The 72,089-nt window shown below is 27.0% G+C and overlaps 8 protein-coding genes across 10 annotated transcripts; 4 read left to right on the top strand and 4 right to left on the bottom strand.

Moving 5' to 3' along the window:
• Positions 1-25,445: 25,445 nt before the first annotated feature.
• Positions 25,446-62,024, top strand: LOC134834621 (exosome complex component RRP46). 2 transcript variants are annotated; one of them, XM_063849355.1, is made up of 3 exons: positions 25,446-25,458; positions 61,239-61,352; positions 61,412-62,024. In XM_063849355.1, the coding sequence occupies exons 2-3, from the start codon at positions 61,253-61,255 to the stop codon at positions 61,969-61,971; spliced, it is 660 nt and encodes a 219-aa protein (XP_063705425.1). In that variant the 5' UTR covers positions 25,446-25,458; positions 61,239-61,252; the 3' UTR covers positions 61,972-62,024. The 2 variants fall into 2 exon arrangements, with proteins under 2 accessions (XP_063705425.1, XP_063705424.1); XM_063849354.1 differs by lacking the exon at positions 25,446-25,458 and having other exon boundaries at positions 61,183-61,352; positions 61,412-62,023.
• Positions 34,864-35,479, top strand: LOC134834539 (uncharacterized). The gene is made up of 2 exons (XM_063849257.1): positions 34,864-35,019; positions 35,078-35,479. Exons 1-2 carry the CDS (start codon positions 34,969-34,971, stop codon positions 35,402-35,404), a joined length of 378 nt encoding a protein of 125 aa, XP_063705327.1. The 5' UTR covers positions 34,864-34,968; the 3' UTR covers positions 35,405-35,479.
• On the top strand, positions 38,566-39,255 carry LOC134834538 (peptidoglycan-recognition protein SC2-like). Its single transcript, XM_063849256.1, has 2 exons — positions 38,566-38,621; positions 38,678-39,255. The coding sequence occupies exons 1-2, from the start codon at positions 38,573-38,575 to the stop codon at positions 39,175-39,177; spliced, it is 549 nt and encodes a 182-aa protein (XP_063705326.1). The 5' UTR covers positions 38,566-38,572; the 3' UTR covers positions 39,178-39,255.
• On the top strand, positions 43,203-47,764 carry LOC134835161 (UDP-glucosyltransferase 2-like). The gene is made up of 4 exons (XM_063850031.1): positions 43,203-44,235; positions 44,943-45,363; positions 45,585-46,781; positions 47,488-47,764. Exons 1-4 carry the CDS (start codon positions 43,203-43,205, stop codon positions 47,762-47,764), a joined length of 2,928 nt encoding a protein of 975 aa, XP_063706101.1.
• Positions 52,367-56,238, bottom strand: LOC134835955 (UDP-glycosyltransferase UGT5-like). Of its 2 annotated transcripts, none has more exons than XM_063851009.1 (2): positions 54,944-56,238; positions 52,367-53,453 (listed from the first exon to the last, which is right to left on the bottom strand). In XM_063851009.1, the coding sequence occupies exons 1-2, from the start codon at positions 56,209-56,211 to the stop codon at positions 53,174-53,176; spliced, it is 1,548 nt and encodes a 515-aa protein (XP_063707079.1). In that variant the 5' UTR covers positions 56,212-56,238; the 3' UTR covers positions 52,367-53,173. The 2 variants fall into 2 exon arrangements, with proteins under 2 accessions (XP_063707079.1, XP_063707080.1); XM_063851010.1 differs by lacking the exon at positions 54,944-56,238 and adding an exon at positions 53,514-54,785.
• LOC134835160 (UDP-glycosyltransferase UGT5-like) lies at positions 56,458-57,720 on the bottom strand. Its single transcript, XM_063850030.1, has one exon. The coding sequence runs from the start codon at positions 57,718-57,720 to the stop codon at positions 56,458-56,460; it is 1,263 nt and encodes a 420-aa protein (XP_063706100.1).
• Positions 57,904-59,190, bottom strand: LOC134835159 (UDP-glycosyltransferase UGT5-like). Its single transcript, XM_063850029.1, has one exon. It carries the CDS (start codon positions 59,188-59,190, stop codon positions 57,931-57,933), a length of 1,260 nt encoding a protein of 419 aa, XP_063706099.1. The 3' UTR covers positions 57,904-57,930.
• On the bottom strand, positions 59,351-60,616 carry LOC134835158 (UDP-glycosyltransferase UGT5-like). Its single transcript, XM_063850028.1, has one exon. It carries the CDS (start codon positions 60,614-60,616, stop codon positions 59,351-59,353), a length of 1,266 nt encoding a protein of 421 aa, XP_063706098.1.
• Positions 62,025-72,089: the final 10,065 nt, after the last annotated feature.

Here is a 72,089-nt window from a genome sequence, read left to right as displayed (position 1 = left end):
AATACAAAAAAAAAAAAATAAAAAAGCAGTTTTACAAAAAAAAAATTGCATTCATCGTGGTAGGTTTGGTACTTTGACTTTATTAAAACGAACAAAAAAAAAATAGAATATAATTCAAAGAGTGGTAAATGAGTTAAGCTTTTAATGCAAAATGATTTTTTTTTCTTGTCTTCTCTTCATTTCTTGATGACATTGCAGGCAATTCATAGTGTCCCGGATAATTGTGGTAAAATGACAAAAAAAAATTCAATTAAATATTTCTGTGCTTTTTGAGTCTATTTACATACAAAAATAATCACAAAAAAGAAATGATGATGATGATGATGAAAAGAATGGAAAATATAGAACACAATGGATAGAAAGTAGTTTTTTTTCTATGATCTTGGCATTATTTGCTTTTTGAACGGAAACGTCTTTTCTTTCTTGCTCCTTCGTTCTCGATGACAAATATCATGGATTATGGATGAACTTTTTATTCTTCTTCTTCTTCATGTAAAAATTGTAAAAGAAGTTTTTCGTAGTTCATTTTTTATTGAGTGAATGAAAAAAAGTGGCATCCAATCGAGGATTGACTTTTATTAACGGTCTATGAGAGAACAAAAGTGAGTTTTATTGACTTAAAATGGTTTTTTATTTGTTAGTTTTCTTTTTACATTTTTTTTTAATTTGAGGAACCAAATTTTTGATGAATTAATAATTTTTTTTAATCAAATTTTTTAAGAAAATTATTTTGTAAAAAAATTAAAAAAAAATAATTAAAAATCAACTCTCAAAAATATTTTTTTTTTTTTAATTGATAAATACTCATATTTTTTGAATTAATTAAATTCAATTTTTTTTTTTAATTTTTTTTAATAATTAATTAATTATTTTTAATAAATTTAATTATTTTTAATAAATTTAATTATTTTTAATGTTAATTTAATTATTTTTATTTATTTAAAAATTACTTAAAGTAGTCAATTTTTATTTTTATTTAAAAAAAAATTTCTTAAAAAAAAATTAAAAATATATTTTTAAAAAAATATTAATCAAATTATAAAAATTATTTAAAATTAAATTTGATTTTAATTAAAAAAAAGAATTTAATTCACTAAAAATTATTAAAATAAAAAAAAAGTTAAAATATTTTTCAAATATTTTTATTTACGACTAAATTAAGTCGTAATTTAATTTAAAATTTAAAAAATAATTTAAATTTTAGGTCTTAATTTAGCAATTAATTTATTTTTTTAACAATTAAAATTTAATTTTAATTTAAATTGTAAATTTTTTAAATTTATTTTTTTAACTACAAATTTTAACTACAAATTTTTAATTTTATTCAATAAAATTTTTTTAATATTAATTTTATTTTTTTTTTTAATTTTAATTATTTTAATTTCTTGAATATTTAAAATTATTTAATTTAAATTTAATTTTTTAAATTTTTAAAACGACTTTGACAAAATTTTAAATTTTTATCCGTCTTTTAATTTTTTTTAGAAAAAAATTTTTAATATTCATCAATTTCTTTAAAAAATAAATTAAAATTTATTCTTCAATTAAAAAGCGCTTTTGTCATTTTTCCTTCAAATTCTCCGTAAAAAAAAATTTAAATCTTCCTTAAAAACTTTTTTTTTGCGTTACTCATTTCTTTATCGCCATTTTATTATCTTCTTACGTCTGCGAGTGAACATCCAGCAAAGATCTCATAATGATAATAATAATCGTAAAGCAAGTAAAGCGACAGAAGAAGGAAAAAAACGTATTATTCCTCTTCTCCCTTGACTTGGCTCGCAACTTTTTGAAAAGACCGGAATGACATTTTTTTCCATTCAATAAAATGCTAATGTAATTATTTTAATTTTTTGTGCACAATATTACTTTTTTGTTTTTTTTTTCACATTGCGATTTTTTTTGTGTGCAAGTGATTTTTATTATTATCGTTTTGCACGATATTTCTTTTAATTCTTGCCATTGTTCGAACCTTTTAAATGCATTTCCATGTCCCGCTGACGTCGTCGCCTCATTTATTAATTCATGTTCAATTGTTTTTTTCATTTGCAACGCGGAAACGGATTAAAAAATGCGGTTTCGCGTAATCCGTAATGGCGCAGTGCTAATTAAGTAATGGAGACGCCTTGTCATTTACAGGGAGATGAAGAAAAATTTTAAATTAAAAACAAACATGATTATTAATTATTTCTAATTATAATTAGTACTTCATTAAAATTCATGCTAAATTTTACGAGGCGGCAGTAAAAACTGTTGCGAGTCTTTCTTTGTTCCTAAAACCTCACATTTCTACTTTGCGATAGTTCTACGTTATAAAAACATAATTATGATAATTATGACGACGACGACGAAGACACTTGAAAACGTTTATTTGTTTTGATTCCATACGCTTTGCCATGGCAAAAAATTAATTTGAAAAGCATGAAAATTTTCAGAGCTGTACGTATTAGCGGAAAATTAGGCAAATAACAAGACTTTCTGATTTTCCGTGAATATTTAAATTAAATTAATTTTAATGAATGTGTGAGCGCGCGACGTTCGTAGGTTAAATAGACTTTTGTTGTACTTAATTTATGAAGCTTGATGGCAACAAACAACACAATGTGAATGTGAATGTTGCAATGGAGGAAGAATGGAACGAGGAAATTGAATTTAATTGTTTATTAGTTATGCTCTGACGCGCAGAGTAATGAGTGATAAGGCAAATTAACCATGTAGCTTAGGGATCCTCTGAAAGGAAGACACACACGGAGGAAATTGTTGTGTTTATTTATTAGTTGATGCGAATTATTTAGAGCTAAATAATTCGCATTGCTTCGTGAAGATGGGATAAGTAACGAAATTGCGCGAAGCAAAATTATTGGGAATCCTTTAGGAGAATTTTTCACAAAGAGAGAATTTAATCAATCATCGTTCATGGAATTGAAACGCTAACGATGAAGAACTATTACAAATTTTGGAAAGGAATTATTTCATTTCTTGGAAAGATGAAACACAGTTTGATATTAAATTGATTGAAAATGTTCAAAAGTGATACTTTAAACAAAATTTCACATTTTTGTACTCCTCAAATTAATTGTGACTTATTTGTTTTTTTTTTTTATTTTGAAAAAAAAAAGTTAAGAAATCATTCGAATCTTTGTTTTTTTTTTCAGAAATTTGTCAAAAATAAGATTTTTTATTTATTTCACATTTTTGTACTCCTCAAGTTACATAATAATTGTTACTCATTTTAATTATTTTTGTAAAAATAACTAATTATTAATTTCATTAAAAAAATCCTCAGAAATTTTTCAAAAATTCTTCCTTATTTTCAAAAATTTGTCAAAAATTAGATTTTTAATTTTTTCGAACAATATTTCTCATTTTTGTACTCCTTAAGTGACTTAATTTAATTTTTTTAATTTGATTTTAATTTTTAATTTAAAATAATTTTTAATTAATAAATAATTCATTTAATTTTTAACTTAATTTTTTTAATAATAAATTTTTCATCAACTTTTTTTTTTAATTAATTAATTAATTAAAATTAAGAAAAAAATATAATTAACTAAATAAATTAAAAAAAATATTTTAAATTAAATAATTATTTGAATTAAAATTGAAAAAAAAGGAAAAAATCGAAATAAATAAAAAAAAAATCTTCAGATTAAATTTTGTCAAAAATTAGACTTCTGAAATATTTTTTAAATGCTTTTTTGACTAAATTTCTCATATTTGCACCTGTAAAAAAAATTAAATTTTTTGCTTGGTTTGAATTAATTGGATAAGATTTTTAGCTTTACGAGGCAAATTTTAAAAATTAAAACCTTTTTTAGAAGAAATTAATTTTTAAATTTGAGGCTTCATGAATTTAATTTTTTCTTTTACTCTCAAATTTAAATTTTAAAAAATATATTTTTATTTTTTTGATCAAGTAATAAATAAATAATTCTTAAAATAAAAATAAATAAAATCATAAGAATTCAGTATAAATTTCCAAAAATCTCGATAAAAAGCATAAAAATCTACCTTTATTTCGTAAAATCCTTTCTCGTTACCTCAGTCGCTTTGTTTTTCTTTGAATTTTCATGTTATTCTATTTTGCACTACTATCCTTGTGTTATTCATAAAAACGAAGAGGGGTTTTAAATTCAATTATAATTTCATGTTATTTGCTTTTCCACTTGTTTTCATAATAATATTTTAGTATTTTATATCTTTTCCTTATAACTTTTTGGATTTTGTTTCTCTCTTTCGGTCTATCTTTCGTTTCTTCACGTTTTTCTGTGTATGTGTGCAAACATGCAGCAATATCAAAACAAGAAGCACTTGTATCACTTATGTATATTACTCTAATAAATAATGGTTTTCTCTCAAGAGGAAATCCAAGTTGAAGGAAGAAATCCAAGCAAAAGCTCCAACTTGCAATTTTAAAATAAACACACGATTCCGACTATTTTCCTATTTATGTAAAATGGCTTTTTGTGTCTCGCAGTGAGTAGCGAGAGTAGCGGGGACGAGACACAATCACAAAAGCAAAAGCACCAACACGACGACTTGTTTATCTAACTTTAACCAGACAATTTTCCCATGTTTATTCATATATTATAAATTGTGTTAGATGCTCATATATTTCACTTTTCTAAGAATAAAACAAATATCAGTTGGATATGTTGTACCGACAAACATAAACGATGAACCTTTCGATTTATATTTAGCTCGTTGTTCGACTCTTGTTATTTTTTTTCTCTTTCTGTTTTTGTGTGAGTGCGTTTGATATATGAAGCAAGGAGACGAGCTTACAAGTGTACCTATTTTGAATAAAATCATACGTGCCTCATATGGAAAGAGACTCGAAGTTTAGGAGAATTGAAAATAAAATGATGAATTTGAATTTTAAATGGATTAGCATTCGTATGTGTGTTTTTGGATGGAAATATTTGTTTGTGATGAAAATCGAATCTACTGAAAGCCAAATTGGGAAGTTATGAGTTTCGAAACTTTTTTTTCGCTTCGAGGTATTAGGAAGCTTTCTAATAAATATTTTAACTGCTTTTTAAGAAAAACAGGTTTTAGTTAGACATGAAACGAGACATAATAAAACGATAAACAGCCAAAGTGTGTCAGAATTGAAGCTGGATTTGAAGACCTTCTTCTTTAACTTCTCCTCATATTGCCTCTATTTGAAGGAAAAAATGATCTAAAAAAGAAAAAAAATCATTAAAAGAATTTTTAACTTAAATTAGCGTTACCCGTAAACTTCGTTCTACCTACCTGTCGATTTTTTTTATAAATTCTTTCTCAAAAATTTAAAATTAATTTGATTTTCCAAAGTAAAGAATTTTTCTTATTTATGAGAGTTAAAAAGCACTCAGAGGTATCTCGTTGGTCGATCAGTTCAAAAATTTTCTTAATTTTTCACAAATTGTTCCAAAAATTGTCTCAATATTTCTGCTTTAAAGTCTTCTTTAAGTTAATTCTGAAACAGTACAAAAAAAAAGTTTAAAGAAATTCATTAAGAAAAATTTGAGTCAATTTTTTTCAAAATTTATATGAATTTTGGGTTTTATAAAATTAATTTATAATTTACCTTTTGTGATAAAAATGTCACCTGTCACCAAAACTGCTACATTTTGCTTCTTTTGGCTAAATTTTCTCGTTTTTAATGTGAATACCGCTTAAAATAAAAAAAAAATATAATTAGCATTGGGAAAAATTTCAGAATGAAGATTGAAATTTGAATTGAGAAATTTTTATTGAATAAAATATAAAAAAAAAATATTTTAAAAATATAAATTTTTTATGAAAAAAACTGAAAATAAATTTTAATTTAATTAATTTAAATTAATTTAATTTAATAGGTATATTTTAAATTCTGAAATTGAATATTTGATATTTATTTATTTTTCGATATTTAATTTATTGTTTTAATATTTTTAATAAAGCTTTAATTTTTTTGGTTTTAAAAGTTTTTTTTTCTAAAAAAATATTTTTTTTTTAATTTAAATTTATTTTTTTAATTAATTTATTTCATAAAAAAAATAATTTATTTTAAATTTATTTTTTAATACTAAATTTTTAACTTTATTTTTTTTTTTAATTTTAAATAAATAATTAATAGAAAATCCGAACTTTTCGAAACACAAATTTCTCACAATTTTTTTTAGAATATGGCAAACTATTGCCATATATCATATCTGTGATAAAAACTATTTTTGTGGTGTTTGTTCATTAAGTTATTCATTGAGCATATTCAATAATAACCGAGCTTTTCCCACACACGTCAATTCAAAAAATTGTTGAAGATAAGAATCTTTCACTTGTATTTCAAACTTAATTAATTTCTATTCATAAATCTTTTATAGGATTTTAAGTGATATGTTTTAGCGCCGCCAACGCACATGCAAAATAATTTTCAAAATAGTTTTTCCCCCATTTGATTCCATGTATGACACGAAATATGATCTAAAATGTGGATTTAGTGACATAGTTATCGAAATTAGAGCATCCATAATTGATTGAATTGTTTGTCGATGGCATTAATTGGGAACAAATATGAAATTTGCGAGATTAGTTTCTTCCTCTTCTTCCGATTTTTGTATCAGAAATTGCTTTTGAAAAACTAGACCATGCTGTTATGATAAAAGAGAGTTCTTATCAAAAACCCGTTATATTTCTTTTTGCGTACTTGTAAACATCAAGAGCCAGACACTGTTCACTGGAAAGCACTTGCGCATTCGGATTTTCGAATTTTCAAGAGTTCGCTTGCTTCCGTAGATGCACGCAGGATGTTTAAACAGAAACACGGCTTTGCTTCATTAATTTCGCGTATTTATTTTGATTTTCTATGTGCACACGAGAGACAAAGGATGCTTGGAACATTATATTAAGAGTGATGTCACGGAAAGTAAATCTAAATCTTGTGACATGTCTGAAATGGAACATTTGGATTAAAAATTCCAACTGAAGTCGAGTGTTTGAGTGTGTGAGAATGAGAAAAAAAAAAAGAGTTTTACTTGACTGGTTGTTTGATGAAGGTCTTTTATAAAATTTTTCACTGACAGTTCGTCTTGATTTGTTTGGAAGACTGAGTGGCTCGAAATATTTTTTAATTTGGAATTTTTGGAAAGTAAATGGAAGGAATTCAAAGTTGTGACAAATTATAGTTCGCAAAAAAAATCATTTATCAGAATTTTAGAATGTGCATTGGGGAAAAATTTTAGGCTGTTCATTGGGGAAAAATTTTAGATTGTTCATTGGGGAAAAATTTTAGATTGTTCATTGGGGAAAAATTTTAGATTGTTCATTGGGGAAAAATTTTAGATTGTTCATTGGGGCAAAATTTTAGATTGTTCATTGGGACAAAATTTTAAAATGTACATTGGGAAAATTTTTAAATTGTTCATTGGGGAAAAATTTTAGATTACTTATTGGGGCAAAATTTTAGATTGTTCATTGGGAAAAATTTTAGAATGTTCATTGGGATAAAAATTTTATTGGGCAAAATTGTTCATTGGGACAAAATTTTAGATTTAATTGGGGAAAAATTTTAATTGGGGGAAAAAATTTTGGGAAAATGTAAATGTACATTGGGATAAATGTCAAATGCGCCTTGGGGCAACAATAAGGAATGTGCATTGGGACAACATTCTATAAATGTGCATTGGGTCAAAACTTAAGAATGTGCGTTGGGGCAAAATTATATTAATTTATGAATTTAATTTAATTTTTATTAAAAAAATATTAATTTACTTACCAGATTAGATTTCCAAAAGTTTTTTATCCTGAAAAAAAAATTAATGAAAGCAAAAAATATATGTTAAAAAATCAAACTTACCCATAATAGAATATAGCAAAACACAAAATTTTTACAAATGTTCAACTCTCGAAAATTTACATCCTCCTTGAAAAATTTACAAAACATGGAAAATGTAGAATTGTAATGATGATGATGAAATCTTTTGCAGATATAATGGGTGTGATGCAAAAAGCATGTTTCTCGTGATGTGGTCTCGTATTACAAAACACACACACACTTACTAATGCACTCAACCCCGTTGTTCGAGAGTTTTACTTAACAGTTACATAAATTTTGTGCAATTGTTGCGGTGACAAGACCAAGTTTTTGGCCAAAAATTGTTGCCGCTTTGGGGATGTCGAAACGAATATGCTCGACGAGTTTTACAAACAAAAAAAAAGAAGAAACTCGTCTTCCATCACAAAAAGATGTTGTTTCCACATGAACCGCTGCACCAACGACAAAACTTAAATAACTCACATTCATCACAATATGGTTAATTCAATTATTGTGTCAACAACACCATCTTTAAATAATTTTGTGTCTTTCAAAACTCACGACAGAGCTAACATAATGTAATAAATTGCTTGTCTTGAAAACTCAAAAGATGCGGTTTTGTGCATCGTATGCGAAATTTTGCCAAAGTAACACACAGAGGGAGGAAGACAAAACATAATAAATGATGAGAGGCAAGAAAATTAATGCATAAAGTAAGATATTTTCAAGTTAAATTACATCATTTATAACACTCACAAATAGTTTTCCTCTGATTTGATGTTTTTTGAAGAGGTCGTTGCTGAAGAAGTTTGTTTCAATCATCAAACTTTTTCCCCAAACAATTTCTTACCTCATTAAAATCCCGGATTTAAATCACGAAAAGAAGGAAAAACAATTTTTTCGTCATTTAATTTATGACAAGTTGCCTTCTACTGTCGAAGCAAAAGTATCCAAAATAGCAGGCAGCAATTAAATTAAGCTTTTCAGCCAAAGTGTCGTCTTCGTCGTCAACAAAGATGTAAAATTTCATTATTTTATACGCAACAAAAAAACTTTTCTAATTTTCCGAAAGAGACTCCGCCATCATCATGGGATAAGTCAAGTAATTGGCATATCATTGAAAAATGAAAATTATGACAAGGACGTGAAGTGATGAACTTTTTTGTGTCGATGCAACAGTTTGAACAATTTTTCGTGCGAGAAATATTGTTTAACATTCAAAAACAAAGAAAAGAAAAAAAAAATGAAAAATGTGTGCGGGAAGAAAAAAAAAAGTTTTATATAATTTTTCGCAAACAAACTTTTGTAATTACTTTGAAAACAATACCGAAAAAAAGTTCTTCCTCAGCGCGCGTTGCAAACAGCAAAAAAAAAAGCAACAGGATACGAAAAACAGACAAATTAGCAACTTACACCTGGCTTGACTTTCTCACCTCTCTTGTTATATTTTTTTTATCTTTTTTTTTATTTTTTTAAGGTAATTGTTGCCATCTTGCAGTAAAAATGAAAGATAATCGCTTATTGAGTTATAAAAAAAGGCAAAAATTTTGAAAAGAAGATGAAGAGATTTTAATTTGAAAAGAATCTCGATGCAACTATTTGCTTTGGAACAATTATACGGACTTTAACTAATTGCTAAAATAAGCAAAAGTAAGCTGATGGACAAACAAAAATAAATGGAAATTGTGACAATTTTATATTTTGCAAAAAAATTACTTCTTAAGGTTAGTATTTTTTTTTGCTTCAGATATTTAATTTATTTTTAGATATTTAATCAATTATTTAAAAGTTTTTCACTATTTTAATTTAAATAAAAATAGCAGAAAACAATAAAAAAAATTTTATAAGGTAAAAAAAGTTTAATTTAATGAAAAATGTTAAATTAAAAAAATAAGACTTCTTTCTTGTAGATTTTTTTTTATTAAAACTTATTTAGTTTGATTATTTTTCAATTACCAATGAATCGATTAAGAAATCCTTCACTTAATTTTCTATTTCTAAATCTTCTATTTATTAATTTTGCTGAGCGAATAAACAAAAAAATACAAACTAAATATTTGATAAAAATGTCAATCAAAAATACATTTTTATTTTTTTTTCAAAATTACCAACCAAAATTAAAATTAAATTAAATAAAAATTAAATATTTAAAAAATTTTAAAAAAAAAATATTTTTAAAAATTTTTTTTCAAAAACTTTTTTAAAAAAAAAATTAATTTTAAAATAATGAAACGTTTTGGTCAAGGACTTCATCTAAAAATTTTATTATTTAATTTATTATTTTTTTATATTTTAATTTTTTTTTATTTTTATTTTTTTTTTATCAAAGTTTAGGTATTAAAATAAAAATTATATTTATTATAAACCAAAAGCTAATTAAATAATATAATTTTTAGATGATATTCCTGACTAAAAGTCGTCTAAATTTTAAAGGTTTTTGCCTCGGTTTTTGCCTTGTTAATAATTTAAATTAATTTAAATTAAATATTTAATTAATTTTTATTAATTTTTTTTGTAATTATTTATATTTTCACTGAAATAGAATTTTTTTCATAAATGAATAAAAATAAAAAAAAATTATAGAAATATAAATAATTATAAAAAAAATGCATTTTGAATTTGAATTTTCTCTAATGTTAAAAATTAAACTAAAAATTCCAAAATCTCATTTCTCGCAAAAATTCCAATGATCGCGAAACATTAACTCATCATAATTTAAAATTAAAACAATGAGCAAAAGTGCTACAAAGATGGATGAACTACATTTTTACGTCTCTATTCTACAGTTGTTTACTGCAATGCAAAAAAAAAGAAAAATCTGAAAGATTACATCAGTATCATAAAAGAAGTTAAAAGAAAGGGAAGAAAAAAAGTTTCACTGCTTGGAATATCTCTCATTAAATTTTTAGCATTGCATTAGCAACGAGCTACAACGAGCTGCCTTCACATAGAAAAAAAGTAAAATAATACATCTAAAATTAAAATTACAACAAGCACAGAAACATTTTATGTTTAATTGCAATTAGAGAATGCAAACAAAAGTAGGCGCGCACATTGCCGTTAGCACGAAAATTTTTCGCAATGTCTCTCGCAGTTGGTAGGAAGCAAAAGGGCGGGAAAAAGTTGCAAGTCCGTTCCTGACAGAAAAATACAAAAATCTCAAACAGGTGATGGCTCGAGATAGATAAAACTTTGCATAAACTTGCAGATTTGTATGCAGCAACAACTTAGTCAGTCATTATTTAAATAAGGGATAATTTAACTGTTTACTCAATGCTATTTCAAAGTCATTTTTCTCTTCGTTTTCATACTTGCGCCATTCGCATGCAGCTCCCGTACACGACTTAATGGGCCAAATAACTTTTTTTTCCTCTCTTGTTTGCCATTTTTAGTGCGAGATAATAAAGAGAAATGCAAATTCCGTAACAACTTCATTTGCGTCGTCAGCACGTCCCTTTAACAGGTTATTTAACTTCTTACGTATTGAGATCTATTACGAAAGCAAGACGTCTCCATATTTTGATCTGCTTGAGACGTAAATCAAACTGGTATGAAACACAGAGAAAAAAGCAAACGAATTGAATTGCTCAATTAATCACATAACAAAGCTGTTTCAATTTGTTTTTTTTTCTCTTGGTTCTCTCTTTTCTTCGTTCAGTATAAAAAATTCATGTTTCGTAAGTCAGAAAATCTATGAGAAATGCTTGAAAGATGAAAATATTTTCAAAATGTGCATTGGGACAAAATTTTAAGAATGTGCCTTGGGCTAAATTTTGAAGAATATGCATTAGGATCAAACTTGAGAATGTACATTGGGAAAATTTTCAAAATGTGAACTGGGAATAAATTCAGAATATGCATTGGGACAAAATTTTAAAATGTGCATTGGGCCAAATTTTTTTAATATGCATTAAGAATAGAACCTTAATGCATATTCAAAGATTTTGCCCCAATGCACAATTTAAGATTTTGTCCCAATGAACATTCTGAAATTATGCCCCAATATACATTTTAAGATTTTATCCCAATGCACAATCTAAAACTTTACCCCAATACACATTCAAAAATTTTAGCCCAATGCACATTTTTAAATTTTGACCTAATGCATATTTTAAAATATTGCCCCAATACACATTTTTTTGTTGTTTTAATTAATTTTTATGTATCGCGTAAATTTTCAATTTACAAAACATGGATTTTTTATACTTTTTGAGTCGAAAAACAGAGAGAGGTTACAAACCACATTGAAATCCAAAATTTCTATTTCCAACCAAAAGTTCCTTTTCCCAATAAAACAATGAGCTTGTGTGTGTGTTGTGTATGTGGTAAAATACTAAAAGCATTATTATCATTTACCACAACGACACTATATTATGTCAAGTTTATTTAAAAGGTGACTAGCACGAAGAAAAGTGTGAGAGATAAATGGATTCAAAATAAATTACGTGTCATTTGAGAACAATATTCATTATTTTTATATACACCATCATCATCATCATCCTCATTGTCGTCGTGCTTCGTCGGTCTTTGTGTATTTCAACAATTTTTACTTTTTTGTTGACGATGACAAAAAGCAACAGAAAAAAGTTTTTGACTAATAGTTTATGGCTTTGCTAAGAGGGTTATATTCTTCCTTGTAAAACTCACAAAAAACGGAAGTTGAATCATTTATTATCTCAGAGGAAGGAGTGATATTGCGATTTTTATTTTAATCATTGATTAGCTAAAATTAGATGAGAACAGGTGTCCTGTAAAAAAAAACTAAAAACCACTTCACTTCATCTCATCTAATTTCATCTAATCGTGATTCATGAAAAAAAATGTCACAAAAATTAAGGATAAAACCTTTTTCTGGTTTAACATTTCTCACCTGATTCAACATTTTGTTGAGACTTTACCAAAATTGTTTTTATGTGTCTAAAACTCCATAACGAACAAACACATTTGGCAAAAGAAAGAATGTTGTTCGTGTCAGGAGTCTTAGTCAATTTTATTCCATTTTTTGTCTCTTTTGTTTTTTTTTTATTTTACGTGTTTCTGTAAATGTTAGTTTTGGAAATTGGCACAGGAAAATGTGTTGTATAAATTTATTTAAATTGGTGTGGATTTGACTAAGAGTTTTGGTTTCAATTGAATTAATGTAAAATAGAAAAAAAAAAATTGATTTTGTCCTTTCGTTTTTTTTATAAATTTTTAAAAATTAAAAATTTAATAATTAATTAATTAAAATTTAATAAAATTTAAAAAAATTTTAAAATTAAAAAAAATTATTGGAAAAAAAATATTAAAATTAATTGAAAAATTAAAAAGAAAATTATTTTCAATGATTTTATTTTTTAATTAATTTAAAAGCAATTTTTCATAGAAATTATTTTTTTAATTTTATTATTCAAATTATAAATTTTTTTTATATTTATATAAAAAATATTTCATTAAAATAAAAAAAAATAATAAAATTAATTAATAAAAAATTTTTTTTTTGCTAATTTATTTTAATTTTTAAAAAATTATTTGTTAATTTATTTAAAACCATGATTAGGAAAAAATATTTTTTTTTTTGTAAAAAGCGCTTTAAATTTTTTTTTTTTTTTTGCTAAAGTTTAAAGTTTTTTTTAATAACATTTATTTTTTTTTTTGTAAATTCACTTCTTTGAAAATTTCTTGGCATCAAATATGAAACAATTTTCTTTACCAAAAAAAAAAATAAAATTTAATAACATTTAAGGTAAATCCATTTTTGTTACTTGCTAAAATATTAGAAAGCAACCAAAAATTTAATATCGTCCATTTCCATTTTCTCCAAAAAAATAACCATAAAAACACTTCATCAGTAAATTACTTCTCAATAACTCTCAAAAAGTACGCCATAAAAGTCACGATAATCGTCAAACTCGAACAGTAAACAATAAAAAGAGGGAACAATTTCTGCGAAGCGTCGACAACGACATTTTCTTTCTTTGTTCAAATAAATAAGGGTTTCAAAGTAAATTTTCTAAATAAATGACAATAAAAGATGTTTTTTAACGTTTACAATCCGATATCTCTACCCGTTGGGTCTTCAAACAAAGCACAACAAAGCATTTCATAGAAATCATCGCACATTGTCGGAAAAAAGCCATCATAAAATTCTGCTTTTTTTATATCTGACTATTACTTTATGTTTCCTTTTATTTTCCTTTTTCTTTATCTGTGTTATCCCGACTGATGACGAAACACATCACGCCTAAAAGGATTTTTGCTCAACATTAACAATAAATGTCCAATTTTGTGGGACAATAAATGGGTTTAATATGCATTGATTTCGATAAGTAACTGTGACATAAAATTTCTTTTTGGAAATGGAAGAATGTTGTCGTCTCGTGGTCAATCACGAGGAAATGATAACTTTTGTTTCATCAATTTTTGGTTTTTGTCATGATTTTTACCCTGTGATGCAAAAAAGGGTGAATTTAACAACAAAACGGGAAAAAATTAATTTCACTCTAAGCATAAAACAATCGAAATTTCATTTCAATAATTTGTCATTTTTCTAAAATTTTAAGCTTTTTAACTAAATTTTTAGGCTTTTCCTATAATTTATTTTTTTTTTCGTTTTTTAGTTAAATATCAGTAAATATTTTAAAAATTACCGCATTGAACTATTTCATGTGATTTTTTTAATTTATTTTTTTTTTTATTTACAGAACAGGACAGGAGAAGCAGGATCTGAAGGAACTCTCAATATTCTCGATAGAATTTACTATAATACTTTTGAAACGTATAATAAAAAGAACGGGCTTATAAAAGACTTTCCATGGAGTTCGAAAGACTATCTTAGGGTAGTATCGATATTCATTGTGGTTGGCCTGCCGACATCATGATGCAGAAATTTTATTGAAAGATTGTTGCATGTTCTTATTGAGGAAACAATTGAAACTATTTTGAGGTTAAAGGAAATAAATTTTAAACCAAAGATTAAGAAAGCAGAATCATATAAAAAAACCAACATTTGAACATCGAACCATAATAAAAGAAATCATCAAAATCAGATGAACATTGTTATTTAAATATCACAACAAAACATACAAGGCGTGATTACTACATAAACTTTTCTTTTATTACTCTATTTTTTTTTGTTTTAAATTTAATAAGAATTGATTTGAATCAATTCAAATATTTTTTTCCTAACACATAATACTTAATTGTGTTAGTTTTTGTTAACTTTTTTATTTAAAAGTTATATTTTTTCATATTTTTATTAAATTAAATTTTTCAAGTTTTAAAAAATTTAAATTTTAAATAGTTCATTTATTTGTTAAATTACCCCATTTTCATACCACAGAGCATAATAACGTGCGAGATGAAAGAAAATGTTATTATTAGCAAACATGTATTGACCGAGCAATGATTAAAAATCGTCTTCTCTCTGTGAACCACGTGCTGCCTTGCTTGATCTGTCTTTATTGTTAAATTTTCTTTCATCTTTCATCGCAAATGCTTAATGTAGCTGAAAGTTTTATGATTATTTACGCACACAAGAGCACCGTGTCACGCGAAAAATAAAAGAAAATTGTGACTTCTTTTTTTTCGTTGGTTCTAAGAAGCCTCAATTTCACTCAAATGAGCAATCAACTTGTCTTTTTCTTTATTTTAGGGAAGATAGAAGGATAGCAAAACGAATCAATATAACACCTCACGGTCGATTTGAACTTCCATTAATCGCATTTTTGTGCTACTTTCGATCGATTTAATTCGCGCCAAATTCATTTTTTTGCGGATGAAATGATTCCGAACTAACACTCGAATATTTTTATTGGTTTTTAACACCCCATTTTTTTTTGCAATCCTTCGTCGTGCGTCAAAGCATTAAAAAATAATTGGCTTACGTGTGTAATGGCGCGCTCCCCATTTCTCACTCTCACACGCGAAATCGTTTACCGAAAAACGGCATAAATTTTAATCTTCCATCTGTTTGCCTTTGACTTTTGCTCGCACAAAACTTTCGGCATGGCAAAAAAAAAATAAATATTTTCCTTGTCCCTTCCTCGAAATATCTCTTGAATGACTTTTCGATACGCATGATATTGCCTCACATCAGACGCAGACACAAAAAGTTAAGTAAAGATGAACATACACACAAAACATTCTGCTTGGATTACCATACAAAAGAGTGAAATTTATCTCATTTGAAACTTTTATTGAGTTAGTCAGGTACCTATCTCGAATGGAAACCACTTCAAAAGTTCTGTGTGATGTGCGGAGTGCGGAGGTGAAGCAGAAACACAAATAGTAATTTGGAAACACACGCAACGTCAGTTATAAAAGGTTAGAATGAGCAATTATACAAGTGTAATGCAAATATCTCTCGTGGCAGAAGAAGTAAAGTCTTCACAATTAAGAGAGTTGTCGTGTATGACGAGGATGAGCATTGGATACAAAAGTTAAATATATTCACAGGAACTCATTGAAAACATTTATTCTGAAAACATTCAATGAGTCTGCTGCCGTTACTTTTGCTCGTTACTGTCTCGTAAATTTCCCTTTTCGTTCGTTTTTTCTGCTAAAGTTTGAACGGTTTGCTTGTTAAATTTGCCCCTTTGATTAAAAAGATGTTGAATTTACCATTTTGATTAAAAATTGATCGAATATCCTTCAAAGAAATAATTTTGACCTTGAATTAACCTTGAGAAGCTTATTCATCATTTCTATAAGAGTAAAACCAAGTCTTATAAATTAATTTTATTTATTTTTAATAATTTTAACATTTGAACAAAAAAATCAAAATAATTTTTTAAAAATTAAACCACGTGGTTTATTTAATTTTTAATTTATATTAAAATATTTTTTCATTAATTTTTTTAATTAGATTTTTTTTTAATTTTAAACTCCATATTTTATTTAATTTTTGAACCACGAAACTTATCAAATTTTTTAGAATATTTTTTTAAAATTTGTTTATGTAATTTTTTAAACCACGTGGTTTTTTAAAAATATTTTTAAACTCCTTACATTTAAAATTAACTCCTTTTCCAATCCGCAGCGTTATTTAAAACTTCCATTTGAGGTAATTTAAACAAATATTTCGACAACAAATGAGCCGAGTACGACGCTTGAGTTATTTACGGCTAATAATAAATAAATTAGGAAGTTTATTCTCTCTCACTAACTAGCTAAATTCGCATAAATCGGTCAATTACTTCAATTTTCATCTTTTTTTTTCTTCTCCTGTTTCCCACTTGTGAGCCTTGTGAGTTGTTTTTTTATATTGCTTTGTGAAAAATAAAAAAAAATGTTGTTAACTTCAGCTTCATTGTAATAATATGAAAACAATTTGCATAGCAAAGTATAATGGGCAATAGCAGTTACAAGTGTTATTTGATTATGCTCTTTAGTGTGCTTATTCGCCGTCGTCGTCTTGCCATCCATTTTCTACTTATTTTCACGATTTTTCTTTATTAAATGAATAAAAAAATAAAATAAACCTAAGGATACTTGAAAATGTTGTTTTACAATAATCGTAATAAGATAATTTAATAATAATTTCATTTGTAAAGAGTTTGGTGTCTATCTTGGAGAGATGATAAGGATGGCTTGTTGAAAAGGCAATATTGAAGAAGAAGAAAAGTTTTAAGTCAATTTCTTGTAAAATTGTTTGTGGTTTTAAGTTTTTTGTTATTTTATGCACCTCTTTAAGAACTTTTCGTAAATATTTATTCTTTAAACATTACAACGAAAATTTTAAAAAATAATAATAAATAAAATTTTATAAACTTTAGAAAAAAAATTAAACTGTGATAAAAAAAATATTTTTATTTTTAATTAATTTGGAAACAATTAAAAAAAAATATTTATAAAAAAAACAAACTAATAAAAATTTAGAAAATTATTTATTATATTTTTTTACTATTTTAAATTATTAAAAATAATTAAATATTATAATTTTTTTAAAATTTATTTTTTTTAAATTATTTTTTGATTAGTTAAAAAAATTAATTTTAAATTTAATTAAAATTAAATTAATTTATTACAAAAATTCGTAATAAAAAATTTTAAATCAAAAAATAAATAAAAATTAAATTAAATTAAAAAATAATTAAAATAATTATTTTTTTTAAAATTAATTTGAAAATAATTAAAAATTAATTTATTTAATAAAAAATTTTGAAAAAATATTTTTAAAATTTAAGAATTTTTTCTTATATTTTTCAAAATTTTTTGAAATTAAATTTTTTTTGTTAAAAAACTTTAAAAAAATTTTAAAATAAAAAAAAAAATAATTTTTTAAAATATAGAATTATTTAATTTTTTAAATTTAAATTATTGAAGTTTAATAAATTATTTAAAAAAATAAAAATAATTATTTATTTAAAAAAAAATCTATTATAGTAAAAATTCGTGCTTCACAAATCCATATGGGAACCATCCTTCTAGTTGCTCTAAAACTAAATTAATTTACAATGTTTGAATTTTTATATCGCATTTTTCAGCGTTTTCTTTCCTTTATATTCTTTTAACAGCAACGACGACATTGACGATGGAGGACCGTGTCTCCAATGCCCATCACAAACACAAATCTAATTACGTGTGGAATTGAAAAATCTGACCATGACCAATATCGCAGCAGCATGCAGTCAAAGAATAGTAATTTTCTGCAGCAACAGCAAGAAATAAAGAAAAAAAACGGCAAGAGAGGAAACAATATGAAGATTTATTTGCCACCTGAGATCAATTGAATTCTTTTGTTCGAATTCCTCAAACATTCATAAGGTAAAGAGTAACATCGTTTTCTCTCACTTTTATGAAATTTTTATTACAATTGCTTCGTGTTTTCTTTTTTTTTTTTTGTTTTTTTTTCTATCGATGTTCAATTCCGTTTTTGAACATAAACAATTTTTTCTCTTGACAGCCATTCATTTTTTTCAGGTCTTTTTAATCATTCCGATGTATGATGAAAAAAGTTTTGGATGTTTTGTGGGTTGCTGAATGATAAAAAACGTATTTTTATGAAATTGTCACGACGACATTTACTTTTTTAATATTTCACCGTAAAACAACAAGGGATTCGTTCCTTCTACATTTCTTTTCTTGTTTCAAAAAGCAACAAAAAAAATCATGTGTGACAATATTTTCATTTATTTTATACTGAGACGAGCCGGATATGATATAATGTTGCTTGTTGCGTTGTCAGCAATGAAAATTTCATGTGGGAAAAATATTTATAATGGCGAGCAACAACGACGACATTGACATAAAGCGATATGTGGCGATCACTTACAACAACTCGAGAGAGAGAACTTTGTCTGATGACGAAGAAAAATTTTTCATGACATGACGGAAATTTTACAGTTTTTGCGGTGCGGTGCAGAGATAAATGTTAAATGAGTTCAATGCTAATCGTTCTCTGGTGAGCTTTTATTCCATATTTTTGCACACAAATTCTCGGAGTAAAGAGTCGAGACCAAACAAACATTTAAAAGTCGTTTTTCATTGCCATTGCTGCTGCTGATGTTGCTCGTCGTGTTAACAGAATAGAATAAAATATGATTTTCAGCAAGGGATGGGAGGATTGATGTATTGCCTCATACAACATTTTTAATCATCCATCTGGATTTTATCTTTGTCCTGTTTCTCTCTTGGTTTGCTTGAGGAATGAATAAAGAGTTAAATTTACATTCAAGGAGATTAAAGTGATGTTCAAAAGTTTTAAATTGAGTCTTCAAGGTCATCTTAAGGCTCTCAGAGGTCAAATTTAGATCTCTGAAGGTTCAATGGAAACTTTTGAAGATCAAGTTTTGAGTTTTAAGAGGCTTTGAAACACTGAGAGGTCAAATTTAAGCTTCTGAAGTTAATTTTAGATCCTTAAGATTCAAATTTTAATCAAAAAAGATCAAGCATTGAGTCCTAAAGATCTTTGTTAGATGCAAAAGCTTAAATTTGATCTAAAAGAATCTAATGTAGATCCTTAGGATTCAAACTTTGCTCAATATAGATCAAAGTTTGCTAAATTTGAATCAAAAGGATCTATAAAAGATCCAAAAGTTCAAATTTGACCTTGATTTGACCTCAAACGATCTTATGTAGATCCTTAAGATCTAAAGTTTGATCGTTAAGGATCTACATTAGTTTCAGAAATTTAAAATTGAGCTCTAAGAGCCTAATATAGACACTTAAGATTCATCACGAATCTAAGTTTGACCTTCAAAAGCTTGAATTTGACCTCTAAGGATCTAATGTAGATCGTTTTGATTTAAAGTAACCCTAACGATCTTCATAAGATTCTTAAAGGACAAATATTAGCTATTGAAGGTCAAACTTAGACCTTTGATGAATCATAAGGATCTATATCAGACTCTCAGAGCTCAAATTTGAACTTGTGAATCTAACGTAGATCCTTAAGATTCAAATTTAGATCTTTAATGATCCAACTTTGAATCTTAAGGATCTACATTAGTCACATAGTTTATCTCATAAACTTTAAATACCTCTTAAAATCCCTCCCTTTTACTTCACAGGACACTTCAAGCAAAGGAAAATTCAACTCAAGACCACATAAAATAGACAGCACACATGTGTACTTGGTAATTTATGTGCTTCTGGGATTGCTGCACAGATGTAACAAAATCACAATTTAATTGCCATTCGCCATAAACTTGAAAATTTTCTTTAAAACGGTCCTCTTACTTCCTTACGGGAAAAGATACAAAAAAAAATATGCAAATACAAAAAGAAAAAAACGAACCTAATTCCATCTTCCTCCTTTTTCTTTCCTGACAAACAATAAACCGGAAGCACGTCTCGGACCATGGATCTCTTTCTCATTCATCCATTTAACTACCGGAAATATTTTCCCATTCGCAACGTTTATTTACACAAATTTTGCGTGCAAGTTTGTCTGTCGCCCAGACGATCGCCATAAAAAAAGGGGATGATTCTTCGGCATGAGTAGATTTCCATTCTTTGAAAAAAAAAAACTAAAAATAGAGAGAAGAGTTGTTATTCGTAATTGAGCGTTCAGACTGCCCGTAATATTTTTTGAAAAAAAACATAGGAAATAAAAATTCATGAGACAGATTCAACGATAATAAAAAGATGACCCAAAGTAATTTTATCTGATTTTTTTCGATAAAATAACCAGTCGTTTCCTCCCTCATTTAATTCAGCTCACCTCACTTTCTGATGCTGCCTTGTCACTTGTATGTCAAATTTTCCATAAATCTGATTATGAGTGTTACAATTTTGACATTCTCGGTGAACCTTAATAGGTAAACCGGTATACCTGCCCGTGTTTATTTTTAAAGCGAGCGCTTCTTTTTAATGCGAAATGTAATAAAAATTTACATTTTCTTCATAAAATGCTTATAATAACGACGTATTTATTCATTATTATTATGAGTAAAATGTTGTTTTTTACTCCTTTTTTTCTTTCTCCATCATAAAAGCATCACTCAAAATTTCATTTATTTCTTGTTTCTTTCACTTGGCAAAAAAATGAAAAAATAAGGGGGAACGACGACGTGTTAGGGTGATGAGTTTGATAAGAATTTTATGAGAATTTTTAACAAAAATTTTTAAAAAGCTAAATAAATTTCTTTAAACTTTTTTTTTACATTTTTTTTAAAAGCTAAATTAAAACAAATTTTATAAATTAAAAAAAATTAAAAATAATCAATTAAAAAAAGTTAAATTTAATTAATTAAATAAAATTACAAAAAAAAATAATAAAAAAAATAATTTAAAATTAAATAACTAAAAAAATTAAAAAATATTTTTTTTAAAAAAATAAAATTATTAAAAATAGTTTATCAAGCTTAAGATAAATTATTCTTGAATTTAATTTAATAAATTTATTTTATTTAAATTAATTTAATTTATTATTAATTAATAAAATTTGCTTTGTAATTTTTAATTAAAATTTTGAAAAAAAATTTTTTTTTTATAATTAATTAATTTTTCAATAAATTAATTTTTAAATGGATTAAATTTATAAATTAAGAAAATTTTTACATTTTTAAAATAAGTTAAAAATTAAATTTTATTTTGAATTAAAAAATTAATAAATAAAGAAAAATCTCAAAAATTGATGAATTCGAAAAATAAAAAAATTATAAAAATTAATTAAAATCAAATAAAATAATTTTATAAAATTAATTATAAATTTTTAAAAATTTTAAAAATTAAATTTACTTACGAAATTAATAAAAAACCTGAAAAATTTAAATAAATTTAATTTAAAAAAATTACTCACAAAATCTCTCTTTAAATCGGAATATTTTTAATATTAAACACTTTTCTCGTTAACAGACGTTTTATTTTACTTTATATTACCCCGCAAACTGAAAGAAGATTTTAATCTGGCTTCTAAACTTAAATACTTCGTATATCGTGCATGTTCACATTGTGGTTCTTCAATATGTTGTTAAAACCATATCAAGGAAGTATTTGTGGTTTATTAGAGAAAGAACGAGAGAGAATAAAATGTGTGAGAGAGAGATTATTACTTTTTACATAAAATTGGCTCAAAAAATTTTTGTAATGAACTAACTGTTTGAGTTTGTACCGAATTAAAGCAAATATGGAACTACTGAGGTCATGACGACACGAAGAAAAGCCAGAGTATGAGTTCAAGTAAATTGTCATTTGTTTTTCGGTTTTGAGCAATGGTTACGATAATGGTTTAATTTCTGTGTGACAAATCAGCAGTCAGAAGACAGAAAAACCGCAACTCGTCTTGTTATGTCTAATAACAATAATAATAAGTGCCTTCCTTATTCCTTCTTTTGACATCACACACGAAGGCAGGAAGGAGCATATTCTTCACATAATTGTGACGATGACGACGAAGACGAAGACGACGATGATGATAAAATTAATAATATTACATGAAAGATAAGAAGTATTTATAGCTTGCAGCAAAACAAATATTAATATGTCTCTCATTCCGCTCTCTTCCTCATCACTTTGTATGTTTATTATAATGAACGCATAAATTATTTTATATACACGAGAAGAATTTTCTCATGTCGAGAGACATCAAAGAACTATCAAGCTAAGTAAGTGTTTTCGGCATCCCTCGTTGTTGCTTTTGTTGTTGGTTACGAGTTAAGTAAACAATACATCTTTTGCAACAAACAGAAGACATTTCCTTTATATGATACAAGTTTGAGTCGAAGAGATGGGTTTGGTATCGAATTCCTCCTCTTTTCTTGATTGTCATGAGAAACGTCGGCTGTGTCTTTGATGTCGTTGCTGCTGAAATATCTGGAAATGCATGGTTAGATGCATTTTTGGGTAATATGCTATTTATTGATAACAGATGGAATTTCTCTTATTAATCGGGAAATTTTAGGTTCAAAGGACTATTTGGATCAATCGATTCTTAATTTTTATTTTTTTTCATTTGCATTTCTTATTTTTTTTTTAGAAATTTGTTAAAGATTTTTACGATTTTAAGATTTTACTTATTACAACATGGCGTTTAAAGAAAATAATTTTTAATAAAAAAAAAATTATTAAAATTTAAATTAAATTTTTTTAAATTAATTTTTTTGATTTATAAATTTATAATTATAATTTATAAATTTTACATTTTTTATTTTAAATTTAAATTTTAAAATTTAAAAAAAAATTATTTAATTAAATTTTTTAAATTTTTTTTTATATTTAAATTTTTAATTATTTGTTTAAATTTGAATTTAATTTTATTAATTTTTTATTAAAAATTTTAATAAATTAATTTAATTTTATTTTATTATTTAAATTTTATTAAAAATGTCTTGTAATAATTAAATTAAAATTTTATTAATTAAAATTTTTAATTTTTATTTTTTAATAAATTGTTCAAATAATTATTTTAATATTTAAATTTTGTAATTTCGTAAAATATTAAAAAAAATATTAAAAAAAAATTTTTTTTAAATTTTAAATTTTTAAAATAATTTTAATTTTTATATTTAATTATTATTTAATTTTAATTAATTTTAATTATTTTTTTATTAAAAATTATTTGAAAAATAATTTTTTTAATTTTTATTTTATTTTAAATTTTGAATTTATTAAAAATTTGAATTTGAAAATTTTATTATTTTTTTTTTAAAAAATTATTAAAATTTTTAAAAATTATGAAAAAAAATTAAAATCAAAATTTGTTAAAAATTATTAATTAATTAATTTTTATTCGATTTTTATATTTTTAAAAAAATTTTTTAAAATTTTGATTTTTTTTTTAATTTGAAAATAAAATATTTATTTATTTTGTTCCAAATTTAATATTTTTTTTCAAAAAAAAAAAAAAAAAAATAGAAAAATTTTTAAAGCGTTTAATCGTTTTTTAAGAGCAAACGATAAAACGCTTCAAAAACTTCCCCATAAAATATTTATCTGAAAGAAAAACAAAATAATTACACCGAAACTCACGCAAAGATTAATAATGTCGAAAATGTTTTAATCAGCTTACCTTCAACGCATCATTATGTTGTTACATCATACAGATCGCTCGACAAAAAAAAATGTTTTATTTTCTGTGTATCTTTTCCTGTTATCTCTTTAATATCTCTCTCGCCTATACGCAAAAATGCGAGATAATATCTAGTGAGGTGTGAATATTCGAGTTTATGTGTCGGATTAACGTCTTAAAAACAAGTTATTTCATTTAATGGATGATTAATGCGATGTCCTCTTTTGCTTTATTATGCGTGTTAGTTGGCTCGTTTTTTGGCGAAAGGACCTTTTTAATGAATTTGTTTTGAATATTTTAGTTGCTTTTTCGAAGGAAATTTCTGAAGGAAGACTTTTCTGAGGCAATATTATGAATAGAAATTGAAATTCATTTATTCATGTTTTCTCGGTGCATTCATAAAGTATTTCTATTCATAAAATTCAAGCGATGTTCTTTTGTCCGTTTTGTTGCATTTTTTGAAAAACGGGTCATTTTGATGTCGAAACAACTTTATTTATGATTTTTCTCTATAACATTGGTAACAAAAGGAATATTTAAGCTTGAAGCAAATTTAGACGAGCTTTTTACAAAGCAACACGACCTCCGGATCCAGCGCCAGGGCGAGCAGTGGTTGTCGAAACAGCAGCTTGAGCTTCCAATTGCTTGAAGGTGTTCAACGAGACTTTCATGACGGCAGAAGTGCAAACTTTGTAGACCCAAACGAGTTTTGAGGCGCGCAAATCCTTCTCACAGGCTTTCAATTGTTTGTCGGCATCAACGAGAACCTTTTGACCTTGAGCTTGCAAATGTGGCGGCAAAGCAGCTTTCACCGAAGCAGCTCCCAATACGAGGCGAACATACTCGCTATTCTTGACAGCTTCCTCGACGGGATCAACGCCAGGTCCAGTAGCCAAGACTCCTGTAGCTCCAGTAGTTTGGGCAGCAGCAGAAAGTGCGAAGGTAGCGACGAGACCAAGAAGGAGGAACTTGTTCATGATTTTTAGAATTTGGTTTTCTTTGGTAAGTTGTTAATGACTTGAAATGTCGAACTTGAATGCTTTCACTGTGAAATTTGCCACAATTTATATTCGGAAGGGCTTATCATTGAATCAACATTGGAAGTGCAATGACTTAGAAAAGCCATAAAGGTAAGTTTTTACATCGTACGATTAGAAACGAAGCTCAGTAACAATTTTGTTACCAACGTATGAGATATTTTTCGAGGTAAGTAGTTCAAGTTCATATTTTTACCGCATTTCGAAGAAAAAATGCGGTATTAAATTTGACTTGTCGTCTGTGTGTGTGTATGTCAGTAACGCTGTGCACCAAAATCATCGAAATCATCTTCAGAATGAATATTTATTCAATTTTGGCTTTGAAATCTATTAAATATGGGTTGAAACTTGACTTGAGAAAAAACAACGATTTTTGCTCCTCATATGATAAAATCGTTGTTTTTTTTATTTCTTCAAAAATCGAGGAGATATGCATGGAAATTATCTTCAGAATGAATATTTATTCAATTTTGGCTTTGAAATCTATTAAATTTGGGTTGAAACTTGACTTGAGAAAAAACAACGATTTTTGCTCCTCATATGATAAAATCGTTGTTTTTTTTATTTCTTCAAAAATCGAGGAGATATGCATGGAAATTATCTTCAGAATGAATATTTATTCAATTTTGGCTTTGAAATCTATTAAATTTGGGTTGAAACTTGACTTGAGAAAAAACAACGATTTTTGCTCCTCATATGATAAAATCGTTGTTTTTTTTATTTCTTCAAAAATCGAGGAGATATGCATGGAAATTATCTTCAGAATGAATATTTATTCAATTTTGGCTTTGAAATCTATTAAATATGGGTTGAAACTTGACTTGAGAAAAAACAACGATTTTTGCTCCTCATATGATAAAATCGTTGTTTTTTTTATTTAAAAATTTGGAAATTATCTTCAAAAATCGAGGAGATATGCATGGAAATTATCTTCAGAATGAATATTTATTCAATTTTGGCTTTGAAATCTATTAAATATGGGTTGAAACTTGACTTGGGAAAAAACAACGATTTTTGCTCCTCATATGATAAAATCGTTGTTTTTTTTATTTCTTCAAAAATCGAGGAGATATGCATGGAAATTATCTTCAGAATGAATATTTATTCAATTTTGGCTTTGAAATCTATTAAATATGGGTTGAAACTTGACTTGGGAAAAAACAACGATTTTTGCTCCTCATATGATAAAATCGTTGTTTTTTTTTTATTTCTTCAAAAATCGAGGAGATATGCATGGAAATTATCTTCAGAATGAATATTTATTCAATTTTGGCTTTGAAATCTATTAAATATGGGTTGAAACTTGACTTGGGAAAAAACAACGATTTTTGCTCCTCATATGATAAAATCGTTGTTTTTTTTATTTCTTCAAAAATCGAGGAGATATGCATGGAAATTATCTTCAGAATGAATATTTATTCAATTTTGGCTTTGAAATCTATTAAATATGGGTTGAAACTTGACTTGGGAAAAAACAACGATTTTTGCTCCTCATATGATAAAATCGTTGTTTTTTTTATTTCTTCAAAAATCGAGGAGATATGCATGGAAATTATCTTCAGAATCTTCAGAATGAATATTTATTCAATTTTAGCTTTGAAATCTATTAAATATGGGTTGAAACTTGACTTGGGAAAAAACAACGATTTTTGCTCCTCATATGATAAAATCGTTGTTTTTTTTATTTCTTCAAAAATCGAGGAGATATGCATGGAAATTATCTTCAGAATGAATATTTATTCAATTTTGGCTTTGAAATCTATTAAATATGGGTTGAAACTTGACTTGGGAAAAAACAACGATTTTTGCTCCTCATATGATAAAATCGTTGTTTTTTTTATTTCTTCAAAAATCGAGGAGATATGCATGGAAATTATCTTCAGAATGAATATTTATTCAATTTTGGCTTTGAAATCTATTAAATATGGGTTGAAACTTGACTTGGGAAAAAACAACGATTTTTGCTCCTCATATGATAAAATCGTTGTTTTTTTTATTTCTTCAAAAATCGAGGAGATATGCATGGAAATTATCTTCAGAATGAATATTTATTCAATTTTGGCTTTGAAATCTATTAAATATGGGTTGAAACTTGACTTGGGAAAAAACAACGATTTTTGCTCCTCATATGATAAAATCGTTGTTTTTTTTATTTCTTCAAAAATCGAGGAGATATGCATGGAAATTATCTTCAGAATGAATATTTATTCAATTTTGGCTTTGAAATCTATTAAATATGGGTTGAAACTTGACTTGGGAAAAAACAACGATTTTTGCTCCTCATATGATAAAATCGTTGTTTTTTTTATTTCTTCAAAAATCGAGGAGATATGCATGGAAATTATCTTCAGAATGAATATTTATTCAATTTTGGCTTTGAAATCTATTAAATATGGGTTGAAACTTGACTTGGGAAAAAACAACGATTTTTGCTCCTCATATGATAAAATCGTTGTTTTTTTTATTTCTTCAAAAATCGAGGAGATATGCATGGAAATTATCTTCAGAATGAATATTTATTCAATTTTGGCTTTGAAATCTATTAAATATGGGTTGAAACTTGACTTGGGAAAAAACAACGATTTTTGCTCCTCATATGATAAAATCGTTGTTTTTTTTATTTCTTCAAAAATCGAGGAGATATGCATGGAAATTATCTTCAGAATGAATATTTATTCAATTTTGGCTTTGAAATCTATTAAATATGGGTTGAAACTTGACTTGGGAAAAAACAACGATTTTTGCTCCTCATATGATAAAATCGTTGTTTTTTTTATTTCTTCAAAAATCGAGGAGATATGCATGGAAATTATCTTCAGAATGAATATTTATTCAATTTTGGCTTTGAAATCTATTAAATATGGGTTGAAACTTGACTTGGGAAAAAACAACGATTTTTGCTCCTCATATGATAAAATCGTTGTTTTTTTTATTTCTTCAAAAATCGAGGAGATATGCATGGAAATTATCTTCAGAATGAATATTTATTCAATTTTGGCTTTGAAATCTATTAAATATGGGTTGAAACTTGACTTGGGAAAAAACAACGATTTTTGCTCCTCATATGATAAAATCGTTGTTTTTTTTATTTCTTCAAAAATCGAGGAGATATGCATGGAAATTATCTTCAGAATGAATATTTATTCAATTTTGGCTTTGAAATCTATTAAATATGGGTTGAAACTTGACTTGGGAAAAAACAACGGTTTTTGCTCCTCATATGATAAAATCGTTGTTTTTTTTATTTCTTCAAAAATCGAGGAGATATGCATGGAAATTATCTTCAGAATGAATATTTATTCAATTTTGGCTTTGAAATCTATTAAATATGGGTTGAAACTTGACTTGGGAAAAAACAACGATTTTTGCTCCTCATATGATAAAATCGTTGTTTTTTTTATTTCTTCAAAAATCGAGGAGATATGCATGGAAATTATCTTCAGAATGAATATTTATTCAATTTTGGCTTTGAAATCTATTAAATATGGGTTGAAACTTGACTTGGGAAAAAACAACGATTTTTGCTCCTCATATGATAAAATCGTTGTTTTTTTTATTTCTTCAAAAATCGAGGAGATATGCATGGAAATTATCTTCAGAATGAATATTTATTCAATTTTGGCTTTGAAATCTATTAAATATGGGTTGAAACTTGACTTGGGAAAAAACAACGATTTTTGCTCCTCATATGATAAAATCGTTGTTTTTTTTTTATTTCTTCAAAAATCGAGGAGATATGCATGGAAATTATCTTCAGAATGAATATTTATTCAATTTTGGCTTTGAAATCTATTAAATATGGGTTGAAACTTGACTTGGGAAAAAACAACGATTTTTGCTCCTCATATGATAAAATCGTTGTTTTTTTTATTTCTTCAAAAATCGAGGAGATATGCATGGAAATTATCTTCAGAATGAATATTTATTCAATTTTGGCTTTGAAATCTATTAAATATGGGTTGAAACTTGACTTGGGAAAAAACAACGATTTTTGCTCCTCATATGAAAAAATCGTTGTTTTTTTTATTTCTTCAAAAATCGAGGAGATATGCATGGAAATTATCTTCAGAATGAATATTTATTCAATTTTGGCTTTGAAATCTATTAAATATGGGTTGAAACTTGACTTGAGAAAAAACAACGATTTTTGCTCCTCATATGATAAAATCGTTGTTTTTTTTTATTTCTTCAAAAATCGAGGAGATATGCATGGAAATTATCTTCAGAATGAATATTTATTCAATTTTGGCTTTGAAATCTATTAAATATGGGTTGAAACTTGACTTGGGAAAAAACAACGATTTTTGCTCCTCATATGATAAAATCGTTGTTTTTTTTATTTCTTCAAAAATCGAGGAGATATGCATGGAAATTATCTTCAGAATGAATATTTATTCAATTTTGGCTTTGAAATCTATTAAATTTGGGTTGAAACTTGACTTGAAAAAAACAACGATTTTTGCTCCTCATATGATAAAATCGTTGTTTTTTTTATTTCTTCAAAAATCGAGGAGATATGCATGGAAATTATCTTCAGAATGAATATTTATTCAATTTTGGCTTTGAAATCTATTAAATATGGGTTGAAACTTGACTTGGGAAAAAACAACGATTTTTGCTTTATGATAAAATCTTGTTGTTTCTTGACCGTTTTTCTTCTTTTATGAAAAATCTTCAGAATGAATATTTATTCAATTTTGGCTTTGAAATCTATTAAATATGGGTTGAAACTTTTGGGACCGTCTCCAAAAATTCCAAACAAAACTTGATGATCAAAAACTTGACAGTTCTCATGAATCACAAATCTTCCTCATGAACTCACGAATCAAAAATTCACCTCACATGACGCTACTTACCTACTTTTCCATCCGCCTTAACAACACACACGGCAGTAATGCAACAAATTAAACGATCCTTTGTTGCATCATCTTGTTGAAATTTACACCGCTGACTCAGTCAAAAGCAACAAACACGTGTTAAAGATGCTTGCCAACAATCCTTCTATCGCAGCATGTCTTTCGTTTACCATAAAAGTCGAATAAAAATCGACTATGTTAGGAATCCGTTCACCCTAAATCATGATAAAATTGCATTTACATGCAAAAATACCACACCACGTATCTTGTTTGTTTTTTTTCTCGGCTTCCTTTTCTTATTTGCCATCACCTCGTTCCTCGTGATGGTTGCAAAAAAATGCAAGAAAAAAAGTTGTGTGTGATCCTCCTCCAGATAAAAATGCAATTCAGTAAAAGAATAAAAGTTTTTCAGTAATTTTCCTTGAGAAACATTTCGTCTTCTTTAATAGTTTTGCATAGTAGTAAGAATTTCTTGTGTGGTTCTCATTTTTTTTTATTTTTCATTTTTTGAGGAACGTGGTTGGTAAGAAAATAACAAGAAAGTGTAAAACAATGAACGAAACCTCTTTTGGACTATGATGGTTTTGTTTCCAAACAATTTAAAACAAGAAAATTTTCTGCATATTTTTTCCCTTCTTTGAAAAACAGCAAACCAGCAATTTATAAAAGAAGAAGAAAAAAAAGTTGCCATGCATGCTGTAACTTATTTCTATTCATTTATATTTATTTTTTCTTACAACTTTTGAATTACTTTTGAGATACATTTTCTACGAAACAAAAAAAAAACGTTTACTTATTTCTCTCAGCGTGGCTTTATACAGAAAATTGTTGCTATAGAAGCTAAGAAAGGCAAATAACTAATAAAATTTGTTTCGTGCATTGACAACGAGGCCACTTGTGCAAATATCTTACGAAATTGTTTTTATCGTATTGTATAGTTTTCATTGTTTTTAATATTTTTGTCCGAAAGTACGAAAAAAAAATTTCTTTGTTTTTTTCGCCCACTCTTCAGTTATGGGTGAATGAATTTATAAAACTATTTGTTTCCATTTTCTTTTCTTATAAGAGATTTTTTTTCTCTAGTTTGAAGGGCAAACAACAAAGAGAGAGGAATATTCCACAAAACAGTCATAAAACTGATAAGGCAGATAGCTGTGGGTTTAGTGAGTGAGTGTGTGAATTGCTACGAGTTTTTGTTGTTGTTGTGAGAGAATGGAAAAATGTCTTTGAACGATAATAAGTGGATTATGAGAATGTTTCTCATAGAAATTTTTCTTCGTTTTTATGGGGAAACATGTTGAGGTAGGATTCAATTTTTATGAAAAAGAAAGTTTAATGAGAAGAGTTCGGAAGATTTTTTGAACTTTCAAGGTCATTTTAAAACTTAAAGGTTAAGGTTTGCTTTCTACTCCAAATACATTTGATGGTTTTTAAGGTTTTTTGTCAAATAAAAATTTGTCAGAGGGCTCTAATTTATCATTTTTAATCATTTTATAACTCAAAACTGCCAAAAAATTTGAAAAAAAATTTTTTCTTTGACACAGTTTTGATTTGAAAACTAAATCAAGAACAAAACTGTGTCAAAAACTATGTCAAAAACTGTGTCAAAGCAATTTTTGTCAAATTTTGCTCTAAATGGATAAAAATTTGTCAGAGGGCTCTAATTTATCATTTTTAATCATTTTATAACTCAAAACTGCCAAAAAATTGAAACTGAAAAAAAATTTTTTCTTTGACACAGTTTTGATTTGAAAACTAAATCAAGAACAAAACTGTGTCAAAAACTATGTCAAAAACTGTGTCAAAGCAATTTTTGTCAAATTTTGCTCTAAATGGATAAAAATTTGTCAGAGGGCTCAAATTTATCATTTTTAATCATTTTATAACTCAAAACTGCCAAAAAATTGAAACTGAAAAAAAATTTTTTTCTTTGACACAGTTTTGATTTGAAAACTAAATCAAGAACAAAACTGTGTCAAAAACTATGTCAAAAACTGTGTCAAAGCAATTTTTGTCAAATTTTGCTCTAAATGGATAAAAATTTGTCAGAGGGCTCAAATTTATCATTTTTAATCATTTTGTAACTTAAAACTGCCAAAAAATTGAAACTGAAAAAAAAATTTTTCTTTGACACAGTTTTGATTTGAAAACTAAATCAAGAACAAAACTGTGTCAAAAACTATGTCAAAAACTGTGTCAAAGCAATTTTTGTCAAATTTTGCTCTAAATGGATAAAAATTTGTCAGAGGGCTCTAATTTATCATTTTTAATCATTTTATAACTTAAAACTGCCAAAAAATTGAAACTGAAAAAAAATTTTTTCTTTGACACAGTTTTGATTTGAAAACTAAATCAAGAACAAAACTGTGTCAAAAACTATGTCAAAAACTGTGTCAAAGCAATTTTTGTCAAATTTTGCTCTAAATGGATAAAAATTTGTCAGAGGGCTCTAATTTATCATTTTTAATCATTTTATAACTCAAAACTGCAAAAAAATTGAAACTGAAAAAAAAATTTTTCTTTGACACAGTTTTGATTTGAAAACTAAATCAAGAACAAAACTGTGTCAAAAACTATGTCAAAAACTGTGTCAAAGCAATTTTTGTCAAATTTTGCTCTAAATGGATAAAAATTTGTCAGAGGGCTCTAATTTATCATTTTTAATCATTTTATAACTTAAAACTGCCAAAAAATTGAAACTGAAAAAAAATTTTTTCTTTGACACAGTTTTGATTTGAAAACTAAATCAAGAACAAAACTGTGTCAAAAACTATGTCAAAAACTGTGTCAAAGCAATTTTTGTCAAATTTTGCTCTAAATGGATAAAAATTTGTCAGAGGGCTCTAATTTATCATTTTTAATCATTTTATAACTCAAAACTGCCAAAAAATTGAAACTGAAAAAAAATTTTTTCTTTGACACAGTTTTGATTTGAAAACTAAATCAAGAACAAAACTGTGTCAAAAACTATGTCAAAAACTGTGTCAAAGCAATTTTTGTCAAATTTTGCTCTAAATGGATAAAAATTTGTCAGAGGGCTCTAATTTATCATTTTTAATCATTTTATAACTTAAAACTGCCAAAAAATTGAAACTGAAAAAAAATTTTTTCTTTGACACAGTTTTGATTTGAAAACTAAATCAAGAACAAAACTGTGTCAAAAACTATGTCAAAAACTGTGTCAAAGCAATTTTTGTCAAATTTTGCTCTAAATGGATAAAAATTTGTCAGAGGGCTCTAATTTATCATTTTTAATCATTTTATAACTTAAAACTGCCAAAAAATTGAAACTGAAAAAAATTTTTTTCTTTGACACAGTTTTGATTTGAAAACTAAATCAAGAACAAATAAAACTGTGTCAAAAACTATGTCAAAAACTGTGTCAAAGCAATTTTTGTCAAATTTTGCTCTAAATGGATAAAAATTTGTCAGAGGGCTCAAATTTATCATTTTTAATCATTTTATAACTTAAAACTGCCAAAAAATTGAAACTGAAAAAAATTTTTTTCTTTGACACAGTTTTGATTTGAAAACTAAATCAAGAACAAAACTGTGTCAAAAACTATGTCAAAAACTGTGTCAAAGCAATTTTTGTCAAATTTTGCTCTAAATGGATAAAAATTTGTCAGAGGGCTCAAATTTATCATTTTTAATCATTTTATAACTTAAAACTGCCAAAAAATTGAAACTGAAAAAAAATTTTTTCTTTGACACAGTTTTGATTTGAAAACTAAATCAAGAACAAAACTGTGTCAAAAACTATGTCAAAAACTGTGTCAAAGCAATTTTTGTCAAATTTTGCTCTAAATGGATAAAAATTTGTCAGAGGGCTCAAATTTATCATTTTTAATCATTTTATAACTCAAAACTGCCAAAAAATTGAAACTGAAAAAAAAATTTTTCTTTGACACAGTTTTGATTTGAAAACTAAATCAAGAACAAAACTGTGTCAAAAACTATGTCAAAAACTGTGTCAAAGCAATTTTTGTCAAATTTTGCTCTAAATGGATAAAAATTTGTCAGAGGGCTCTAATTTATCATTTTTAATCATTTTATAACTCAAAACTGCCAAAAAATTGAAACTGAAAAAAAAATTTTTTCTTTGACACAGTTTTGATTTGAAAACTAAATCAAGAACAAAACTGTGTCAAAAACTATGTCAAAAACTGTGTCAAAGCAATTTTTGTCAAATTTTGCTCTAAATGGATAAAAATTTGTCAGAGGGCTCTAATTTATCATTTTTAATCATTTTGTAACTCAAAACTGCCAAAAAATTGAAACTGAAAAAAAAAATTTTTTTTCTTTAATTTTTGAAATTTTTTTAAAAAATTGCTTTAAAATAAAATTTTTGCTTTAAAAGTCTTATTCTTGGAAAGTTTCTAAAAAGAAAAAAATTAAATTGAGTCATGTTAAAATCCTTAAAATCTTTCAAAAATCTTGTTACTTACCAAAAAATTAGTTTCCGGGTTGACGTTGTGTCTCATTGTGAAACAGCATCGACGTCATATCAGTCTCGATATCAGCAAAAACAACAAAATTCCTAACCTGCCATAAAAAATGAATCATTTTTCAAACAAACATTACGTAGTCTCTTTCCCTTCGCATGATACCCATAAAAATATTTGTTGACGACCAAATCTTTCACGCTTCTGTTCTAACTTTTGTTGTAAACAGGCAAATAAATGCAAATTCACGTAATTAAATCTGATAACGACAATTCTTGAATTTGCTTAATGATAAAGTTTCGGATTAGTCACTTTTGTCTTATAAATACCGCGAGAAAAGCCTCTCTCAGCATCAGTTTCATTCTGCCATCCGAATAGTTAACGAATAGTTAAATCGAAACAATTTTTTTTTACTAAAATCATCATGAATAAGTTTGTTTTCTTATCACTTATCGCTTGTGCCGCTGCTTGTGCTGTAAGTACCTTCAAACCTCCCAAAACGACAGATTTTCTTCAACAAAAAATTTCTTCAGGGACAAACTGGCGACGTTACTCCCGCCACTCCGGAACAAGTTGAAGAAGCCGTAGCTCAAGCCGAATTCGTTCGTGTTGTTCTTGCCTCGTCTTTAGCTGCTGCCAACTTGCCTCCAGCCTTCGCGGATCGCGGAAATGCCGTCTTGACGGAAGCTGATGCCGCCTTGGACAAATGCGAGGAACAAGTTCGCGAAACTTCCGTTTTGTGGGTTTACAAAGTCTGCACCACGACAGTTTTGAAGAGATCTCGTTTCCAATTGAAACAATTGCAACGTGAAGCTGCCTTGGCTACTGCTTCTACTGGAAGCCCAGCTGTCGCTAACTAAGTTCGAGGCATCGAGAAAAGATGAGCTTGATAAAAATATTTACGAATAAAAATTAATTGAACGTCTAAAAAAACATTTGATATTTTTTTGCGAATCCTTTTTGAGCGATTTTTCGCTAATGATCGCTTCATGCCCGAAAATGACACTAATAAAAAAGTAATCATTTGACATATTGTCGTAAACAAAATTAAAAAAAAAAGATAACGGACATAAAGTATCATTATTACAAGTTTTTTTTTCGGCAAATAAAAGGTCCCCGTGCCCATCATTGGTAAATAATGACTTTTTTTTCGAGTGATAGATGCCAACGAGGCTGTCCAAGCATTTTTCATCAGAGTTAATAGAAAATTCGCCATCCATCCCACGAAACGTCGAACAATAAAAGCATCATCATTGTACGACGAAAATAATATTTAAATGATAATGATGATGGGATCCTCCGATGATGGCAAAAATCGTAGTAAAACACTCAGCGAAGAGCACAAAAAAATAAATGGTTTATTTTGCTTCGCATATTTAATGTTCTGCTTTTTTTGCCTCTCTATCTCCTTCTCTCCTCGCATTTGCAGCGTTATTTTCGATTTATTTTATGGACATAAAAAGCATTCGCAACACAAAATAAAAACAGGTTATTTGATGCTAATGGCTTTGACAAAACAGAAATAATGCTTATTGAAAGGAGAAAATGTCCTTTTTTTTCTCTATCATTTTAATTGAAAGTAATTTGTTTTTGGTCCGAGAGCAGGAAAAAAAATAGAACGAGGCCTATGTCAACAAAATTCTGTGTGGAACATGATACAAAACTTTATGACTTTTAATTAAGATTTTCGTGACGCAAAAAGAAATTGATTTAAAAAGAGAAAATGTTCGCACATAAAACCAAGAAGTGGACAAGAAAGAAACTTTTCTTGCCATATTGTTCCTTCACATTGTTAATTTGTGCAATGGTGTCTCTATTAAATGAGAGACAAAAAAAGTTTTGCTTGCAAGTTATCATAAATGTTGCTGCTGCTCCATTATTACATGAAGGAGAGAAAAAATATAAGGGAAAAGGATGTGGAAAATTTGTAAAGAATCATAGAGTTCTGATAGGCAATTTTGTTGTTGTCGTTCAGCAAAAGTGCATTATCATTCCCATGAGAACACGACAAGTGATATTGTATTTTTGTATGGGGGCGATTTCAGGACAAAAGAAATAATTGTTGAGCAAAAATAAGAAATTTTGTGCACTAAAAAGAAGAAAATAAGAAAATTTTTGAGGAAAAATTTCGTAAGTTTGTTTATGATATAGTGACTAAATTTTTTATTTTTTTTTCAATGAGAAATCTTATGAAAAAATATTTAATATTTTAAAAAATAAAATTATTTAATGGATAAATTAATTAAATGAATAAAAATATTTAAATATTATAAAAAAAAAAAAAAATTAAAAAGTAAATTTAATATTAAAAAATATTTAAATAAATTAATTAATTTAAAAATTTTATAAAAAAAATAAATAAAAATAATTAATAAAATAAGTTTGCTTAAAATTTAGTGACAAATTTTTTTATAAATTTTCCCATGAGAAATTTCATGATAAAAAAATAAATATTAATTTAAAAAAAAACAAAATTTTAATTAAGTAATAAAAATATATAATGTTTAAATATTTATTAAATTAAAACAGAAATTAAATAATCATAAACAAAAAATGAAATTAACTAAAAAAAATAATAAATAAATAATATTAAAATAAAAAAATAATAAATGAATAATATTAAAAAAAATATAAATATTATATAAAATTAATTTTAACGAAAAAAAAAATAAAACAATTTATAAAAATATTTTTAATTTAAAAATATATTTTAATAAAAATTTAAATTTTAATTATATTAAATAAAATTAAAATAAAAATAAATTTAAATTTAATTTAGAAAAAAACCTAACAAAATTTTTGATAAATTTTTGAATATATTTTTAATTTTTTTTTTTTTTTTTGAGAAAAGAAAATTTAATAGATTTGCAATTTCAAATAAATTTTCTATAATTCTTGTAACGAAAATTATTTAAAGAAATTAAAAAATTCTATTAATTTAATTATTAAAATATACTATTTTTTTCTATTTTTATTCATTAAAAATTCATCTTCAAATTTTATATGCTTTATTTGCAAATTTAACATGCCTAAAAGTCATTTTTATTTGGTGATATAATTTATAAATTGCCCAAATTATTTTATCAATTTTTAATTTGTGAAAAAATTAATTTAAATTTTTAATAAAATAAAATTAATTAAATTAAATTAAATTAAATTATATTAAATTAATTAATAAAATAAATTTAAATAAAATTAATTTTTTTCCATTTTTTTCAGTACTGTTGAAGTAAAATAATTATTTTAAATAAAATAAAAAAATAATTTCTTCCAAAAAGTTACTATGCAAACTTCACTAAAAAGCAACTTTAAAACATAACTAAAAATAAATCGAAAAATGAACACGAAGAGTCTCCAACACGTCTATCGATTTTAAAGTAAATGGAGTTCCACAGCCTTGACAATAAACTTTATCAATCTGAAGTAGAAATCGCTTTTCAACTTCCATTAATGCAATTTTCATGTCAATTTACAATCTCGTGTCCCTCTTTCTTTTAATTTTTTACGTAAAATATCAAGTTTACGACCAAAGTTTGTTTTCTTTTTTTCTTTAGTTATTCAGACGACGGCGAGCGACGACGGAGAAAAGTTCAACTGAACAACCGAAAAAGTTGTAAAAAAATTCCTTTTGAACCCATTGATAAGAGAATTTATTGCGGAGTATTTTCGACAAATATGGCGAGGAAGAAAAAGATGTAAATGAAACTCGATCCGGTCCGTCGTAAGTCTTAATTTGATTAAATCGAGAACGCATGTTTTTGCCATAAAAAAAGTTTTTTTTTGTTCAAATGATAAAATAGGGCAAAAAAAATGTTGTTTGTTATGATAAGTCCGGATATCAGTTATCAGCTTCTGTTTTTGGATGATAAGAATTCGCCTTAATAGCTCTGAGGTAGGAAAAAAAATTTTGCTGATAAAAAAATATCAAGTTATCTAATCATTCTGAAGACCTTTAAATAATTTTTTGATTATTACTTAATTACGGATTTGGTGAATTTTCGGTATCAGTTTGAATTAAAAGTTCAATAATGAAGTTGTTCGTTGTTCTTTTTGGAATTTTTGCGGCAGTTTCTGCTCGTGAGTTCATAAATTTACGAAAATTTAATTTTTCTTGAAGAAAAATTTCCTTTTAGAATGTCCTTCGATCGTCACACGAACTGAATGGGGAGCAATTCCTGCTTCTTCAACAAATCTCCCAACTCGTCCTGCTCCATGGTACGTAATTCATCATACCGCAGGCACGTCATGCAGTACCAAAACGACTTGTTCCGCTGAAATGCGAGCCATCCAACATTTGCACATCAATACCAATGGCTGGGCTGATATCGGTTACAACTTTTTGATTGGCGGCGATGGTTTAGTCTACGAAGGTCGTGGATGGGGCAAACAAGGTGCTCATGCTCCCGGTTACAATGACAAAAGTGTCGGAATTTCGTTCATGGGAACATTCACGAGCGGACTGCCAACAAGTGCCGCACTTCAGGCTGCCAAAGATTTAATTTCGTGCGGCGTAACATTGGGACACGTTGCAAAGTCGTACAGCTTGATTGGGCATCGACAAGCTGTCGCGACCGAATGCCCCGGCAACAAATTGTTCGACGAGATTAAAACGTGGCCAAATTTCAAGCCATAAATAAAACATTTTTGCCTTTTTCTCTCTCCAGCTTCGACGAGAGACGTGAAGAGAGAAAATGTGCGAAAGATAAGTGTCAAAGCAAACTCTGAAGTTTTAATAGTGCTAGTGATTGATTACACATTTTGTGCGCGTTGTATCTATATACCGCTCTTTAGTTCAAAAAGATACTCGAGGAGAAAACTTTGCCTTTTCATAAAAATCAGTCAAGTAAAAATTTTTTGTCAAGTGTAATAACTTGCTACACATCCTCTGTATAAACATGGCACGCAAGTACACTCGAACAAAAGTAGTTAAACAGCTTAAAGTTCTCTTCTTTTTCTGTTTTCTCTAACATCAAGCAGAGACACTTGAGGAAAACTTTCAATAGAGAATGTATTCTTTTTTTTATTGCGTTTCGAATAATACGAAAATACGTTTTTGACCTGATATTTTTACTTTTTTGAAAAGTTTGAATTTTCTTATTTTATTTTTGATTCAGGTCGGAATTTTTATTTTTTTTTTCTTTATTTTTTCAATATTTCGGTTATTTATTTACTATCTTCAGGGATGGTTAATATTTTAATTATTTTAATAATTAATTTCAATAAATAATTTTTTTTATTAATTTATAATTTTATTTATTTTTAATATTTTTGAAATTTTTTTTTTAAATGTGAATTGAAGATAAAATAATTTTTACTATTTAAAAAAATATTAAAAAATTTTTCAACATTTATTCACATTTCAGAAGAAATTTTTTCATAATTAAAAAAAAATATTCTTGAAGATAGTAAATAAATTACCGAAACGTTGAAAAAAAATTTCATTTATTTGACTTGAATCAAAAATAAAATAAGAAAATTTCAAATTTTTAATAAAGTACAAATTTCAGGTCAAAAACGTATTTTCGTAATATTAGAAATGCAGTAAAAAAAGAATGCATACATTGAAAGTTTTTGAAATTAATTGAAAAAAAAAAAAACTAAATAATTAGTTTGAATTTTTGTTGCTTTTAGTATTTAAAATTACGAAACCACGTGGATTAAAATTATTTAATATTATATATAATATTATATATATTATAAAATTACCGTAAAGTAGATAATTCTTATGGAAAAAAATCCGTTACAAATTCAAAAAAAAATTGTGATAATTAATGAAATTTCAATTTTTAAGTTAATGAACAATATTTTTCCATTAATTTTTAATTTTTTTTAATAAATTAAATTAAACGAGTTTAAAAATTTATTTTCGTAAAAATAAATTAATTTAATAAAATTTCATAAAAATAATTCCTTCTCAAAAATTTAGTTAAAATTATGAAAACACTTGAAAATATAAAAAAAATCGAATTTATTATTTTTAAATTCAAAAGTTTTTCATAAAATGTTGATAGAACGGATTTTATTTTTCCATAAGAATTATATACATTACGGTAAAAAATAAAAAAAAAATGTTAAGAAAATGATTAAACCACGTGGTTAAAAAATTCTAATAAACCACGTGGTAAAAATAATTTTTTTTAAATATTTTTTTCATAAAACGTAACGAAAATTTTTAACTTTTGAGATTTTAACTTTTTTGCCATATTAAAAAAATTAAAAAAATACACTTACATCTTTTATCTCGTGACAAATTTTCCATTTAATATTTTTTTTTTGTCTTTCATATCATCACAATCCTTGCTGAACTTGTGCTGAACGCACGACGACAACGACGCCGTCGATAAAGAAGAAGACTAATAAAAGTATTCGCTCTCCAGATATTTACTTATTATAAAAAGAAGGAAAAAGTTGTGTCTCTCTATTGAAATCTTGTTGAAACACGTAAACAATTTTTATTGACTTAACCGAAAGTGGCTTCACAGCGCGCGCGGTATTTATTTACGTTTTTTGTTTCTGTGCTCCCTAAAAATGTTTCAAGTATGCTTCTTCAACTTTTTTTTTGTTTTACGTGCGCTCTGATATGATCCATTCCCGGTTTTTTTTTTTTGATAAGCAAATTACGTCACGTTCCTCCATAGGATTTAATCAATTTCAGCATAATAATAATCGTTACCGAGAACACGATTCCCAGTTGCCCAATTCCGGAAAATGTAATTTTTATGCAAGGCTTGGCACGAAACGGGAACATCGATGAGCGAAGAAATTTGATTTTATTTTATTTAATGTTCAGCTCCATCATAATCATCATCAACGAGTGGCATTTAACCTTTTTTCTTCCTTTTTCATTACTTTGCATGCGAGCTGGGCAAAAAGGGGTTTAATGGGATGATCATTTACATATACATGTCGCTCCTATAGTTATTATTGTTATTATGATTGCCCCATTTTTCATCAATCTAATACCTTTTTTTTCGGGGGAGGCAAGTTATGCGACGATTTGGAAGTAAAGTTGATGATGAATTGGACAGAAACTGACCGATTTCACGACTTTTTGCAAGTAAATGAAAATTTAAACTTGATTTATGTCTCAAGGTTGATGATTTTTGCAAAAGTTCAATTTTGCTGATTTTTTGTTTTACATTTTTTCCTTTTAAATGGATTGACTTGATGGGACGTGCATGTAAAGAGGGATTTAATTTAATCCTTTTCTGACGAAAAAAAAAAATTGAGAAAAGACCTTTCAGAGGGAAAACGGATAAATATTGATGATGACGGTTGAGGATTGCAGAAGCTGAAAAGCAGTAAATTTATATTTCTGGAAAATTGAGAGTCAAAACGTGTCTTTAATTCCAACTAATGTGAGTAAAATTTTGATTTTGCATGGCTTTTATTTAAATGCTGAAAATGATCGCTAAAAATTTAATGATTTTAATAATTTTAATAATTTTAATAATTTTAATAATTTTAATAATTTTAATAATTTTAATAATTTTAATAATTTTAATAATTTTAATAATTTTAATAATTTTAATAATTTTAATAATTTTAATAATTTTAATAATTTTAATAATTTTAATAATTTTAATGGAATTTTAATGGAATTTAATGGAATTTTAATAATTTTAATAATTTTATAATAGTTTTATAATAATTTTAATAATTTTATATAATTTTAATAATTTTAATAATTTTAATAATTTTAATAATTTTAATAATTTTAATAATTTTAATAATTTTAATAATTTTAATAATTTTAATAATTTTAATAATTTTAATAATTTTAATAATTTTAATAATTTTAATAATTTTAATAATTTTAATAATTTTAATAATTTTAATAATTTTAATAATTTTAATAATTTTAATAATTTTAATAATTTTAATAATTTTAATAATTTTAATAATTTTAATAATTTTAATAATTTTAATAATTTTAATAATTTTAATAATTTTAATAATTTTAATAATTTTAATAATTTTAATAATTTTAATAATTTTAATAATTTTAATAATTTTAATAATTTTAATAATTTTAATAATTTTAATAATTTTAATAATTTTAATAATTTTAATAATTTTAATAATTTTAATAATTTTAATAATTTTAATAATTTTAATAATTTTAATAATTTTAATAATTTTAATAATTTTAATAATTTTAATAATTTTAATAATTTTAATAATTTTAATAATTTTAATAATTTTAATAATTTTAATAATTTTAATAATTTTAATAATTTTAATAATTTTAATAATTTTAATAATTTTAATAATTTTAATAATTTTAATAATTTTAATTTTAATTTTAATTTTAATTTTAATTTTAATTTTAATTTTAATTTTAATTTTAATTTTAATTTTAATTTTAATTTTAATTTTAATTTTAATTTTAATTTTAATTTTAATTTTAATTTTAATTTTAATTTTAAAAAATTATCAAATTTTGCGCGCAAAAGTCTGTACAAACATGTTTTCTTATCTGCTTCAGACAAAAAATTTCGAGATAGTTCGATATCAAAAGTTCATCAATTTTCTCGAAATTTATTTTTGGAAAAAGAGATAAAATAACATTTTTGATTAGATTTTCAGGTACAAACGTGGGTACAAAAAGTTTACTTACCGGCAATAAAAACAAAATTTTCGTTAGTGCAAATCATCATGTCATCGTTGCAAGTCATAATTTTGTCTCTTCTTACATTATTTGTGAATTTTTCGACTTCTTACCGAATATTGGTTATTTACCCATCACCTTCATACTCGCATCAAATCGTACAATTGGCTGTTTCTGAAGGCTTAGCGGATGCAGGACATCAAATTACACTCATCACTCCGTTAGAATTGAAGACAAATTCGAACATAACTCAAATTGTGGTTCAACCTGTTGCGGATTTATGGAAGAATCTTGATTTTTCAAAGGGATTAACGGACAAGCAATTTGCTGATTTGATCACGAATGTCGTTCCTCGCATCATGCACATCATTTTAATGGATCCTAAAGTGATAAAATTGCTTAAAAACGAGGAAAAGCTCAAATACGACGCTGTAATTGTTGAAAATTTGGGTTACATTCCAAGTCATGCGTTTGCCGAGCATTTTAACGCCACGCTAATTGGTCTAACCTCGCTCGAAATGTTCCCTGAAATGCACATGGCGATGGGAAATCCAGGACATCCTTTGTTACATCGTTCGTACCTTTTCAAAACCCCGTCTGAGGGATTTTTTAATAGAATTCTCTCGTTTTACTCTACTCTTCGACATCATTTTTGGTTTTACCAAAAATACATTCCCGCCAACGATTGGGTTTTAGAACAGCATTTCGATAAAAAATGGAAATCACGCGATTTGTTGAGCCGAATGGATTTTGCGATTGAAGGTCAGAGCGCTGTTTTAGCGAATACGAGACCAATTCTGCCAAATACAGTTCAAATTAGTTTCTTACATGTGAAGGAAGTGAAGCCCTTACCTGCTGATATTCAAAAGTTTTTGGATAATTCAAAGCATGGAGTAATTTACGTCAGTTTCGGGTCGAATGTTAAAAGTAGTTCTCTGAAAAAAGAAACGTTAAATGAATTAATTGAAACTTTTAAAGCAGTAAAGTACGATATTTTGTGGAAATTTGAAGCTGATAATTTAGAAAATAAGCCGAAAAATGTCAAAATTGGAAAATGGATGCCACAACAAGATATTTTAGGTAAGTTTAACCTCAAAAGTTTGTTTTGAATTAGCAAAATGTGCATTGGGCAAAAAATTAACAATTTTTATTTATTTATTATATTTAATTAAAAATTGAAAGTAAAATGATCTGAATTCAAAATTTCTTATCAAATGTTTAAAATAATAAAAAAAAAAAAAATTAAAATTCTCTACAAAAAAAAATTAAATTAATTATTTTTTAAATTTTTGATAATAAATTCTGAATTTAGATCAAAATGATTTTCGATTTACTTTCAAAAATTAATTAAAAAATAATTTATATAAAAAAATAAAAAAATAAATAAAAATTAAATAATTAATAAAATAATAATAAATAATAAAATAATAAAATAAAAAATTAATAAAAAAAATAAATAATTTATATAAAAAATTATTTTTTAAAAAAATAAAAATAATTTATATATAAAATTTTTTTTATTTATTTTTTTTTTAATATTTTTATGAATTTTCTGAAATTTTCATGATTTTTGAATTTTTTTTAAAAAACACGAACTTCTAAAAGTAAAAATATACATTTTTTTGGAAAAAGTAATTGAAAATACTCAATTTATAAAAAAATTGTTTTTCAAAAATTTTGCCCCAATGCACATTTTTATAATTCAAAACATATCTTGATCAGCCCACTTAACAAAGTTTGTCAATAAAACTCACCAAAAACGTATTTTTATCCGAAAAATCTTGCAGCTCACAAAAACGTCAAGCTCTTTATCATGCAAGGAGGCATCCAATCTCTCGAAGAAACAATCGCCAGAGGAGTTCCTGTCATCGTCATTCCTTTCTTCAGTGATCAAGAAGCAAATGCTGAAAAAGTAATCGACCTTCAAATCGGCGAAAGGCTCAACATTGCAGATTTATCGAAGGAACTCCTTCTAAAAAAGATAAATCTCGTCATTGAAGGCCCTTACAAAGAAAACATCAAAAAATTGGGAGATGTAGTTCGAGATACTCCAATGCCTCCTGTCAAAACTGCCGTTTGGTGGATCGAATATGCCATCAGAAATCGGGGAGCTGCCCATTTGAAGTACAAAGGTGCTTCAATGTCATTTTCGGAATTCTTCCTACTTGATGTTATCTTGTTTCATTTATCGCTTTTTATTGTTCTTACGTATTTTTTGGTCAAATCTTGTCGCTACAGACTGAATCGAGCTGTTATAAAAACAAAAAGTAAGAAAATTGATTAAAAATAAACTCAAATCTTTAGCTAATCAGTATTTTTACAAAGATAAGAAATAAATATTTCAACCTATTGATTTTTTTTTCGGATCAGTTGTTCACAAAAATGCAGAGGGTTCACGTCGTATTTTTATTTTTCTGCATTTTAAGCAGTTGTGCCTCATACAAAATTCTCGTAATACATCCAACTCCGTCAATAAGTCATCAATTAGCTCCTCATGCGATCATTAAGGGACTTGCTGCTGCTGGTCATGAAGTGACTTTTGTAACTTCTATCCCAATTAAGACTGATTCTCCGAATATTCGTCATGTGCATCTTGAATATCTTCATGAACTATGGAAGAAATTTGATTTTTCCAATGGAATGGGAATCCTTGAGTTCTTTAACTTAATTCAAACTGAAGCGCCCCCTATGGTTGACAGCATTTTTTCCTTTCCCGCCGTCAAAAGTATCTTAAACAGGGAGAATGGGGAGGAATTTGACGCTGTAATGGTTGAAAATGTCGGTTATGTTCCCTTAAATGCCGTCGCTGAGCATTTTAATGCAACACTGATCGCCATAACGACAATGGAAACACCTCCGCAACAACTTCGAGCAGTTGGCAACCCCGTTCATCCGATTTTACAATCAGCTGCGAACTTGGGTTTACCTAAAAATCCTTCATTACTGCAAAAAATCGCTTCAGTTTACGCAAGTTTAATAATGGATGCTTGGTATTACAATGTTTTCATTCCAAGTAACGATTGGGTAATTCGAAAACATTTTGACACGAAGCTATCTGGTTATGAACTCATGCAACGAGTTGACTTAACGATCGAAGCTCAATCCCCAATCCTCGATAACACAAAACCATTGTTGCCAAATACAGTTCAAATTAGTTCGTTACACATCCAGCCAGTGAAGGAGTTGCCAATTGATCTAAAAAATTATTTTGATCAGTCAAAAAATGGCGTCGTCTATGTTAGTTTCGGGTCGAATGTCAAAAGTGCTTCCATGAGTCACGATAAAAGAGAGGCTTTGTTGAAAACTTTCGCTGCTTTGCCTTATGATATTCTGTGGAAGTTTGAAAGTGATCAAATTACGAATTTGACGAAAAATGTTAAGATTTCAAAATGGCTGCCGCAACAAGATCTTTTGGCGCACAAAAATTTGAAAGCGTTCGTGATGCAAGGCGGCGTTCAATCGCTTGAAGAGGCGATAAGTCGAGCAGTTCCAATGGTAGTTGTGCCGTTCTTTGGAGATCAAGAGTATAATGCGAATAAAGTACAGGATTTGGGAATTGGATTGAAAACGGAATTGACAGCAGAGAGTTTGACATCCGCCATTTTGGAAGTTGTGCAAAATCCAAGGTAAGATAATAATTTGAATTTTTAATATTTTTTTTAAGAAATTTGAAATTGACTGTATTTTGAATGAATAAATTTCAAAAAATTAAAAAATATTTTTAAAAAATGTTGACACATATCAAATATAAAACTAAAATAATTTATATTTTTTCTAAAAAAAAAAAAATAAATATTTAATCAATAATTAATATTTAAAAAAAAATTTGAAAAAATTTAGAAAATAAAAAAAAATTAAATACCTAAAAAAATAAAAAAAAAAAATTATTTCAAAATAATAATAAAAAAATTAAAAATAAATCAAAAAAATTATTTAAAAAAAAAAATAAATGCATAAAAAAATAAAATTAATTTAGAAAAAAATTATTATTTAATCAAAAAAGGTAATACAAAAATAATATTTTAATTATTAATTAAAAAAAATGATTGAAAAATTAATTTGAATTTGAAAAAATGAATTAAAAAATAAATTAATAAAAAAATAATAATAAAACATAAATAAATAAAATAATTTAAAAAATTAATAAAAATAAATTTAAAGTTTAACTGAAAGAAAATTAATAAATAAAAAATTTATTAAATAAATTTAAAAAAAATTAATTTTGAATTAAAAAATATTTAATTAAAAATAATAATTATTTATTAAAAAATTAATGAAAATATTTTTAAATAATTAATTAATAAATTATAAAAAACATTTTTTTCTCGACAGATACAAACAAAAAGTGACAACTCTCAGCAAGCGCTTGACAGACACGATGAAACCTCCTGTCGAAACCGCCGTTTGGTGGATCGAGTACGCCATCCGTAACAAAGGAGCCGAACACATGCAATACCAAGGCAAACATTTATCATCTTTCGAGTACTTTTTACTCGACATCATCTTCATTCACGTCTTCCTTCTTTCCCTATTCATCTTCGTCGTGGTCAAATTTTGCTGTCGCCGAAAAAAATCTGAAACAAAAACGACAAAATTGAAGCGTAAATAGATTTCAAGGCTATTGGGAATAAAAAATTTAACGAAATAAATTCCGTCTTTAAATTGCTATTTTTTTTTGTATCACGTCTCTCGTTCTCACATTTCCTCAAAAGTTACGTGATAAATGGCAGTTCAAATCTATAGATGAAGACTCGTCTCATGGGACATCATGTGTGTGGTCAGGACACAAATTTCTCACATTTGTCATCATATTTTTACGTATACGCCGCGCGACAAAAATGACCTACGAAGGACGTGCTGGATCGACAATTTTTCGCTCGACACCATGAAAAAATTAGATAAATAATATCTGTCGTCACGCCGAATGCAAAAATCATGGAGTTTTTTTTACGAATCATTAACCGCAAGCCTCGAGGAAGGAAACGCGCGCGCGACAAAAAATCGAGTCAGCAAGAATTTTCAGGGCTGAGTCCCATTTTTGACTTATTTTTATGATTATTATCGCTTCTCGCAGCAGCCAAGTGAGCAAAACACTCATAAATAACTCGCTAGGGAGCCATTCCATCTGAGATGTAAGCAATTTGTTTTTCTTTGTTGCGTGCGAAAGAGCGCGCGAGAAAAATTGAAATGTCGAAGATTTTACATGTCGTTTGAGCTGAGCCAATTTACCAAGAACTCGAGTGTGAAAAAATTTTATCTGTCAGACATTTTTCTAAAAACTAATTTTTTTCTATAAAAAAATCGAAAAAATTAAATTTAGCAAAAACTGACCTTGAATTTTATCGCTCAATATATATTGCTCGATAATGAATGGCAGAACACGTGAAATATTATTTTCTTACTTCCTGCAACAAAGTTTGTCAACAACAACGGAAAAATATTTTTTTGTCGACGTACAAACACGAAAATATTTGCAATCTGCTGTGAAATTTAGTGATAAACATCTTTTTTCTATAAAATAAATTATTTTCTAGTTATTTTGCGCCAAGCGAGAAGAATACCTCGATAAATATTTAAACTGCAACGACAAACGTTTAGATTGCATGGAGATAAGGGTGTTGTTGTTGTTGCAGTTGAGATATATGAGATTTGTTGTGTAAGCAAATGTGTAGAAATTTTACGAATTTATTGAAGAAAAATATTTTTAGTTTTTTGCATAAAATGATTTGTTTATCCCTTTGGATGTTAAATTTATATTTCGCTTATATTTGGCACTAATTTTTTTTACAATTTTTTTTCACGAATTGAAATAATAAATATTTAATTTTAATTTTTAAAAAAATTAAAACTTATTTTTACAAAAAAAAATAAATTAATTTAATTATTTGATTTAATTTATTTAATATTTAATTAATAAAATATTTTAATTAATAATTTTTTAATTTAAAAATTTATTATAATTATTTTTTTATTTAATTTTTTTTAATATTTAATTATTTCAATAATTAAAACATTTTAAATAAGATTAAAAATCGACAAAAAATAATATATATGATATTTGTGAAAATTATGACATCTGTCAAAAATTTATTTGTCAAATTTATGAAAAAATTTTTTTTTGTAAAATTTGATACTCATAAACCAAAAAATAATTTTTTTCTTCAAAAATGAGATAAAATAATCAGAAAATTGTTAAAAAATTAAATTTTAATGAAAATTTTGACATCTGTCATTTTTTGACATAAGTCAAATTTTTTACTAAAACTTCAAGTTTTAATTTATTTTTATAATTTTTGAGTGAAATAATTTATTTTTGGTTAATTAAAATATAAAATTGTTAAAAAAATTTGAATATCTGTCATAAATTTGACAGTTAATTTTTTGACAGATGTCATAATTTTGATAAAATTCTCAATTTAAAAGATTTTTTTTTCTATTTATTTTTCAAAAATAAAAAAATTAAATTTTAAACGTTCAAAATTTTTAAAAATTAAAAAAAATTTACTGTCAAAGAAAATTTTTTTTCTTTAACTTTGATATCTGTCTTTTACAACTTTTACTCAAATTTCGCAAAGGAATCTTTTGTCTCTTTTGTTGTTTTGCAAATTCGATTCTTTTTTGCGCCTCCATACAAGAGCATCGTGTAAAACTAAACTGTCAACAACTTTTCAATCTATTTTCATGAATTTTATTACATTACTCTCTCGTTTCTTCGTGTGTGTGTTGAGTAAATGTGGTTTTATCGTGTCGACTCGCAGTACAATTTGTTAGATGCTTGGCAAAAATTTTATTAGAGTATTACAAACACTTTTGCTTGCGCAAAAATCTGCAGATAGATGACGATGACGACGGCAGTGAAGAAGGGAAAAACGATCATCGATGCGATTTTATTTTATGACACGGGATTGGATGTCGTAACGTGGAAAACTGCATAAATAATACCACAAAATAGTTTATATTACAATTTCTTGTGAAAATGTTTTATGCATGTTGGCTGCACTGGATTATTATTTGTGATTTTATTTGTCATTAGATATGCGGGTTTTGGGTTGGAAGTTGGTAAAAGTGGTTTGTGTGAGAGAAAAAGTTGATGAAAGATGAACTTTATTGCAAAATGAGAGGGAAAATTGAGTAGAAATAATTTAGTAGAAAATTTAAAGATTTCTTAAGGTTTGAGCTAATTTTGCTCTTATATCAAAAAAAAAAATTTTAAAATAATATTTTTTAAGAGAAATTCTTATTTTGGAGAATTTTTTCAAACTTTTAATTAATTTAATTTTATTTATTATATTTTTACTTTAATTAAATTTGAAATTTATTTTAACTTTTCAATTTAATTTGAATTAGACTAAAATTTTTGAAATTATATTTGATCATTAAAATTTAATTTTAAAAAATTAAAAAAATACAAAAAAAAAATTAATTTACACATTATACCAATAAAAATTTAAAAAAACTATTTATTAAATTTTATTTAAAAATTCAATTTTTAATATTTTAATTTTTAAATTTAATTTTTTTTTAATTTAAAATTTAAAATTTATTTACAATTTATAAATTTGAATTAATAAAATTTTTAAAAATAATTTTAACAAAAATATAATTAAATTAAATGAATTAATTAAATTTAAAAATATTTAAATATCAAATTTAATTTAATTAAAAATTTAAAATAATTAAATATTTAAATTTAATTTAATCAAAAATAATTTTATTACAAAAATAATGTTAAAATTAAATAATTAAAAAAATGAAAAATAATAAATAAAATTAGAGAAAAATTTTAAATATTTTTCTTTCAATAAATTTTTAAAAATCTATAAAAATTAAAATTTTTAAAAAAGTTTTAAATTTTTTATTTAATTTAATGAATTTTTAATGCATTTAAAAAATTTAATAATTCTATTTTCTTTTTTTTTTCAGCTTGTACCTGAACACTTCATTAAATACTTCAAGATCCTCATTAAGAGTCATCATCTGGTTGACTTTTCTTTTAAGTGAGATTTTCCTCTTTTTTCAGTCAATGCAGAATTAAAACGGATAAGACTCATTTGTCCTCGCATTTCCCTTTTTTCTCTCTTTTTTCAATAAACATAAAGGAAGAATAACAACTTACTGTCAAGTAAGTTCTCGAGCACTTTTAAATGATTTTTTATTTTTAAAAATCTAATGCTTTTTGCTCTCATCACACATCCGACTGCGAAGCAAAAGAAAGCAAAAAAAAACCGACAGACATAGAAATAAATGACTTTCTTCATATTATCTTCTCTCATATATCTCAATTCACACATGCCACAGTGTTTCTGTTGTGCTCAGGAATGGCCTTAATGGGCTTTTCTTCATGCGAACACAACAACATTTTCATTGAGATAAAACGCTTGGCATTTAATATGAAATTGAAAAATGTTTGCAAAGTGAATGATAGCAGCCAAGAGAGAGAGAGCAAAAAAAATTGTATCTGCTCAATTTATTTTAATGGCAAGTAATCAACATGTTAAATTACTGTTAAAAGTGCATAATGTGTGTGCGGAATATGGCTGTTTGTCGCACAAAGTAATAACGAGAGCAGATTTTTATTCCGTTTTTGGCTTCTGATGGCGACAATCAATCATTACTGAGCCACAGATTTTTTTTTTCTTGGCAACGATGACTCTTTATAACTCAATTTAACACATCGCATGCAAATTATCGGAGGAAATTCCACATTATTAAATAAATGTCTTTGACTCGGTGTCAACAAAGAGGCGCAAATAGTGCAGAAAAATATCCAATAAATTTTCAATCAATTCAGGAATGACACAAAATTACCTAAAAAAAACGACACACGACGACACAAATTGAATGCAATTGATTTTTGGTCTTAGGATAATTCGTTTTCTTTTCACACTTGCTCGAACGTTCGGTTGTTCGTTTGTTTGCCTCATTCGATGTGAAGAGTCAGATTTGTCGCAGATTGTGTATTTAAATAAGTTCTTGTCTTTTCGTATGTGATTGTGACAAAAAACGAGGACGTTCATTCACTTTAAAAGAATCCTTGTGAGATTTGCATCTAACGTGAACAGAGGAGAGAAGAAGAAAATGTCATGCCATTATTATTGTTATCCTCGTGTGAGTGTGTTTGTTAGATTCCCTCTCTATCTCTTTCTTTAAATAATAATACTAATATTAAATTGAAAATGATTTTATTTTATTTCGATTGAATTGGATTTGTACTTCTCTCAATTGTTAAATTTCTTTGAAATTTCGATCATTAATGTTTGTCTTTGTTGTTTTGATTTCATAAGATATGAGATAGGGGTAGAAAGGGCAAAATTGTATTATTTTTGGACTGAAAACACTTTAAGCAATTGGGTTTATTGATAAAATTTTCAATTAAATGTGTTTATTTTGAAAAAGATCACAAAAAGGCGCCATTTTTTATTTTCCCGCCAATTTTTTATTTTCGCGCCTTTTTTGATTTTCGCGCCTTTTTTGATTTTCGCGCCAAAAATTATTTATTTTAATTAAATTTAAAATTAAATAATTTTTTAATGTTTATCAAAATTTAAAGATTTTTTTTACGAAATTATATTATTTTGAGCGGCATTTGAACGAATTTCTATTTTAATTCATTTTGAAGCAAATTTTATAATTTCGCGACAAAATTGAGACAACAATGGAACAACGATGGATATTTTTTTTATTGAAAAAATTATTTAAAAATTTAAACAGAAATTTAAAATTTTAATTAACAATTAGAAGTCATTTTTGAACTTTAAAGCGCCATCTATTGGTAAATTTTAAAATCCTGCAAAATTTATATTCAAAATTATTTACTGCAAAAAAAAAATGCCTTAAATATTTTTTTTTAATTATGAAAAATTATAAAAAAAACATTTATATTAAACTCAAAGCTAAAAAATTTAAAAGTATAAAATTTTATCGAAAAATCAACAGAAATGCTCTAAATTGATCTCTGTAATTTTAAAATTAAATTCTTTGTGATATCAAATCTTCTTAATTAAAACATATCTTCTCTTTATTGCTTTTTCATTTTCTTTGTTGTCTTTGAATTTCCGCCTCTTATCATGTTGAATAACTTTTTGAGGACATAAAGTACTAAAAAGATGCCCACTAAATGAACTGCAATGACATCGATCAAATAATACTCGATGAAGGGAACATCTGTGCCTTTATATTTCAAATGTTCAGCTCCGCGATTCCTAATTGCATATTCAATCCACCAAACAGCAGTTTGAACGGGAGTCATTGGCGTGTCACGAATGCGATCTCCAAGTTGCTTCACGGTTTGCTTATATCTGAAATTAAATTTAAAAAAAAATCATTAGTTAAGTATTTAAAAGTAATTCAAGTCGTACTTTGGATTTTCAATAACTTCTGAAATACAAGATTTAAGAGAATTATAAGAAAGATCTTCTAAATTAAGTTTTTTGCCGATCCCTAAATCTTCGATCTTTTCCGCATTTGCAGCTTGATCGCCGAAAAACGGAATAACAACTACTGGAATGCCGCGATCGATTGTTTCTTCCATCGATTGCAAACCTCCTTGCATAATGAACAATTTGATATTTTTGTGCGCCAAAATATCTTGTTGAGGCAGCCATTTTTCAATTCTAACGTTTGATGGTTTATCCGGCATTGAAGGTGTCTCAAATTTCCATAAGATGTCGTAAGGTAAGTCTCTTAACACTTTTATAATTGTATTTTTAATTTCAGGTTTCAATTCTGAGCTTTTTACGTTCGATCCAAAGCTCAAATATATGACGCCATTTTTAGATCTGTCAAGATAGTTTTGCAAATTTTCCGGTAGGGGCTTTGGCGGCGCTATATGCAAAAATCCAACTTGAATTGTATTTGGTACCATTGGGCGAACGTTTCCAAGTACGGGACTCATTCCTTCAATCGTGAAGTCGAAGCTTTTCATGAGGTCCCATGCGGTTGTTTTAGTACCCGGAAAGTTTTTCTTAATTATTCGATCCAAGCTTGGTAAAAATTCAAAATGATGCCAATACCGATGATACAAATCAAAGTAACACATGACAATTCTGTCAAAAAATCCAATTCTCTTCGGTGTGTGATAAATAAAGAATGGATGCAATACCGGATGAATGACATTTCCCATGCTCGAATGTAGCAACGGGAACATTTCAAGCGTCGTAAAACCAATAAGTGTCGCATTAAATATCTCCTTTGCCATGAACAGCGGGACATGTAACAGAGATTCCATCACGATACCATCGAATTGTTGTCCACTCTTGAGTAATTCCGTAACCGGCGGGTGATTCAAGACACCGTCAGCGACATTCGTGCGATGGATTGTCTCGAGTGCGTGCATTCCCCATGGACCAATTGACGCAGACAAGTCAAACACTTTCATGTAGTCGTACGTGAAACGAACGTCAATTTGCGTGATATTCGGGTTCGTTGTGGGAAATGTATTTGGCGATATAATAGTGACATGATGTCCCGCAGCGGCAAGACCTTGCGATATGGCTTGTTGCGGGCGTTGATGACTGTACGAACCCGTGGGAAAAATCACGAGAATTCGGTATGAATTTCCGACAGCGAGACACGCGACGAAAATGAACAAAATCGCGCACATTGCAAAAATTAACTGAGCATTCATTGCAATTACGCGATTGTTTTATGCATATAATTCTCACACAGATAAAATTTGAAGAAGTACTTGGCTGATAAAAACAATGATAGAGCAATTTAGTGTGAGAAATTAGTTTAAAATTGCATTATCATCATTACAATATTTGCACAAAGGACACACGTGACTTACTTTGGATTGTTAATGACTTCCATTATTGTCGATTCGAGTTTTTCAACCGTAAGTTCGTTCACATTTAATCGTCTTCCGATACCCAAATTCTCCATTTTTTGTGCGTTTGCATCCTGATCAGCGAAGAATGGAATAACAACTACAGGAACTCCTCTTGCGATCGTTTCTTCCATGGATTGCCCGCCTCCTTGCGTGATGAAAACTTTGATATTTTTATGCGCCAAAAGATCCATTTGAGGTAACCATTTTTCTATCCTGACATTGTTAGGTTTACCTTCGACAGTATCGTTTTCATATTTCCATAAGATATCGTACTTTAATCGACGAAAAGTATCCATGATAGTTTTTCGAATATGAGGCTTTAGCTGAGCACTTTTGACGTTGGAACCGAAGCTCAAATAGATGACGCCAGTTTTTGAATTGTCTAAATACGATTTCAATGGATTAGGTAACACTTTTGGTTCTTTAATATGTAAAAATCCAATTCTAATTGTATTTGGAACAACTGGTCTTACATTTCCAAGAACTGGAGTTATTCCCTCGAGCACGAGATCCAAGCTTCTGATTAAATCTTTCGACTTACTTTTTGTTTCCGGAAAATATTTCTTGATAATCGCATCTAATCGTGGAAACAGATCAAATTTTTCCCAATACAACTCATAGAGGGCGTAATGAACCATTGAAATGCGATCCCAAATACTTGGATTAGTTGGAGAATCGATAAAGAAACTCGGATGCAATGTTGGATGAATGAGATTTCCCATCGCTTTATGAAACATTGGCATCAATTCGAGAGTTGAAAGTCCAATTAACGTAGTGTCAAAAATTTCCTTTGCCACAAAAAATGGAAAATATGGAAGAGCTTCGACTATTACAGCGTCATATTTTTCCTTTTTTATGTTTTTCACAACTGAAGCAAATGGCTCGTATTCCATCAAACCATCATGAACTTTAGCAAAAATCTTTGACATTAGTCCAAGCATTTCGTAAGGTCCAATGGTAGCTGATAAATCAAACTCTTTGATAAATCCATAAGTAAAATTGATATCAACTTGAGTGATATTTGGATTTGAAGTTTTTAATAGATTTGGAGTTAAAATTGTTACATGATGACCTGCTTCAGCTAAGCCTTCTGAAACTGCTTGTTGCGGGCGTTGATGACTATAAGAGCCAGTAGGAAAAATTACGAGGATTTTATAAGGCGCGACACGAGAGATTCCAATGAGAAGAAAAATGAGCGCGAAATTTATGACTTTGATCGAAGACATTTTAGGCAAAACTGACGTTCGTTCACGTTGATGACTTCCTTAATATAGTTAAATGATCACCTGTCGTTCACGATATGTAAAGTCATGCAATTAATTCAATATTAGACAGTTGAGATAAAATTTTGTTATCTCACTGTCTCGACAGTAAATATAGACTGCTACTGTTAACAATTGTCTTTCAATAATTTTTTGAATTTTCATTGAGATTTTGAAGATTGAAATATTAAAATTTTTATGAAAATTTACTCACTTTGGATCATTAATAACTTCTAAAATTGTCTTTTCAAAGCTTTCAACAGTCAAATGATTCACATCCAAACGTTTTCCCATACCGTAACTTTCCATTTTTTGTGCGTTTGTATCTTGATCAGCAAAGAATGGAATAACAACTACAGGAACTCCTCTTGCGAGTGTTTCATCCATAGACTGTAACCCGCCTTGTGTGATGAAAAGCTTAATTTTTGGATGTGCAAGTAAATCTATTTGAGGCAACCATTTTTCAATCCTCACATTATCTGGCTTTCCTTCGATAGTATCATTTTCATATTTCCACAAAATATCGTAATTTAATTTTCTTAACGTATCCATGATAGTTTTTCTAATTTCTGGTTTCAAATGTGCACTTTTGACGTTAGAACCAAAACTCAAATAAATTACTCCATTTTTTGAGTTATCCAGATAACTTTTCAAACTCGATGGAAGTTCTTTGGGCTCCTTGATGTGCAAAGATCCAACTTGAACTGTATTTGGAACGATTGGTCTTACATTTCCAAGTACAGGAGTTACTCCTTCTATTACAAAATCCAAGGATTGAGCAAGTTCTGCGCTTGTCTTTGATGTTTCAGGAAAATATTTCTTTATGAGACTATCACAAGCGGGAAATAAATCATATTTTTCCCAATACATCTCGTAAATCAAAAAATGAATTATACCAATTCTCTCCCATAGTGTTGGATTTTTTGGGACATCCGTAAAGAACGAAGGATGTAGAATCGGATGAATGACATTTCCTAAGCCACGATGAAACATGGGCATCATTTCTAATGTAACTAATCCAATGAGAGTTGTATTGAAAATTTCCTTCGCCGTAAATAGAGGAAAATGAGGAAGTGCTTCGATAATTACAGCGTCATATTTTTCATTTCTAACATTTTTCACTATATCAGCAAATTCTTTGTGGTTCATTAATCCATCAGTCATTCTCGTGAAATAAGTTGCAACTAAGCTTAACATTTCATAAGCATCAATAGAAGCTGATAAATCGAACATTTTCAAATATTCATAAGTAAATTTAATATCAACTTGTGTCACATTTGGATTTGTAGTTTTTATCGGATTTGGAGTCAATATTGTGAGTTGATGACCTGCTTCAAGAAGACCTTCCGATACAGCTTGTTGAGGGCGTTGATGACTATAGGAGCCCGTGGGAAAAATAATTAGAATTTTATAGCTCGAAGAGTTCTGGATGAGCAAAGTCGAGATAACGAGGAAAACTTTAAGGCACGACATTTTCAAAGCAACTAAATTATTGACGTGCAAAAAGTTTGTTTTATAGAATTATCACACGTGCTGCATTCGTTTGATATTATCAAGTCATTTTGTTCATTTTCATTCAAGAAACGTCTATAGTTGATTCGAATACAAACAATTCATACAAAGTAATTTTGCTATCTCATTTCACAAGTGCAGTAAACACGGAAGGTCATTAAACAAATATACTCACTTTGGATTTCCGATCACTTCTAATACAGTTTCCTCGAGTTTATCGAGTTCATTCACGTTTACACGACGACCAATTCCAAGCCTTTCAATTTTTGCTGCATTCGCATATTGATCTCCGAAGAAAGGAACGACTACGACAGGAACTCCTCGATCAATTGTTTCATCCATGGATTGTAAACCGCCTTGCATTATGAATAATTTGATATTTTTATGCGCCAAGACATCTTGTTGAGGTAACCATTTTTCAATTCTAACGTTTTCAGGCTTATCTTCAAGTTTGTCTTCCTCAAACTTCCATAACACATCAAAATCTAATCTTCTAATCGTGTTTATCAAAATTTGTCTTATCTCGGGTCTCAAAGTAGCACTTTTTACATTTGAACCGAAACTCAAGTAAACAACTCCTTTTTTGGAATTGTCCAGATAACGTTGCAAATCAGTAGGAAGAGCTTTTGGAGGTTCAACGTGCAAAAATCCAATCTGTACAGTATTTGGTACTAATGGTCTTACACGCCCAAGGGCCATTGTCACTCCTTCGATCAACATATCAAAGCGAACTAAAGTTTTTGCAGTACTTTTCAATTGCGGGAAATATTTCTTGATTATTTCATCCATTTTCGGATAAAAAAGATACTTTTGCCAATATTCAATGTAAAGTTGGTAGTAAGTCATATAAATCCTGTCGAGCAATGTTGGATTTTTCGGAGTTCCAATAAAGAAACTTGGATGCAAAATCGGATGAATTACATTTCCCATATTTCTGTGTGTCGTTGGATTAACCTCAGTAGATGACATGCCAATAAAAGTTGTGTTTAAAATGTCTCGAATCGCATAAAGCGGAATGTGAGAAAAAGGTTCCATAATTACAGCATCAAATTTTTCATTTTTACCATTTTGATAGATTTCCCAAACTTCTGGATGTTCAAGAATGCGTTCAGTAATTGACTGAGCATAAGTTATCACGAGATCCAATATTGCGAAAGGCGTGATGGGCTTTGATAAGTCAAATACTTTCATGCATTCGTAAGTGAAGTTGATGTTAATCTGTTTGATATTTGGGTTTTGTGTTTCAAATGGATTCGGGGAGATAATTGTAACTTCATGTCCTGCATCAGCAAGTGCTCGTGAAACAACTTGTTGAGGGCGTTGATGACTGAAGGAGCCCGTTGGAAAGATCACGAGAATTTTGTACGAATTTGCGACTGATAAGAAAATCGCAAGGAGCAAAAACGTGGATACTGTCGTGCTTGACAACATCTTGAAGTCGACTGATTGTAAAAAAAAATAATTCTTCTTTCTTATCTTATCTGTCAAGTTATCAGTGTTTAAATTATGTAATGTTCAATAATTCCCGAACTTTAGTCAAAATTTAAGTATGATCTACTGAGACGAGACTCAAGGTAGCAGAAAAGAATACTTACTTTGGATTATTGATCACTTCTAAGATATTAGCTTCAAGTTTTTCCACACTTAGTTCATCCAAATTGACTCTTCTTCCTATTCCAAGTTTCACAATTCTATCAGCATTTGCATCTTGATCTCCAAAGAAGGGAATAACAACAACTGGAACTCCTCGAGAGATTGTTTCTTCCATAGATTGAAGTCCTCCTTGAGTTATGAACAACTTGATATTTTTGTGCGCCAAAAGATCTTGCTGAGGAAGCCATTTTTGAATTTTACAATTGTCAGGTTTATCGGCAAGTGTTTCATTTTCAAACTTCCAAATGACATTGTATTTCAACTTTTTAATTGTTTCTATCAACACTTGTCTCACTTGAGGTCTTAATTGAGCACTTTTCACATTTGATCCAAAACTCAAATAAATGACGCCATTTTCAGATTCATCCAAGTACGTTTGAAGTCCTGTAGGAAGTTTCTTTGGTTCAGTGATATGCAAGAATCCTATTTGAACTGTATTTGGAACTAAAGGTCGAACAGTTCCAAGTACCGGCGTACTTCCTTCAATCATAAAGTCAAAACTTTTAATGAGCGAATCTGATTTGACTTTTAATTCAGGGAAATATTTCTCAATAATCGCATCAGATGCGGGTCTCAATAGATAGTTATCGTAATAATCCAACCAAAATTGGAAATATACCATGTCAATTCTCTCCCATAACGAAGGTTTGTCTACTTGTTCCAAAAACAAGCTTGGATGTAAAACCGGATGAATGACATTTCCCATTGCTTTATGAAAACCCGGCATCATTTCGAGCGAAGCCAAGCCAATCATCGGAGCATCATAAATTTCCTTTATCACAAAAAATGGAAAGTGAAAAAGTGGTTCCATAACAATTGCATCAAATTTCTCATTTTTTGTCTTTTTATAAATTTCCATTACTTCAGGAATCTCAAAGACACTTTCAGATATATTTTTAATGTATACTCCAAAAAACTCGAAAAATCCATATCTTCCAATTCTATCGGACATGCTGAATACTTTCATGGCATTATACGTTACATTGATGTCAATTTGACGAATTTTCGGGTCATTTGTCTCAAAAGGGTTCGGAGTTAGAATTGTAACTTCATGACCAGCTGCAGCAAGTCCTTTTGATACTTCTTGTTGAGGGCGTTGATGACTATAAGATCCCGTCGGATAAATAACGAGAATTTTGTACGAATTCACGAATGATAAGGAAATTGTGAAGAGCACAATTTTAAGTAACGTGATGGGCAACATTTCGATGCCGACTGAAATAAAATTTGAGTTGATATTTTCAAAAAGCCTTATCGGGTAATTACTGATGTCTACAATCTATTGATAAAATTTGTTGAGTCATATAATTACAATTTTTATTTGAAGACACTTGAGAAAATACACTGAGAAAGAGCTTCTGTAAAAATTTTGTTATCAGCTTATCAGAAAGAAAGAAAAAGTAAACAAAACACCTGAAATTGATTTAAAAGTAACAAATTTGACTGATAATGTAACTTTTAATATGTATATACAAAAACTTTGTCGTTCTACTGAAAATCGATTTTAATAACCGTCGTCGATTTTTGAATTTTTTTTTTGCTCATCTTGAAATAATTTCCTTACAAACCCCCATTATGAGAAAAATTCCATTTTTTGTTAATTTTTAATGAATTTTAAAGTATAAAAAGTACTTTTTTTAAAATTTATTTTTTCATATTATTTTTTTCTTAAACATCAGATTCTTTATTTCGAAATTTTGTTTAAGAAAATCAAAAAACTTTTGTTTAGAAGTAAAAATTTGACGTTTATTTACCACAGGGCAATAAACGTCAAACTCACATGCTTATTTTGTTTACATTTTTGCATCGAAGAAAAAATCAAAATACAAAATAAATAAAAATGACGGAAAATAAGGAACAACCTACTTACCAACTCCGAGAAATGAAAGCTGAATTGGGTCTTCTTACAAAATCCGATGGATCTGCGATGTTCGCTCAAGGTAAAAACCCTCAAATCCATAAAATCTTTTTTCTTTACCATTTTTTTTTCTCATTTTAGGAAAGACAACAGTTCTCGCCAACGTCAATGGTCCCGTCGAAGTCTCCCTGCAAAACATGAACATCGAAAAAGCCTTTGTCGAAGTCTATTATCGCCCAAAGAGCGGTTTGCCAAGTGTTGACGATCGATTTATGGAGAAATTCGTGAAACAAAGTATCGAAGTTGCACTTTACTCGGAGCTGCATCCCCGAACTTCGTATCGGATACAATTGCAAGAACTCGAAAATCGCGGAGGAGTCCTCGCATGTGCCGTAAATACAGTTAGTCTTGCCCTGTTGAATAGCGGATTGGAACAAAAGTATCTCGTGGCAGCAGTTTATTGTGCGGTGAATGAAGAGGGAGAAATTCATGTAGATCCAGATTTGAGAAAAGATCAAGTAACGCAGGCACAAATGACTTTTGTGTTTGATAGTTTGATGACGAAAGCTGTGGCGGTGCATACTGAGGGGACTTTTACGATGGAGCAGTATAAAAAGGCGATGGATTTGTGCAGAAGTGCGAGTGAAAAGGTGTTTGAGTTTTATAGAGATATCATAAAGAAGACGTCGGTGCTGCTTTAAGGAAGAAAGGAATAAAGAATATTTTTGTTAAGAAATCCAAATTTTCATTAATGAAGCTTTTTTCAGTCAATTTGAAGATTAAAAAACTGAAAAATTTCAACAGCCGGAAAATTTTTGAATTAGCAGAAGCGATTTTCTGATATGAAAACTAAATTTTGTGCATTGGGATGGAAAAATATTTCAAATTTACACTGGGCACATATTTCTTGAAATTCTTTTTAACGACTTTCGGATAGTTTACAACTAGCGGTGAGTAGATGAACTAATTTCATATACAAATTTAAATTATTTTTTCATTATTTTCAGTTATTTTAAGTTGTCTTTTAACTTTTTTCCAAAATTTGCTTAATTATTTTTTTTTAATTTTAAAAATTTTCAAATTTTTATCTCATTAAAAGTTTTGATGCACTCTAATTAAATATTTCACGCAAAAAATTATTAAAATATTTTTCAAAAAAAAAATTAAACTAAAACACGCAATATTTCTTTCGAGATCACTCAAAAAAGTCATCGAACAAAAAAAATCTTTTTAAAAAATTTTTGCCAGAGGATCGATCACGTGCCAAACTGCATAATTTATCCCAAAATCCTCAAAACTTGATAACTTTCCCAATTTAAATTCCTTCTTCGACACGCTAATTATCACATCAAAACGCCCTCCTGTCAAAGAACGTTTGAAATTTTGAAACTTTGATTGATTTAATCAAAGGTTAATTTAAGCATTGGACCATAAATCAACTTTAGCAAAAAAAAAACTGCTTCAGGACTTTTGAAGCGAACATTTTGTGAACGTGCCAATAATTTATGGCCGAATTTTGAGTCGTTGTCATTTTATTTGGGGGGATAGAATGCAGTCTAATCACGATAATTATATCTCTGATTAAAACAATGAGCATTTAAATTGAATGAAATTGATTGAATTTCAATTAGCATTATCATAATTAGTTAGAGTGCGTTTCAAACAGGTTCCAGAATGCTAATTATTTCGATATAAAAAGCATCCTGAGCTGGATTCCCGATTCACATTTAAGAATGTGTCACGCATTCGTCGACGTCGAAAGGAACAAAGAAGGCGGAGTTCTTGACATGAATGCATTTCCAAACCTAATTTATTCTGCAATTGCAATTTACATGCACCCATTGCATCCATAATTACAACAAACACGAAAAAAAAAGAATTTACAGAACAACTTGCAAGTCCCGTTACAGACAAAACGCACATCAAAGTGGTTGGTTGGATTTTTGCCAAATATAATTGTAGTACGATTGCGTTTTGTTGTCTGCCAGCTTGCTTTCTCGAGTGAGAGAGAGAACGAGCAAAAAAAATATTGTAATTATGTCTTTCACATTGACGACCATTATTATTATTTTATCAGTTTTTTTCAGCGGCGAAAAAAAAGTTGTTTAGCGGCGTGTAGTTTTAAAGGAAAGACTTTGAAGAAAATTTTTGACAGGAGACTTGAGCGCATTTTTTACGAAGAATCAACGAGCATTTTGGAATTTAAGTAAAAATTAGTTTCAAAAAAATTTTTCTTGATCAAACAACCTTTGATTTTCTTGTCATGTTAATAAAAAATTTCTAATTATTTATTTAAAAGCAAATTACTTCATGAATTTTATCTTTTAGGTACCAAAATGATGGCAAAAATTTTTGGACCCATATATAAGATTTCTCAATTTCGGATTCTTTTTCAAATTTCTTCGATAAAGGAAAAAATACCGAAAATGCTTCAATGACTTAATAATCTTAACTTTTCAAAGATCTGTTTGCAATAAATACTTTAATAAGCTGGTTGAAATAATAATAACTAAAGACAATTAAGAAAGGGTCTTTCAAGAACTCGATTTTTAGTATGAGGAGATCATTTCTCAGCAAAAATACTCAATAAGCACAATTTGTGAATCCCTTCCTGATGTATGAGCAAAGAAAAAGAAACAAAATAACAAAACAAGATTTTTTCGAAGACTGATGAAATGGAGGATACCCAAATGCAATTGGAACTAAAGATCAATTGGAGGACGGCTTTGTTTTCCATATAAGGTTCAAAAACTTTGGCCACAAATTCAATGAAGTCAAAAAAGCATTTGATTGTTACTTTTCAATATTTCATGGGCTCAATATCAAATATCCTTCAAAGTTGGGCAATTATTTTTTATTCATACAACGATGTTGTACAAAGTCGAAACACCCAAATGATCAAACATTTTTGAATATTCATCTTTTTGACCTTATGAAACGCTTTAATTATTTTTTTAAATTAATAATTTAACTTTAAGTCTAAATTTTAATTCTAAAATTTTTTTCGTCAAAGAAAAGTGCAAAAAATAATTTTTTTGACAAAAAAAAAAATGTTAAATAAAAGATCAGTAAAAATCATTCTCAGACAGACATTTTTTTCCAAGAAATCTCATTGTTTCCCCAAGGAACACTTTACAAAAATGCACCGAGACGTGCAAAAGTAAATAAATATTTTCATCATTTAATCGCGAATAATTGCATGCAATTCAACCATGTACGTAATTTTTTACCTTATTTTTTTCCCTCTCTTCATTTTCTAATTAAATATCATTATTTTGCGTGTCGATTTCTTCGTTGCTTGTCGATATATAAACAAACACACGCTACGCTTGCTACGTTTCGTGATGACGAGATGAGCATGAAAATGGTTGTACGTTAAAAAAAATTGAATATTTCCATCTTTATCGTGTAAGTGGTCAATTTTAACATGAATATGTTGATGTTAATGGGAAATGGCTTGCAGTTGATAATGATAACGTGTTTTGTGTGTTAATTACTTAATAAGCACCTTCGTGCGATGAGAGGCAATGGAAGAAGAAGACGTTCGTTCAAGTAGAACGGAAGCCATGTTTGCTAAGCTCGACGAATGACTCAACGTTCTGTCATTTTTGTCACCAACCACACATCACGAAATTGGATTTGAAGCAATTTTGCTTTCGAAACAATAATAAAAAAAAATGTGGATTTTTTTCCGGTTCAGATTTTTTTTTATCGGGAACAGACATTGAATGCATGTTAATGAACTCCCTAATTTGACGTAATTAGAATTTATTATAGAATGGAAAATTATTTTTTATGCAATTGGATTTGAGCTTGTGACATGTTGTGCGTTGTCTGTGTGCTCAATGAATAAAATTAATAACGATAATGAGCAGGATTTAAAATGCCATGTGAAATAGAGGTTCACGGCATAATAACATTAAAAATAATAATCATAATATAATAGAGTTTTTGCTCGCTTTGTGATTACGATAATGATTTGCTAATTGAAATCAATTTTCATAAAATAATAGCGTTTTTTGTGTTTTTCAAACATGAACAAAAAATAACAATAAAAAAAGCTTAATGTTATTATGATTATTATTATGTGGAAAAATTGTTTATTATTTTTTTTCTGGCTTGTTGTCGCTTGATGTGCAGAGTTGATGAAGTATTTTTTCATGGTCCGTTTGAGTCGTTAATGAAATGTGGTTTGAAAAAAAGTTTAAAAATGAAGGAATTAGATGGAATGGGAGGGTTTTTAATTACATATCAAAAAAAGGTCTTCTTATGAATTAAAAAATTTCTTAAAATTTTGATTAACATAAATTAAAATAAAATAATTTTAAAAAAAAATTAAATTAATTAAAATAAAAAAATAAATAAATTTAATTAAATAAAATTTAAAAAAAATTAAAGAAATATGAAAGTTTTAAATTTCAATTGATTAATTACAATTTTTATTAAATCTTTATTAAATTCATATTTTTTATAATGCTTCCATTGGACATTTTTTTTTGGACTGAATATGAAAATAAATTTTTTCCAAATTTTTAAAATATTTTAATTAAATAATTTTAATAAAATTATAAATTCATTTAAAATAAAATTTTAAATTAATAATTAACTCATTAAATTTAAAAATTATTAAAAAAAAATTATTTTGTAAAAATTTCAAATGATCAAAACGAATCAAAAATAACTTTAAAAATTATTAATAAAAAAAAAATTAAATAAAAAAAAAATTATTAAAAAAAATATTGAAAAAAAAAAATACATAAAATTAATAAAACCATTCTCAAATATTAAAAAAAAAATTGAAAAAATTTGCTCTTTAATATTAATTAATTTTTTTTATTTTTTTTCTAATTTTTTTCATATTTTTTTTTTTTAATAAAAAGAAGCTTAAATAAAATTTAAATTAATTAAATTATTGAATTTAAAAATTATTTTTAAAAATATTTAAATAAAACTTGCAACTTTTAGAAAAAAATTAAAAAAAATAAAAATTTTCAGTAAATTTCTAAATAATTCCATCATCCAGACACGCTCTTCCGATAAATCTTCACGCCTTTCAACACTTGCATCTTTCGCCGTATCCATTCCGCAGCTAGAAGCTGTTTTTCTGTCAATTTCACGCACTCAACCACAGGCCAAAAACTAAAAGAATTGTCAATTAGCACGACAAAAGTGCACATGCATGCATCCCAAATGCGAACGCAGAGAAAAAAATATAGCATTGCATGTGCATTTTTGCATCGCGACGGCATCGAAACATTTTTCCTAGTCGCTAGATTGACAGTTTTATGATGCATTTAATAACACGTTTGCGTGGCGTGGCGTGTTTCGCAGAAAAATATTTATATGGATTAGATTGCACAAAAATTCCATATATTTCTGTGGCATGTTGCGCGCTCGCAGCAAAAATGACACGCTAAACGGCAAATTAATTGATATATTTTTCGCATTTAGGGAAAAATTTTTCCCGGAGTTGAAATTTTAGAGAGAATGAGCAAAAATTTTTGCGACGAGGTTAGAAAGACGATGACGACATGTGTGTGACAATTATTATTAGAAAATATTTATTTTTCACGCGTCATTTTGGGAAGCATCGGATATGCGGGAAAAATATCCTTTTAATTAATTAGCGATAAATTTTTGATGCGAACGAGACAAGAAACGCGCAAAATATAACAACAAAATTTTTGAATGATGATTAATTGATAGATGTCATCATAAAATGCAATTTCTCTTCCTTAAAAAATGTGCACAAAACACTAATCGCGTCGTTCATCAATTATGGCGGTTCAACGGCGTCGCCGATGATATTGATAAGCAAGCTGTTCCGTAGCGAGACGAGAGCATTTTTCTTTTATGGCGTCTTGATTACCATCGAAAACAAAACGAAAACCTGCTTTTGTCGGTTGCGCAAGAAGGAAAAAAACATATAAAAAGTTATCGTTTGGAGAAAAACTATCGATATTGACGCATTTTGATTTCGTTAATTTAAAATTTTAAACCACGTGGTTTGTTTAAAAAATTTAATAAATTTTTTTAATAAATTTTTTAAATTTTTAAATTAATTTATTTAATTATCTTTTTTTTAATTATTAAATTCACGTGGTTTACAAAAATTTATGAATTTTAATTTTTTATTTTTTTTAAATAATAAATATTTTATTTTTTTTTATTATCACGTGCTTTAAAAAATTTTAAAAAATCTTATTTTTTTTCATTTAATATTTTTTTAAAAGTCACGTGGTTTAAAAATTAATATATTTTCATATTAAAAATAATTTAATTAAATTTAAATAAATTTTAATTTAATTTAAATTTTAATTTTAATTTAAATTTTTTTATTTATTTATTGTCGCGTGGTTAAAAATTTTATAAACTTTAATTTTAAAAAAAAAATTATTATTTTTTTTATTATTTAATAAATTTTAATTTTTAAGGTTTATAAAATTTTATAAATCTTTATTTTTAAATTATTTTATTTATTTGTATTTTTTTTAATTTTTTTTTTCTCAAACAGTCAATCCAAGGGTAACATCGCATTTTTTTCTTCGAAATGCATTAAAAAATGCACCAAAATTGCAAAGCAAGACGTTTGCGTATGTTAACTGTCAATAATTACAAACAACTTGCAGCAAAAGAGGCAAACGAACGAAGATTGAAACATGGCGCAGAAGATAATTGCACAAAATTAATTGTAGGTTGCATTCATTCGCACAGTGTCTCCTTGTTCGCTCTCTTTCTCTTCTCTCTCCTCGAACAGAAAGACGACTAAAAATTATGAAGATAATATTTTTCATCAATCATTTCCACACTTTTTGCTATTTTTTCGCAGGACATCGCGCAATGGTAGCAAAACGAACATTAATCAATATAATAAGCGAAAATAAACCAATTAAATCATATTTTTTTCCCTGTAGAACACTCTCTAGCAATGACACTCTGACGCGAAAAAAAAAACGGAGCAAAGAGGCAAAAAAATAACACGTTAATTATACGTTATAAATATCTCATGATAGGTTCGTATCAACCAAAATGAAATGTAATAATAACAAAAAAAGGTAAAAAAAGATTGATATTGCCTAGACGTGTACAGAATGAAGCAGAAAAAAATATGAAAGAGAGATGCAAAAAAATCCGTGACAACCAGATTTTATCATATCACACAACTAATTAGTGCTTTTTATTTAATTGCATCCTCCAGAGTAGTAGAAGTGTATGACACTCTTTTTGTGTTATTTTTGTATTTATTTACATATGCGGTGCGAGATATTTGTGATTTTTTTGTTGGCAAAGAGGTTAACGGTAGAAAATTTGTTGTTGGGAAATTGTGTGGAAATTAGGATGGTCAGGAATTGTCACAAACGTGTCGGATTTTTTGTATTTAAGACTTTCAGAAATTTAAAAGACTTTTACGAGATAAAAAAATTGTAAGTATGGAATAAATTTAAAAGTATAAATTTCTATTTTTTCATTAAAAACTAGATTTATAATTTTTTAATTATTTTTTTATTTAATTTTTAATTTAATTTTTTAATTTTTTTTATTTTATAACAAATTTAAATCAAAATTATTAAATAAATTAAAATAAATAATTATATTAAGACAAATAAATTAAAATTTTATTAAATTAAAAAATTTTAAATATATTAATTTTGTTCAACAAAATTTGTTCAATTAATTAAATTTTAAATTCTTATTTAATTTTTTTTTATTTTTATAAAAACATAAATATAACAAAAATACTTGCATGAAAAAAATAAAAAAAAAATAATATACCTAATGAAATTTAATAAAATTTTGAGGAATTAAATTTAATCCAATATTTTATTTATTTAAAAAAAAAATTTCTTAAAATAAAAATTTTAAGAAAAATTTGAAAAAAAAACTTTTCTTAATTCAAAAGTTTAAATTTTGAGATTTTGAGTAAAATTTTTAAAAGAAAAAAATATTTTTAATACCAAAGACTTTATTAATTTATTTTTCGATTAAAAAAAAGTATATTTTAAATAAGTTTTTACCAACACAAAATTAAGAAAATTAATAATTAAATTTAATTTGAAAATTTAAGAATAAATTATCTGTAAAAGTATTTTCACAGTCGCTTTTACAGTCGCAATTTAATTTTACTATTATATTTTATTTTTTTATAAATTTATTTTTAAAAAATATTAATAATTTATTTAATTAATATAATAACAATGAATTAATTGATTTATATTAAAAATTGATTTAAATATTTTTTTTATTCTAAAAATTTATTTAAATTAAAAATAAAAATTTTTATAAAAATCTTTAAATTTTTACAAACAATTTAAAAATTTTACCTTATTTTTTTTCATTGTATGAAATTCTATTTTTGTTCGAATTTTTTTCTTCTCTTATACCTTTTGAATAAAAAATATTTTACCTGTCCTCCCTCTTTCACTCCTCATATCATAAAATATCCAATTTGCTCCATCCGTATCGAGCAAAATCCACAATATCTTCTCAACCTCTTTTCCTGCCTATTTTATTATTATAATGGGCTGCAATGTCCTATTTGCCGTGGCGCAAATACCGCGTCAAATGGATGCGAGCTCGTATCACACGTGAAGTGATTGCATTACGCTCTCCGGCATTAAATTTCAACTCTATAAATCATAATTGCTTGAGCACGGAGTGATATTCATTTTTAATTATTTCGCTGCTTCGAGCGATTTCTATTTTTTATTTTTTTGATTTTTTTTTGTGTTTTGCAGCTACTGTCTGACACTCGGAAAATCCGCGATAAAAATCAACTTGATATCAAATTACATTGTTGGAAGCTGTTTTTTAATTGCGCAACTATGATTCTTGCTCGTTTTTTATCGCAATCATCGGGAACAAGCGAAACAACGAGGAAGGGACAAATATGTGGTTGTGGCATGTAAAGAGACAAAAAGTCACGATATTCATGTAATTATCAGATTTGATTTGTCTTTCTCGTTCGCTTCGTAGTCAAATCTCTTGGCAGGCAGGCAGGCGAGCGGAGTGCAATTTATTATTAGTCAAAATTAGTGAGGCTTTTTAATTTACACCCAAAGAGCTGCACAATGCAGCGAAATCAACAGTTTGTTGCTGTTTTTAAACCGAACAAGAGTACTTGGAGTGTTCAAAAATTAATCACACGACATTCGCTGCGAGAAGAATGCAAAGCGATGCAAAAAAAAAATAATACGACACTGTTGTTTTTAAAATGTTTTGCAAAGGTGTATAAAATGTTTTGTTTGCCGTCCTTTGCTTTCATGCTAATCATTAATTTATGTGATGTGATACACCTTGTTTTTAATTGTATTAACATAACATTGAACTTGCATGTTGCTTGTCTGGCAAAGAAAAGTAGAGTGCAGTTTCGTGAACAGAAGCAAATGACAAAGTTGTGTGTGGCGTATTTTTGTCTAGCGAAGGGAGTTTAAGAGGAAAATTGTAAGTAAATTATTAATTTTTGACAATGATTGCTTTTAATTGTCTTAAAATTTGATTTTTCCTTGAGATTTGGATATCATTTTTCAAAATGAATTTTTAAATTTTCAAATTTTAAATAAAAAAAAATAATTAAAATTAAATTAAATTTTTGAAAAAAAAATTTTTTTTAATAATTTTTCCAAATTAAAATTATCAAGTTCAAAATTTATGTTTTTAAATCCTAATTTTTTTTATTATTTTTTTTTTAATTTAAAAAAAAAATTTTTTTTAATTTAAAAAATATATTTTTTTTAATATTAAAATTTTATTTTTTTTTTTAATTTTTGAGAAAATAAGCTCAAATTTTTATTCTTTGAAAAAATTTTCTTTAATTTAAAATTAAAAAAATAAAAAAAATTATTTTCTTGTAAGATAACAGAAATATTTTTTAAAATTTTCAATATTTAAAAATAAATTGTTTTAAATTGAATAAGAAAAATTTATTTTAAAATTTAATTAATAAAAATAAAATAATTATTAATTTATTTTTTTTTAAAATAATAATTAATAAAAATTAAAACAATTAAATTTTTTTACATTTAAAAATTTTTTTTTTATATTTTTTTATTTTGTTTTATTAAAAAATAAGCTTAAATATTTATATAATTATTAATTTGTTTTAAATAAAATTAAACAAATTTAACAGAATTTTTTAAAATTTCTGATAATCTTAAAAAAAATAAATTTGTTAAAAATAATAATTTCAGAAAAAAAAACAATTTCTTGTAATTTTGATGTAAACGAAAGACTTCAACATTGGATCAAGCTACATTTCATCTCAACCAAATTTCAAAGGAAATCTCCCTAAATAACAAAAAATTCATAAAAATTTAAAAAAATCTACATTTTTTAACTTCTTACCTTTAAACACAAACATATTTTTTAAAAACCTAAAAAATGAAAAGAATTTTTTTTCATTAAAAATTTACCTTCACAATAGAATTCACTTAAGTTCAGCAACTCTCCGTTAGATGTCTCCCCATGTACCATTTTCAACCTTATTTTTTTTTCTTTTAAAAAAACTTTTTCTCATTCTTTTTATTTTACTAAAAAAAATCCTCCCCTTAAATTTTTAATAATCATCAAAATTTATGTCACCATTATCGTCAACTGAATAGATTTTCAATTAATTTTTTATTTCATTTTTTTCCTGATTTTGACTGAAATGGACTTCCTGTCAATTCTTTTATTTTAGCAAACAATTTTTTCTTTTTTCCATAAGACAAAAAGTAAAAGAAAAATATCGTCACATTAATAAAAAGAGGTAAAAAAAAGAAGAGTTGACATTAAAAGCGATAAAAAAAAGGCGGAAATGATGATGATGATGCACCCTTTTTTA

This window comes from Culicoides brevitarsis, chromosome 3, assembly GCF_036172545.1.
Source record: "Culicoides brevitarsis isolate CSIRO-B50_1 chromosome 3, AGI_CSIRO_Cbre_v1, whole genome shotgun sequence".
NCBI lineage: Eukaryota > Metazoa > Arthropoda > Insecta > Diptera > Ceratopogonidae > Culicoides > Culicoides brevitarsis.
The sequence above is the reverse complement of the archived record's forward strand: the minus strand, read 5'-3'. Positions and strand labels throughout refer to the sequence as shown.

Bases quoted from the DNA above. Each gene is read 5' to 3' on its own strand.
- LOC134834539 (XM_063849257.1), top strand. From the start codon at position 34,969: ATGAATAAGTTTGTTTTCTTATCACTTATCGCTTGTGCCGCTGCTTGT. The intron at 35,020-35,077 runs GTAAGTACCTTC...AAATTTCTTCAG, and splicing joins CTTGTGCCGCTGCTTGTGCT to GGACAAACTGGCGACGTTAC.
- LOC134834538 (XM_063849256.1), top strand. From the start codon at position 38,573: ATGAAGTTGTTCGTTGTTCTTTTTGGAATTTTTGCGGCAGTTTCTGCT. The intron at 38,622-38,677 runs GTGAGTTCATAA...ATTTCCTTTTAG, and splicing joins TTTTGCGGCAGTTTCTGCTC to AATGTCCTTCGATCGTCACA.
- LOC134835161 (XM_063850031.1), top strand. From the start codon at position 43,203: ATGTCATCGTTGCAAGTCATAATTTTGTCTCTTCTTACATTATTTGTG. The intron at 45,364-45,584 runs GTATTTTTTGGT...CATTTTAAGCAG, and splicing joins TCGCTTTTTATTGTTCTTAC to TTGTGCCTCATACAAAATTC. The intron at 46,782-47,487 runs GTAAGATAATAA...TTTTCTCGACAG, and splicing joins GAAGTTGTGCAAAATCCAAG to ATACAAACAAAAAGTGACAA.
- LOC134835955 (XM_063851009.1), bottom strand. From the start codon at position 56,211: ATGTCTTCGATCAAAGTCATAAATTTCGCGCTCATTTTTCTTCTCATT. The intron at 53,454-54,943 runs GTAAGTCACGTG...ATTTAATTTCAG, and splicing joins GAAGTCATTAACAATCCAAA to ATATAAGCAAACCGTGAAGC.
- LOC134835160 (XM_063850030.1), bottom strand. From the start codon at position 57,720: ATGTCGTGCCTTAAAGTTTTCCTCGTTATCTCGACTTTGCTCATCCAG.
- LOC134835159 (XM_063850029.1), bottom strand. From the start codon at position 59,190: ATGTTGTCAAGCACGACAGTATCCACGTTTTTGCTCCTTGCGATTTTC.
- LOC134835158 (XM_063850028.1), bottom strand. From the start codon at position 60,616: ATGTTGCCCATCACGTTACTTAAAATTGTGCTCTTCACAATTTCCTTA.
- LOC134834621 (XM_063849355.1), top strand. From the start codon at position 61,253: ATGACGGAAAATAAGGAACAACCTACTTACCAACTCCGAGAAATGAAA. The intron at 61,353-61,411 runs GTAAAAACCCTC...TTCTCATTTTAG, and splicing joins ATCTGCGATGTTCGCTCAAG to GAAAGACAACAGTTCTCGCC.